The sequence below is a fragment of the Chenopodium quinoa genome, unplaced genomic scaffold (genome assembly GCF_001683475.1).
Source record: "Chenopodium quinoa cultivar QQ74 unplaced genomic scaffold, ASM168347v1, whole genome shotgun sequence".
Taxonomy (NCBI): domain Eukaryota; kingdom Viridiplantae; phylum Streptophyta; class Magnoliopsida; order Caryophyllales; family Amaranthaceae; genus Chenopodium; species Chenopodium quinoa.
In genome coordinates this window covers 1,691,708-1,761,265 of record NW_018742329.1, presented here as the reverse complement: position 1 = coordinate 1,761,265, position 69,558 = coordinate 1,691,708, and the positions used below count along the sequence as shown (strand labels likewise).

General features: G+C 38.6%; 1 long non-coding RNA gene across 5 annotated transcripts; it reads left to right on the top strand.

Moving 5' to 3' along the window:
- The first annotated feature begins 8,886 nt into the window (after positions 1-8,886).
- Positions 8,887-30,157, top strand: LOC110689923. 5 transcript variants are annotated; one of them, XR_002504971.1, is made up of 6 exons: positions 8,893-9,048; positions 9,328-9,341; positions 9,633-9,705; positions 11,716-11,736; positions 29,338-29,442; positions 29,812-30,157. It is a non-coding gene; the product is annotated as an uncharacterized LOC110689923 (long non-coding RNA). The 5 variants fall into 5 exon arrangements; XR_002504970.1 differs by having other exon boundaries at positions 8,887-9,048; positions 9,210-9,705; XR_002504968.1 differs by having other exon boundaries at positions 8,889-9,048; positions 9,328-9,705.
- The last annotated feature ends 39,401 nt before the right edge of the window (positions 30,158-69,558 follow it).

Genomic DNA, 69,558 nt, shown 5'->3' with positions numbered 1-69,558 from the left:
TCATAAATATTAGGAAGAGAATAAAAGACATCATACTTTTAATCATACTTGATATTAAAGTTACCCTAGACATGATACTTGGAATCAAAATAACAATCTAAGCATGATTTCTATATCATAATATCAATTAAACCATTAAAGTACTTACTTGGATGCCTCGTACCTCTTTCTAATAACAAAATACACACATTAGTAACTTCAAGGAAAACAATAAACAAACAATTAAATTAAATAATTGAAATAGAGATTTGGGACCAAACCCTCAGAAATTAAAACCTTTCACGTTTAGGGCGAAGGCAACTTCGAATATGGCTAGGTATATCAAGATCTTGTGAATGCGGAATTTTGTATGAAAAAGTAAAGTATTAAAAAAGAATGCTAAAGAATTAATGTTATTGAAAATTGATGAATGAATGATGAAGATGAATGAAGAGAGTTAATGAAAACTTAAGAATAAAGAGAACTGGTGAATCATAAAGTGATTGTTGATGAATGTTGATTGTAGATGATGAATGAAAACGGAGTTTTTGATACGATATTTATAGAGAAAAACATCCAAAAAAGATAATTTATCAAAACAGAGTCTGAAGATCGAAAAACTAACTTGGCGCCACCCCAGGCTCATTGGCGCCAGGACCAGTGGCTAGCGCCAGGCGCCAATGGCTGGCGTCTGGCGCCAATCCTGATTCCAGACGCCAAGGCCTGGGGTTGGACGCCAAACCGGATTTTAACGCGTTTTCAAAAATCTGATAATTTTACTGTACTGGAAGATAAAATAATATAATTTCAGTCGAAAATGCTATTTGATCTAATTAAAACTCTGAAGAGTCCTAATTGAATTAAGAATGATAAGACCTTCTAGAATGTTCTAGAAGACCAAAACCATTCCTAATTACATTAGAAATGATAAATCATATTAGGCCCTCCCCTAGATCATTGGGCCGTACTTAAAACTCAAACCGGGCCCAGTTTAGTAAATTGGCCATAAATTCCTCAACATTCATCAGAATTGGGCTTATAATATATCTTTGGAAAGGTCTTTGCAAGCCCCATCCAACTACACCACTATTGGACCCATATCATGGACCAACCAAACTGGATTGACTGTTTTCTTAAAATAAAGTTTTCAAAAACAGAGAGAAGAGAAAAGAAAAGAAAATAAAACTTTCCGCAACACTAGACCTTTCCACACTTTCGTTTCATTCGATTATGATTCGACGTGAAAGGCACTCATCACTGAGTTTGGTTTTGGGGAGACACAAATGGGTGTCTACAGGTGCATACACGACTTTATTCATCAAGATCTCTTCTTTGTATTAAATTATATTTTCTTTGTATTAAAAAAATATAATGGATGGGTTGGATACTTGGTTTGAATGGTTTGGCTGGTGTAATTACTTCAACGAGAGTTACGAGAATGTAATTTCAATGTTATATGAAATTTGATGTTTATAAATATTATTGATCATAATAAAATATTTTTGCATACCCAATTTTTAAAAAAATTTATATATATAGTATATGTGAATTAGGGCCCCGATTTATGTTTTTGCCCCAGGCCACCGAAATCTCAGAAACGGGCCTGATGAAGTGTATAAGAAATTCTGTGATAGTGATTTATTAGGCGTGAATCAGGCCAGGCCTTCTTTGTAATGGTCCAGCGCAGCATAAATAATAAGGCCTTGGACTTACTCTAGCGGTCCAGTGTTTGTGGCTCTCAAATGATTATATGGATTTTATAATCGTTGTGGACTTGTGGTTGTGTAAGGCAATACTACATTTGCTTATAATAGGACAGCTAACGCGCGCGATGCCTGCGCCATATCTAGCCATATTCGAAAGTTCTTTTGGTTTGACCTTAAATTATGAATTTAGTTGTTGATATGTAACAACTATATTTAGGGGTTTAATTGTCAAAGACAACTTTATTTTTTTAAAAAACACCATGGTTACTAACATTTATGATAGAAAATAAGTAAATAAATATTTTTAAGGATATAATTGTCCAAATACTTTTCATTAATAGAAACTTGTACATATTAATAAGGGTACATATGTAAATACACTTTTTAAGGGATAAATTTGGCATCACACTATTCATAAGAGTAGTTTTATACTTTTTATAAGGTAGGGATTTATAAGGTAGGGATAAGATAGGGAAATACCTTTTACAAAGTTTATATGTAACTAACCACAATGTTTGGTCGGAGATTACTTAAAATTAGGGGTTTATCGATCAAGAGTTATTTGGTCAAAGGTTACTTAATCGATTAGGGGTTATTTGGTCAATCAGGACTTACTCAGATAGGGATTACTCATTCAGGATTACCTGGTCAGTGTTATGGTGTGGGCTTGCCGGCCACATGGTGTGTTTATTATGTTATATTTCTCTAGAAATTTCAATATTTCAATTATCAACAATTAAAAAACCGAGCATGGCTTAGGAATTGACTAGTGATTAACATTTGGCTTTTCGTTCTTTTTTTTTTTTTTTTTTTTTTTACTATTATTATTATTATTATTATTATTATTATTATTATTATATCTCAAAACCATACAAAGTTATACAACCTATAGAAAATTAGTGGGAAGCCAAGATACAATCTGGTCCCCCACTCCTCTAGCTATAGAAAAGCAACCCAAGAATTTGGTTGATACTCCCTATTTTGTTACCCGAGTCATGATTATTTTCATGTGGTATATGTAATGTGGGGATTTCCAATAATGAAGAATTGACTTTTACATATGTTTTGTAATACCCCATATTTTTAAGCCTATTTAATTAATTTTAATCATATTTATTAGATTTAAATATGTTTTAATTTGGGTTTAATTAATTTCCCTTATAGAAAAGTTATTTTCTTACAAGATTTTTACCTTTATTTATTCAAATTATATTATACACTTTATTTTAAGGTGTGTTCCCTAAGATATTTTGAGTTATTTATTTATAAATAGTTTCTAAACTTTTGTGATTTCAAAGTGATTTATTAAGAAAATTATAATTTGCTAAACTTTATTAATAAAGTTATTATTTTAAGACTTTAAAGTGATAAAAATTTCTATGAGTCTAAACCCTTTTCTGAACCATGACCATAGTTATTGGGCCATTGACTTACTATCACTTTTCTCTAGCCCATAAGAATACTTTGAAGTCCATTTTACACATAACCTAAATCAGATTTTTGTAGCCACAAAATTAAAGGAAAAAGAAAATAGAAACCCACCCCATCTTCCCCAATCAACAACATCAACGTATGATGTTCATACACCATAACTATGGAAGATTCTTTCAATTTACCTCTCCAAATGTTACCTCCCCTAGTCTATTAATCTAATGGTAAAAATATTTTCTTACACTTGGAGTTCATCCTCTCCATCACCATTATCAAGTTCTTCTCAACCATTAGAAGCACCACCCAAATCAACCAATCAACATTGAAGCTTAATTTGATTTCTTCACCATTTTCACCTATAAATAAAGCAAGAAACCAATCAAATTTTATCTCAATTTTAATTGTAAGAATATCCACAAAATTTCAGCAATTAAACCCAATTATGAATCCCAAAAGTTTCCCCTTTCTCTCTCCTCCGCATCTCCTTGGCCGCACACCACCACCAACAAGCCCATGACAGGCTAAAGTCGTATCACCTAATAAAAAATTATTCCTAAACCTACTAACTAATAATAGATAGGGAAGTAGGGTCGAATCCACAGGGAAACGATTCTTTCTATTCCTAATTAATCTAAGCAATCTAAATTATTAACAAATAAAATTATGGTAAAAAGAATCTAAACTACGGAGAGTAAAAGTAGGGAAGAATAAGAATAGAGAAAATCAATAAATAAAAGACCTAGGGCATAGGTTCACCAATAAACAATATTCCAGGGTAAAACATAACAATCAATCATCAATGCATCAATCATAAAGGGCTTTCGCTGCGTATTACAATCACAGAATTAATCTACCGGTATTAAATCTCATCTGTCGAATCTCGACTTAACCATTTATAAATTAACCTGCCTATTGAAACTAAGCCAAAACATCAATTCTCATCTCTCAAATCAATATTGCTAAACTCATACATAAAAGATCTGCTCAAATCTAGTTGCATAGCATTAAATCAATCAATAGGAAATTAATCAAGCACTGACAATCAACAATTAATTACCCCTTCATATTATTTATGGATCCCATAAACCCTAAAAAGAAAACTAATCACACATCATAAAACTAAACTAATCAAAGTAATTAAAGAAAGCATGATAAAGAGCAAGAATTAAGAGAAAGAGAATAATAGTATTAAAGTAATAAGAAAACAAAATAATAAATCTTGATGTGAAAAATAGAGAAGAAAAGAAAACTAAACTAAAAGAAACTAAAAAACTAAAACTAAGCTAATAACTACCTAATGCTCCTACCTACTACTACCTCCCTTATATAAGGAAAGTAAGTTTAATCCCACCAAGACTCAAACTAAATAAAAATAAAATTGTGAAATAAAATCCTAACAAAAGTAACTAAGCATAAAACAAATCCTAAGATTCCTACCAAAAGTCTGACAAGTGACAACTACCTCCTAGAACTAAATCTACTACTCCTTTTATATCTAATGGAGTAATAGGAAAGTGAGTTTGATAGAAAGTCAAACTACTACTCCTAAACCCACTAAAACTAGCTCCTAAACCGACACAATCATCAGCAAACGAAACCAAGTGACCCGGCCCAAAATTGCATAAACCCAAGAAGTAAGATAGCCGAACTGTTGTAGCAGCCTAACGTGATGCTGGACACATTAGCCCGATCGAGGGCAAATTATAAGATGCACCATGGTGCATATAGACATATAGTTCTATGTGAACCACCAATTAAAATATACACTCTCTTCTCTTTTCTCTTCTACTTTCCTAATTTTCGATTTTTCTCTCTTTTATTTTCTGTTTCCTCTATTTTCTCTCACCTCTATTTTTCTCTCTATTTTATTTTTCTTTCTCTTGAATCCGTTCCTCATCATTTTAATTGAATTCCTTCATATTTTTTTTTATCATCATAGAGTGAATTCCTTCATTACAATAGATTAAATTCAAATTTTGTTTTCTTCAACTTTCAATTTGAAGCTTTGTTATTAGAGTTTTTACAATGAAATAGTGAAGCTAAAAATGCCGTCGTCGTCAATAGCAGGTGGTTAAGACAATGGTGTGATTATTTTCCGATGAGATTTCATTATCTAAATCACCATGGCTAGGTTTGAGTTTCGAGATATGTAGCTTTCATATTCTTTTGATTTTTTAGTGATAATTGTGTATTTTTGTTATGAACAGTTTTGTATTTGATTATATTTTGGCATTGTAAACATTTTAAGTTAAAAATATAAACGTATGATACATTTTCTATAAATACATAACATGTATTTTTGAAATTACGAACATCTTTATTATAATTTTGAACATGTGATACATTACTTATAAACTTATTTTTAATTTAGATTATGTATTTTTAATTTTATTAAAAAATTTGGAATTCTCTACTTTATAATTTATAAATCTGAACATTTGGAATTCTGAGCAGTGTCTTCAAGTGTAGAAGTTTTTGAAGAGTGTTCAGTGGTTTCTGGTTGGGTTCAAAAGTTTTTGTAGGGGGTTCAGAGGTTATTCTAGGGTGTTTAGTGGTTTGTGGTTGGTGTTTAGAAGTTTTTGTAGGGGGTTTAGAGGTTATTCTAGGGTGTTTAGTGGTTTGTGGTTGGGGTTCAGAGGTTTTTGTAGGGAGTTTACAGGTTTTTGCAGGGTGTTTAGTGCTTTTTGGTTGGGGTTCAGAAGTTTTTGTAAGGGTTCAGAAGTTTTTGAAGTGTGTTCAGTGGTTTGTAGTTGGGGTTCAAAAGTTTTGTAGGGTATTCAGAGGTTTTTGTAGGGTGTTCAGTGGTTTATGGTTGGGGTTCAGAAGTTTTTTTTTTTTTTTTTTTTTGGGGGGGGGGGGGTTTAGAGGCTTTTGAAGGATGTTTAGTGGTTTGTGGTTGGGGTTCAGTGTTTTTCGTAGGGGGTTCAAAGGTTTTTGAAGGATGTTCACACTAGTGGAAAAAACGCTATTAGCAACTGGCGAAAAGTGGCTTTTAGCAACAGGCACGTGGGGCTGCTATTGCGGGGGCTACTAATGAGAATATTATTTGCAACTGGCGCATGTTCATTGCTAATAGCGATTATTCGCAACTGGCCAATAACTAGGTCCGTTGCTAATAGTACATATTTGCAGCTGGCATATAGTTCGGCCAGCTACCTATTTGCAGCTGACATAGTTCAGGCAGGTGCTAATAGTATCTATTTGCAGCTGGCATATAATTTGGCCAGCTGCTAATAGTCATTTTTAAAAATTAAAAATAAAATAAAATAAAATAAAAAACAATTTTTTATCCGAATTTGTGCAGGAACTGCTATGTATATCATATACTTATAAAAGTTACTATTGTAACGAAATTGTGTTAATTATACTATATACATTATACACAAATTTATAAAAATTCAAGGCTGCAATCTACCCCCAGAAAAAAAAAAAAGAGCAGGGACATCTTCCTGGAGTGACAACATTAATGAGAAGCAACGACTCAAATCAACTACATTAGCCATAAGTTTTCTTGCTAAACATAAAAGTACAATAAAGAACAATTGATTAGAAATTCTTCTAAACATAAGTAAAATTGAACAAAAAAGCACCAAAATATGACAAGAATGAACTTGAGTGCTCGAGGTTCAAGTTTCTATGAGAGAAATACACGCACTGAATTTTACAACAGCACAACAGCAATAAATACACCCACAACATAGTATTGATGTATTGTCAAGAAGCATCCAAATATTATAATCCACTTCTATTTACTAGATTGATCAAAGTATACCAATTAGTTGTTCAAATTCAAAGAGTTTTTTACCACTGCGAGTCCAATTATGTTGGTATTTTGGTGGACACACTAACTTAAATAGAGGTATTGATAACTCATTCAAATATCTAAGAGCTATTCTAGTTATTTTTTAATGGCATTGTCAGTCATGCATGATTCCAATACTAAGAAGTCAAAACATATTTACTCCGGAAAATTGACTATGCCAAAATAATAAACAATTTGTATCATCATGCTAAGATTGCCAATTCTAATAAAAATACCTTCCAAGAAGAAATCATGTTATTTCTGCCCACTTGCATCTCTGGTGATAGCAAGTAAGAAGTGATTCTTCCTCCTCTGTCAATGCATCTTTCTTTATCACAGGGTCAAGATGGTTGTGCCACCTACATGAGAACAAAAGATGAGAGGCCGAGAGGGAAATAAAGAAAAACCAAAATTAAACAAAACTTTTGCCACCGATGTAGGCATTGCACATCCATCTTTCCTGACTCAGCTGGAGGATATTCAAAGATAAAGTTATTAAACAAATTATAAACAACTACAAGAACTTTACTAGATACAATTACAGTATATATATATTCACCATGTAAAAGATTCACCTCACAAACTTTCCTTGATCAAGCATATAATCTTTTTATTATGAACTAAATTCAAACTGATTGTAATGCCATCAAGGCCTATCATATTTTAGCAAAGCAAAATGGTAAATTCAATAAATAGACCAAGTTTCTTACAATAGTCAAGGTTAAATCTTTAAACAATACTGAGTACTTAAAGAACAAATGAAACTACTATGTATAAAGGTTTTCACTCAGCTATTGTTTACCCAATTCTTCGCATTGTATTTCTTTACAACAGCAACGAGAAGATTGTCCTGTTTTCAAGATCAGCAAAACATTATAAAAGTAAAAACATTGGTTTTAATCTAGTCATCATACACTACACCAATAAACCAATACACATATACATCTGATGAAACACTAAACTAGTGTTAAGTTAAGGCATGATTTCAAAATATAGAGGATCTAAAGAGCTACCACTCACCTCTTTCTCTGTCCACCCTTCCTTCGATGAGTGTCTTGTCGGACCACTTTTCCTAATAAACATAAACAACATCAATGGATCAGTCTCTAATCATAATTTGAATATATATTTTCAATACTAAAGAACAAAAACAACCCCTCAAACAGACAAAGTATAAACATTGATAAATGCTAATGTATATACCCAAGTTACACCAAAACTCAACCCACACCCTACCCATAGACACATAGCGCCATGAACATAGTTACTCTAAAACGACATATATGGAATACAATAAATGGTTAGGTGAGTAAATCATCTAGAATATGAAACTTTAATTTCGAAATTAAGGAATGTGACATAACTACTTAAGATATGTCATATACTCATATATATACCATATTATATAAACACACTACAAATTAACTCCCCATCTTAAATACTCCTTTAACCTATTAGAGATCAGCTAGTGTAGGTTCTGGTTAGCCTGAAGCGAATCATGGAAATACTCTTCCCAAAAAAAATCAAGCATTTGAGCATCTTTAAAGTACTGAATGTAAGATCATTATCAGTCAAAGTTAAAAATACTCAACAATAAACGTCTAAATCATAAATTGAGCCTAAAATTACATAATAAAATAAACTTCAATAGATCTAGCAACTCAATTCACAATCTATATACACTAGTAGAAAAATTGTTATTTGTAACCCCTCATTTGTAACTGGCGTAATTTACGTCAGTTATAATAAGAGTATTAATAACTGACATATATAGTGCTGGTTACAATTAAAATAGTTTTAGTAACTGACATAACAAAGGTCAGTTACAAGTAGTAGGTTAATGATAGGCTGACCAACTATTAGTAATGAAAATAAAGAAGGTCAGTTACAATTAATAAGTCAAACATTATTGACCATATTAGTTGTAATGGACTTTATTTAGGTCGGTTACTAATTTCATTCATTTATTTATTTATATTTTCTTTGGAAATTAGTACAATAGTAGTATGCGCTTCCTCTTACCTTCACCCTTATTCCTTTTACGCATTTTTTCACATAAACTCGCAATCAACTTCTCACTTTCCTCTGAAACTGCTCTAAAACTCGCTAATTCATCAAGAATATCGTAAGGTATGCTCTAGATCTCTTCCTGATTTATGAATTTTTGATTAATTATACGCGATTATTTGATAAAATAAAAGAACTAAAAAGATTTCTAGGGTTAGTTCTTTTGTTTGTTGATGAATTTAATTGAAGTTTTATTACTAAAAAGTTGCAAACTCGGGTTTCAGAGTAATCTGGAATCAAAGAATATCCCCTTTTGAGGATCTGGGTGGCGATAGTTTCAAAAGCAAGAGAGAAATTGATTTTTGTAATTTCTAAATCGATGTCATGTTGTATAATTTGCAGGGCTGGAAGATTCGGTATGGCTTTTTTAGTTCTGGGAAAAATCTTTGATTGTGATATATTGAGTGGTTGAATTAATTTTTATACTTTCTGTGAGAAATTTGACAATTAAGGAAAAAAAAAATGACGAACATAAACAAGCTTCTGATTTTAGTAATCTCGGGCTTAATAAAATGCTATAGTTATTTACAATGCAAGTTACTAGCATAGTAGCATGTATACATTGGAAAATGCTCATGTTTTGTTAATATTTTGAGATAATTATGAACTTAAGCTAGACTAATAATCATGTTCCTATTCCTGTTTAGAGATGAAACATCGATGACTGCTTTTGGAAAGGTCACCTTTTTTACACTGCAACATGATTCTGGAACTATCCAGGTCTTATACGTACTCTCCATTATTTTACTCACTATTTCTGTAACAGCAAACAATTGCATACTCAATTTTTTCTTCAATTCATTCAGCTTTATTGTGAAAAGGATATGCTTTATCAACTTCAATTTGATCATTTAAAACCACTTGTTGATATTTGTTAACTCTTATGATGAGTATTCATTATCCAGTAGTAATATTGAAGTGGATTTTGATATGTTTGAGTTTTATATTTGAATTTCCTTTTTATGTTTAAAATTTAATGGAAAATTGATTTCCTATTAGTTCTTGTGACTTCTAGTTGTAATTTTCATATATGATTTAGTGCATGTGACTGAAAATGTGAAGAATTTTAAGCCAAAATGATATTTTTCATAGGTGGGCCATTTGGTCATGGAATCAATAAAGCTATCGTCATTGGTGTTGAATTATTAGATTGCATTAGTTGTGCTAATGGAGTAATAATACAGGTTAATATATAGCCATTTTGTTAACTTACGCTTGCTAGTTATGATTATTGTAAACATCTGACTTGATGCGTCTCCAATCTGTAGACACTAGCAAACTTGCACATTTCTGTGAGCAAGCTCTTCTTCCTTCTTTGTCTTTGCTTTACATCATTATCTATTAGTATAAAAGTCACAATCTCTTAAATTATTATCTAAATTGGATACTAGTATTATGAGAAACTAATGTATAATGAATTGGATGTTCTGTTTCTACACTATGTAAGATTAAAAATGGTGAGTGCCTCACTGCCTCATACATGTAAAATTCTCATTAGCTATAGTATCTATTTGCTCTCTGTATGCTACTGATATATAAGGGGTTAAGTTTTAACTATATGCCTTCATATGTATGCTCTTAATATAATATGTGTTAATTTATCACTATTTGATCACTATACAGAATACTTTTTTCTACCAAATAAGCATTAGTTTGTTTCGTTAAAGTGCATACTTGAACTCCTACACCTGCTCATTTGCAGAGGCAAAGAAATTGTGTTGTCAAGTGTAGAGATTAGTTCAAGCTTGTAGACACCTAAAAATGTCTCCCCAAAACCAAACCCGATGATGAACAACCTTTCACTGCCACTATTGGTCGGGTTCAGTATTTAATCCCGAGAGTGCTTAAAAAATCGTATTTGATTAAATTCATATTTTTGAACAGTCCATGGATTAGTCTTGATGTTTGGTAAAAGCATAGTTTTAATTTCAGCCCAAACCTTTTTTATTTTATTGTTTTATTATTTATTTTTGGCCCAAACTTTTTATTTATTTTATTTAATTATTTTCTTATTTTAGCCCAAATAATAATAAGTCAGAAAAGGCTCGAAATTATCAATCGGCACTTAAAATGCCGAATGAAATTAGGGTTAAAAATGTATTTAGATGGAAAAGTGGGCTTGGAATTCCCGCGCCACGGCAGGTACCCACCGTGTAATGGGAATCAGTCCCTTCTGACGGTGGGATTTCCCGTGACACGGGAAACTTGCCGTGACACAGGAAATTTCGTGTCTTTTCCGCGTAAACCCTTAACGCGTTTTCTTCCCCGTTTTCTGAAAATTTTCCGCTTCACACCAAAAATGCACCGTGTCACGGGAATGTTTCCCGTCTGACGGTGGAACTTCCCGTGTCACGGTACAGTTTGCCGTGTCGCGAGATACTTTTTTAGGGTTTTTATCATTTTAGGGTTCCGTGTGCTCCCTCAGCACATTTTCCCTATAAATACTCCCTCATTTCTGATGTACGGGGCATCAATTAACTCTCTAGTTTATTTTTCTCTCTTCTATGCTCTAGCCTAAACACTAGCCTACCCTTCTCATTTCAAAAAAATTCTTCTTCACGTGCTCAAATGAGTCCATACTTTACTCGTGGTTCTGTCCTTAAGCCAAGGCGTGAAAGGTAGAACTGTTTGAGGGTTTGGCCCCAAATCAACTCTACTTTATTTAATTTAATTTAATTGTTGTTTTATTATTATTTCCTTGAAGTTACTAACTCGTTTATTATTTTGTAGTTGCAAACAAACAGAATCAAAGTAAGAATTATGTTCCTTTTTTTCTATTATTTTTCTAACGAATTTATATTGTTGGAATTATGGTTAAATTGCTTCCAATATTAATGTTTGTTCTATTATATTTATTGATCACCATATTTCATGTTTAAAGGGAATATGTAATTGAAAATCACGCCTAATAAGATAATTTGGACAACCGGTTTAGGTTCCTTTTTAATCTTGTTGTTAATTTAAGTTATCACGATATTTTAGAATTATGTGTTGCATTAATATTCAACCAATTTAGCTTAATAATAGTTTGGAGCGAATTGAATCTTTGTTTGCATGCCTTTGAGATCGCAGGAATTACTTTTTACTATAAGAATCGAGTAGAGGCAAATACGGGCGAATGTGACTCCATGACTCACTTCGTACCATCATCCCCGATCCTCCTTTCGTGGTTCCGAACCATATGGAGTTAGTAATCTCATGGATTATGAATGAGTTGTAACCTTCACGGGTCAATCATTGTTGCCTTCATTGTCCCTTATTCGTGGTTGTCTTTTATGATCCGTGAACGGTTTACAAGTTCCTTAAAAGCCCTATAGACGGAACTCTTTTTTAGGAACTTGTTGGCGGCTCCCTACTTTCCTCGTCCCTAATCGTATGTCAATTCCCACTTCCTATGAGTGCCAAACATATTTACACATGCTTTTAACGTAGGCGTACTTCAAACGACGCCTATAATTTGGCGACTCCACTGGGGAGGATTCTTGATTATTTATCGATTTGAGTGATCGATATTTAATTAAGATGAGTGGATGAGACTTGAAAGATTCTTGAAAAAATATTACTGTGATTAATTTGGCATTTTTGCATCTGCATAGACGATTTAACGTCGCGTTCAGGTCTGTCCCGTAGGAAAAATTGAATAACTTGGTTGCGCACGAAGGAAAACAGGGCACAAGTTAGATCTTCTGACAGCCGTGCCACGGCAAAATTTGCCATGTCACGGTACAGTGCACCGTCTAACGGTGCACAGTACCGTGGCATGGGAATTTTTGCCGTGTCACGACAGTCCTAAAATCAGTCCGGTGGCTTATTTCCTCTTCTCACAGTCAATTTCCTTCGATTTTTCTGAAAAAACGTATATGTTCTACATGCGTCTTAACCCCGGGGGATTTAAGCTCTATCAACCCGAAAACGCTCATGGCTCATCCGAGTTATTAAATTCACCCAAACCATGGAGTCGAGTTCGATTTCATCACGAACTCGCGGAGCCGTCCGTTGGCATACACCCTCAAGGGAGGCTGCCTTGCTAACGCGTCCAAACTCTTAACCATGGTACTTTTTTGACACCCAAAGCTTGACCAATAGTTGAACATAGATCTTGACTCTAGGTTGCGAACTTTTTTTACATCATCGTGCCTAAATGCTACGTGATTGTTTGGTGCTAACCTTCATGTGTTTACCCTTTTGTTTAACCCATGACCGAGGGTTTTTATTCTCACATAGTAATTAGTACGGACCTAAAATCGATTTAAATCTGGAAAAATCACAAAATTGACCTGGAACTGCGCACCGTGTCACGGCATGTTCTGCCGTGCCACGGTGAACAGTGCCGTGACACTGGCCTTTCTACCGTCTGACGGTAGATTGCACCGTGTCACGACAGTCAGCACCGTGACACGGTGCCCAGGAAAAGTGTCTTGTCAGTCTTTTTTCGGTTTTTGTGCGTACGTATGTGGATGCTGTGTCTAGTTTAGTGTCATGTCTAGCTGTACGGTCAAAACACGCGTCCATAACCTCACCTAATCACTCACATATCGTGTTCACACACTTTTTTCATGCACTACTTTTTAACCGTATTTTAGGATAGTCTTGTTTTTGTGTCGTTTCTTTTTTCGTAGTAAGTCGGATGATATCCTCCCATATTTTTTTTAAAAATAATAAAAAAATAAACAAGTAGAATTACAAAATTATAGATTTTTTTTAAAGATAAAAAAAAAAATTCTTTTTCCTAAGGTTAAGTTTGGTCATTAAAGGTGTGTTTGTTTCGGTGTCACAGCACTTGGTCAAGAAGCAGGGGTAGATTGTTACGGTTCGAGTCAATACCTCAACAACCTCTTATACACCAAAGAGGCGTACAAGGAAACCACCTCAATCATCTCCACAAGATCCATTTCCAGTCTACTTTCAACCAATGGCTACTAAGGAAGACATCGAGAACCTGAACAAGACAATTGAAAAGTTGTCTAACATGATGCAGACACTCACCACTAGAGTCATCACGGTAGAACAAGATAGTCAAAACAATGTCACTACCGCTGCAATGGACAAGATTAAGGAACAGATGAGCAAGATTTCTGAAGAATTCACTTACGTGGAACAACCTGTCACCTCTTCGTCCATAAGGGACAAGCTTCCTGAGAAGTTTTCCAATGCTGACATTCCCAAATTCAAGCCTACTGATAATCCGCTTTTCCATTTGAAGGCTTTTTATGCAACTATGGCTCATAAGGGAGTAGATGTGACACTCTTCCCTACGGTGTTCCCTCTTTCCTTGGAGCATGCCTGTCAACAGTGGTTCTATTCTTTGGAATCCAAACATGTTGTGACCTGGGAGGATGTTGCTGAAAGTTTTATGAATCGTTACAAGTGTAACATTCAGGCCAAGACTTCTGAACGTGAACTCTCCATTCTAAACAGAAAGAGAATGAAGGCTTCACCACTTACTTAAGCACGTGGAGGGAAACAACTGCTCTCTTGGTGGATCCCCCCCAAGGAAAAGGAGATGGTTCGCTTGTTCATCGCCAATCTGACTCATAAGTACAAGCAACACTTGAAGTTTCTGCCTCTGAGTACCTTTGAAGCTGTATACGATATTGGAATCAATATCGAGGACGAACTAATGAAGACTGCTGGTAGCAACAATAATAACAACACTTGGAAAAACAAGAAGAACGACACTTCTTCTTCTTCGTCTTCTAAGCCCAATAATGCTACCAACAATATCAATATCAAGATTCCAAAGGCAAAGGAGGGTTTACACACCTTTGAGAATGACTTATGACGCTGCTTATGAGTTTGCATGGTCTAGGACTGATTATGCCAATTGGACCATTTCCAGAACCTCGACTAGAGAATAGGACCGCTAGCTATGACCCCAATGCTTATTGCAAGTTTCATCAAGGCAAGGGTCATAATACTGAGAAGTTTTGGAGGTTGAAGGATGCAATCCAAGATCTAATTGATGCTAATCAACTTCTTGTCCTTCCAGGGGGCAAGAAGCCTAACATTCAAACAAGTCCTCTTTTTAATGCTTTGGCTATTATGGGAGATGAAGTCTTCTTTGATCCATCAATACTCATTCAACCTGTGAATGAACCTCTGCCGGAAGTTATGTTTGTCTCGAGTTCTGAAAAAGTGAATGGAATTTGGGATAGTAACGATGAAGACGTCTATCTCAAGGATATAGCCTGTTCATCTCTTGGCACGAGTGAAGATATTTAGGGGGACTTTGAGTTTAAGGTTCTCACCAGAAGTGGACAGTTGCAACAACCTAATCCACCTCCACCTCCACCACAATCACATCTAATAGTTGATCCCATCGACCCTGTGAACAGCGATGTGGTCAAACAATTGCAAAAAGACCAAGGTGAAGATGAATGTATGGAAGCTCTTGGCCACCTCCCACGAGCATCGAAAGGCTGTGATGAATGCTTTGGTGAAAATAGGAGTTGATGATGACATGACTCCTCTGGTTAACTTTCTCACTACCGAATTGCCAAGTACTAGCAATCGGATTTCGTTTTCTGACAAGGATCTGCCCTCGGAAGGGGACCAACATGATAAGGCCTTACACCTCACTGTGGTGTGTAGGCAGATGAATGTTCCTATGAGCCTGGTTGATAATGGCTCTACAATCAATGTGTGCCCACTCCGTACTGCAAAAAAGTTGGGCATAAAGAATGAAGAACTGACTCCCTCCACTCAAGGGATTCGCGTTTATGATAATACTCGCCGTCAAGCCGTGGGTACTATCATACTGAACATAGCTATTGGGGCCATTGAACGTCGCACCAAATTTCAGGTGGTGGACATTAAGGCCTATTTCAATCTGTTGTTAGGACGCCCTTGGCTTCATGAGCTAAAGGCGATTCCATCGTCGCTGCACCAAAAAGTGAAAGCCATAGTTGGAGGGGTTCCAATTACCATTGATGCCTCTCCTATGCGCATTCAAGTTATCGACACTCCTATCGTCCATGTCGAGCACGACGAAGAAGACGAAGATCTTTGGGGTTTTTCACATGACGATGTTATCGTGATTGAAGAAGAGGAAAAGTGTCATCTCGACTTCGATCCCTATTTAAACACCAATATCAATGCCATTCTGAAGAAGTAAGGTCATTTCCCTGGAATGACCCTTGGACTAAAAGAGAAAATGGTTGAATCTTGGAGCCATCTTGGTGCACTCAAGAAGGATACTTTTGGCTTGGGATTCAAGCCAACAAAAGAAGATGTGAAACAAGCTCTATTGAAGATGAAGGCTCGCAATAATGCTCGAATCACGAAGACGAAAATGGCAATGGATCCATATCCGTTCACCCTCAATGGCCAGTACATCAAAGAAGGGGAAGACTTCCCATGCTATGAATTCCCTGAGCCATTCGTCTACGATGGGAAGCGTGAACCAGGATTCGAGATATTCCTCGATTGTGACTTTGTTGATGAAGACGAAGAGCTCTTCACAACCGATAAGCCAGCTAGCCCGAGTCCTGATGATCTAGGCATCAACCTGCTTTTTGGAATGGAAAAGAATGAGTCTAAGCCCGTCTGTAGTGATAACTCCGAGGTCGTTCAAGCTGTCATAGCAAACAAGGATTTGACCCCTCCGAGTTAATCGACTAAGCTGACAATATTTCAAGGGGATGGCGCAAGACATTGGGGATCACTACGCCAAGTGGAGAGAAGTTGGAAATAACCGCTGGCGAAGGTCCTATGTTTGATGAGTCTGAGTCGTCTGCGTTCGAGTCCGAGTCTGAGTCTAAGTCTGTAGGCGAGTCCTTAGAGTCTAAGGCCGAACCTCTTTCTGCTATAGAGTTCAATCCTGAGTCTCTTGTTGAGTCCTCTCTTTCTAGTCCAAATAATTCCGGTGAGGTCGCAGCCACCTTGCCCCTCTTGATGTATTAGCCAATGAATTCAATAAAATGAGTACCTTTGCTTACGACGCGTGTCATTCCCCTAGCCCTGATCAATATTGCTTTGCTAATGATAAAAATGACAAAGAAATAATAAAAGCAATGGAAGAACACGAAAATAAAACAACAGTTATTGAAGATACAGAAACAGTTAACATTTCCAATGATTCGACTGTTAAAGAAGTAAAAATTGGACTAACACTAAGTCAAGATGAACGCAAAAAGCTAATTAACTTGCTTAGTGAATTTGTTGATGTATTTGCTTGGTCATACCAAGATATGCCAGGAATTGACAGGGATATAGCTCAGCATACAATACCACTCATTCCAGGCATGAAGCCTGTCAAACAAAAGCTGCGCCGTATAAAACCGGATGTGGCTCTCAAAATCAAAGAAGAAATCCGAAAGCAGTTGGCTGCAGGTTTCATCAAAGTATCCAAGTATCCAGAATGGATAGCAAATGTGGTTCCGGTTCCAAAGAAGGATGGAAGGGTTAGAATGTGTGTTGATTACAGGGACCTCAATAAAGCAAGCCCGAAAGATGGGATCCCTCTACCTCACATTGACATTCTGGTCGATTACACAACAAACCATGCACTCCTATCATTCATGGACGGTTACGCCGAATATAATCAAGTATTGTTGGTCGAAGAAGATATGGAGAAAACCACATTCATCACGCTATACGGTAATGACATTCGGGTTGAAAAACGCGGGTGCCACCTACCAAAGAGCAGCTACAACATTGTTACATGACATGATGCACAAAGAGGTGGAGGTCTATGTCGATGATATGATCGTTAAGTCTAAAGATCGCCCAGGACATATTATTGCACTTCGCAAGTTCTTTGAGAGACTCCGCAAGTACAACATGAGATTAAATCCAGCAAAATGTGCATTCGGAGTCACGTCAGGCAAATTACTTGGATACGTGATCAGTTTTCGAGGGATTGAAATAGATCCCACAAAAGTAAAGGCGATTATGGCCATGCCACCGCCCAAGAATGAGAAGGAGATTCGAGGTTTCATTGGAAGGTTGCAATATATAAGTAGGTTCATATCAAAGCTCACAGCGATATGTGAACCTATATTCAAGAAGCTTGAGAAAAATGTCCCAATCACATGGGATGACGATTGCCAAAAAGCTTTCGACTCTACCTTACGGTCACAAGAGAAACGATGGGGGCAATGCTAGCACAAGAAATCGAAAGTAAGGAGAATGCAATCTACTACTTGAGTAAGAAGCTTCAAGGATGTGAGACACAATACATACCACTTGAAAAGTTGTGTCTTGCACTTGTATGGGTCGCACAGAATCTAAGACATTACATGCTCACTCATACAGTGCATGTCGTGTCCAAGATGGATCCTCTCAAATTAGTGTTCGAAAAAGCAACACTCAATAGCAGATTATCAAGGTGGATAGTCAATCTTGCTCAGTTTGACTTGAAATTTGTACCACAAAAAGCCATCAAAGGTTCTGCGGTTTCTGACTTCTTCGCAGACTTTCCGCTAGAAGAAGTTGAGAAAGAAGAAAATGAGTACGATTTCCCTGACGAAGTTTTACTCATGACCGAAGATGATAGCTGGACGCTCTATTTCGATGGAGCTTCAAACCAAAAAGGATGTGGTGTAGGAGTCTTGCTTGTATCACCCAATGAAGAGCACATCCCAATTTCCATGAAGCTCGACTTTGATGTCACCAACAATGCCGCAGAATATGAAGCATGTATTTTGGGATTAGAAACAGCTGTCGCCTTGGGAATTAAGAAACTCAGAATCTACGGTGATTCTTCACTAATCATTAACCAAATCTCCAAGAGATGGAAAGTGAGAAGTGAAAGTCTCGCTACGTATCAAGCTCATTTAGAAACTCTCACGGAGAAACTAGATGAAGTGGAATATACGTATTTGCCGAGAGAAGAAAACCAATTCGCCGACGCACTAGCTAAATTAGCATCAATGGTGCGAATTCCAACGGATACAATCAGAATGTCGTTGACCATAGAAAGAAGATATGAGCCGGCTTATGTTCATGCACTCGACAATGAACAAGATCCACAAGAAGAAGATGAAGAGCCATGGTATACAGATATCCTTAACTATGTGACAAGAAGAGAATACCCTCCCAATACTGATAAAAGGGCATGCCGTGCTTTGAGGATCCTAGCCTCACAGTATGTGCTCATCAGGGGAGAACTCCATAAGAGAACTGCAATGGGGAGAAATCTCTTATGCATAGCCAAGAAAGAAGCACATAAAACCATGGAAAACTTTTATGCCGGTATATGTGGAACGCACATGAATGCAAAGATGTTAGTCCAAAAGATTCAACGACAAGGTTACTATTGGACTACTATGGAGAGAGATTACGTCAAGAAATGTATGAAGTGTCAAGTCTACGCAAATTTAAAGCATGTTCCACCTTCGCTTCTCTACACATATACTTCTCCATGGCCTTTCTCCACTTGGGGTATCGACATCATTGGAAAAATAACACCACCAGGACAAGGGGGGCACGAATTCATCCTCGTAGCGATCGACTATTTCACCAAATGGGTTGAAGGTGCCTCATATGCTAAGCTGACAGCGAAACACATAGCTCAATTCATTGAGAAAAATATCATATGCCGCTATGGGGTACCACATGAGATGATCAGTGATAATGGAACACATTTCCAAGCCGAATGCGCGGAATTATTACAGAAATATCATATCAAGCATCACAGATCATCACCTTACAGACCACAAACAAATGGTGCGGTTGAATCGGCCAACAAAAATGTGAAAACTATCATCGAAAAGATGACAGAAAATTACAAGGACTGCCAAGTAAGCTACATTTCGCCCTTTGGGGATATCGAACCTCTGTTCGTACATCAACGGCGGCAACCCCTTTCTCTTTGGTTTATGGAGTTGAAGCTGTATAACCAATTGAACTTAAAATCCCTTCTCTTCGAATCGCATTGGAAAGCCAACTAGATGAAGTCGACTGGATTAGAGCAAGATATGATGAACTGGTCTTACTTGATGAAAAACGCTTGGCAGCTTTGCATCGTGTTCAAACCTACCAACGGCGTATGGCGCGACATTTTCATAAAAAAGTTAAGACTAGGAACATTTAAGAGGGTGACCTGGTGCTTAAGGCACTTCGTAAAAATGTGTTAGATCCAAGAGGAAAATTCAGACCAAATTGGTCAGGCCCGTACATTGTTAAAGCCATCTTGTCTGGCGGAGCGGCGCAATTGGTAGACATGGATGGTAACGGTTTCCACAATTTAACCAACTTGGATCAACTCAAGAAAGTCTATGCCTAGCCGTATGGGTTCATGACCTAATAGAGCTACGTTTGGCCTGATTCCTTTTTAGGATACGTAGGCAACCCCTCAAGGGGGCCCGACCACTTTCAGAAATATAAATCCTCCCTCCGTCGATCAAGTATACGCGTCAGTTTAGCATTGCGTCACGACAACCAAAAAAAAAAAAAAGGATTTTTGCCGCGACACGGGACATTCCACCGTGTCACGGTACAGTCCACCGTGGCGCGGTGGACCTGAGCGCGAAAAAAAACAAGGAATTGCCGTGACGCGGGAATTTGTAACGTGTCACGGGATTTTTCGCCGTGACACGGTGGAATTTCAGGTTTTCCGACTTTTTTTTAGTGACGCATTCGTTGCGAATTCATTGTTTGTTCGAGGTTTTTATTTTCGTTCTTCCGTTGTGTCCGACTCCTTGACTCGGATAAATAAATAAATAAAAGTCATTGTACTTTTTATTTAAGGCTGAAATAAATATGCTATTATTGAAATAAATGTGACTACAATTATTGGCATCATACACCTTATTTTAAATAAAAAATTATAAATCATAAAAGCAAAGCAATATTAATCTAATCCCTCTTCACTTTAGGAACCTTCTTCTCTTTTTCAATTAGGTCGGCCTTCACCATTAAAGTGTCTTTTGTAGCCCGAACCGTCACACCCCTAGTCGAACTTTCACCCCTTTCACCTTTCTTAAAATTTTTCGGTTGTTCTCTCTATAGACCATCTTCTCTTTACCCTTCCCTTTTCACATAACTCTTCCTTTTCGGCATTATAGGAGTCTTAAACTCAATCCCTTGTGTTCTTGGACCTAGACGATCTTTAGGAGGTGCTTTCTTTTTTCCAAGACGACTCTTCACATCAGACTTGCGTGATCCGAATCGTTCCCTCCTAATTCTAGGGTTCAACCATGCCTTGTATGCACTAGATAATGGAGGAGCAGCTTGGTCACTTGCAGAAACGGTCCACAAAGGTCTTCCGATCCAGTAAGTCTCGTACTTGTGAACGTTACTTTCATGCAACGATACTTCACGAGAACTATCATTATAGCGTGGAACTACTTGTTCAAGTCCATACTGCCGCATCAGTCGAGAAGGACAATAAAAAGTCAGTTTTGAGATACTAGGAACACGACAATATGGAATATCATTCGTGTCAACCATCCTAGTAAGCCTCCACCAAGGCACCACACAACGAATGGAAAATTCCCTCTTTGCAAAGAAATTTTTCCAGTCTTCATACGACATGTTCATAGAGTAATTCTTTTTCCTGCGAACTAGGTCGTTAGGGCCATATTTTTCAACATCGTCGGGGGCTTCAAATAATTCCAAACGCTCCATCAACCAAATCTGCGCCAAAAAAAAAGTGCAGATTCCCGTGACAAGGCAGACTACACCGTGTCACCGCAAACACCCACCGTGACACGGTGCCTGTTTTGTGTCACGGGAGCTACTCGGAGCGTATTTTTACCTGAAGCAGTACCAGAGAGCCCTTCCTGATGGATTTCCGGTCCGCTTTTGCTTCGTCAAGGCCACAAAATGTTTCTCCAAGGCACGTAGGCATAGGAGATCTCCCAGATTCGACATGTTCAAGCACAGACGCTAGACAAGCATGTCCTACCCTACCGTTTGCAAATAAAAGCTTGCTAAATATGCAAAAAATATATGCCCTTCTACGATATACATGATAAGACTCAGAGATAGGGCGATTAAAATATAAATTTGCAAGTTTTTCTAAGTCTACCTCATTACCACATACAATTCTATTTAAATCTGGATCTATTAGATTCAAACGACGTTCAAAATCTTGGTAATAATATTCACGCAGGGTAGGCATGGCAATAAGATTTCTAGCAGGAAATCCTAAGATTGCACCGAATTCCTCCGGTAGGGGACAGATTTCATAGTAATCAAATTTAAAACAATGTGTTTCTGGACTCCAATAATCTAATGCTGCCCTAAGAAAATCATGTTCAATAGCTACATGTCGTAGGGCTAGTAAACCCCTGACATGAAATAATTCTAACTCTATTTTGTCAGCATTGGTCAAAGAATAAGACAAGTCGCGCAATGTATTATCAAAATTCTGAGACATTATTATTGAAATATGAAATTCTAATTATTTTGTGTTTCGTAATTATGCATCTCATGAATATACTGGTCCCATTTTATAGCAAAAGCGCTCGGAACTATTCAGAAATTATCTTTTCATACGCGTAAACCACACCGCTGACGAATACGCGTACCGTAACACGGAAAATCCCACCGTGTCACAGGAACCTTTGCCGCGACATGGCAGTTTTTGCTGTGACACGGTGTACAGTGCCGTATCACGGCACCCCACGCGTTTTTTTTTTCATCTTTTCCCGTATCTATCCGGATTTTTTTTAGTATGTTAACTTCACCGTTTATTTTTCAGTTTTCTTTTTATTTCTTTTTCTTTTGGGGAAGGTCGGTACCCTCCACTTACTCCACTTACGTTTTTTTGTCGCGTCATTAATAAATACACGATCACACACAATGAGTATCAAGCACACACTAACACACACTAATAAATACATAAACTGTGAATAATGTACAAAATGAGTCATAATAAATAAACATCGTCAAGCGTCATCATAGTATGTACACATAAAAACCCTCGGTTAAAAGTCTCTAGAACCAGAATCAGTATCATCTCCACCCTGTGAATATGGGAACGGTGAGCCAAAGAGTCCCGCCATCATTCGAGTACGGGGAGTAGTGTCCCTACTAGTCCCTATGAATCCAGCAGTAGTCAAACTCAAGGCAGGACCCGTCCAACCGGCAAACGGTGTAGACTGACTTAAAGACACGGGAATCGTCGGTGAAGGCATCGTCCCATACATCGGAACTGAGAACAAGCCTGACACCGGTGGAGGAATCCTAGACAATGGAGCTGAAAATAAACCAGGATCCACGGGAGTCAAAACAGGCCCAAGCTTAGGCTGTGAAGGCTGTGAAAACGACTGTCGCTGCCCTTGACTCCGACCCGGAAAGCGCTGGGAAGACTGAGGCTGCTGCCACTAAGCCTCTTAAAACGACTGAGTAATCTGAGGCTCTCGCTGAGACTGAGAATGCCGATGAATCCCAGGAGATTGTCTACCACGACCAAGCTCCTCCTCGTCCGAGCCTCTATGCCTCAAGCGCGAGCGGGACCTCCATTGCTCCTGAAAGATACAAAATTAAAAGGCGTCAACAAATGCAAAATAAAAACAAATGGTAGAAGTGAAAAAAAATGAGGCTACCTCAAGAACATCGCTAGAACTGCTCCGACAACTCGCACCACGTCGAAGCTTGATGATGCAGTATTTCGGGGCGTCAACCAGCTTCATGAATCCATCATCTCCGGGCAATTAGGCTGAGGATAAAACAAAGAAAAAATCAGTAACAAGCGGTGATAAAAGGATGAATAATGCATCAAAAAAACTTACCGGCTCAAAGACCTCGGGCAGAGACTCCTGCGCCTGTCTGTAACCCTCTGGCGCGTCAGCAATATGGTCCTCGGTAATACCAATCGGCCCCGGGTAGCGGACAGACTGAGGCGGAATCTCGATCCTCCCCACAGGGCGAACAGTCGTCTGAAAATGTGATCGAATAATCAAGTTATTCGACTATTTAAACAGAGACTAGTAACAAAGATACTCAAAAGAAACCATACCTCAGGAAGACGGGGTGGAGGAGCCAGAGAGGGAAGCAAGTCCTGCACATAATCACCCTCCATGCGCACAAGCTCATGCCAAGGAAAAGTGTAGCGCTCTCCCCTGTTTATCAACTCCCTAATCAAGCGCGAGTCCAGCATCGACTCTTGTGGAGATGAGGGCACCACAAAGCGATCGCCGCTATGCTGACGAACGACACACTCCCCCAAATACCAGACAAAACTTCCGGTACTAACCAAAATGGTGTGATGCGCTGAAAGACGCAAGGCCTCAGGAAGATCAGTCATTCCGGCCCAAGGACGATACTGGACATCAATGGCAACCTGAAAACCATAAAAAGTTGGCGTGAAACACTGGAAATAACGTCATAGAGAAAATAACAATCAACAAAACTAATTCTTACGCCAACAGAAGAGGTGCCTCGGCGTAGCAGTCCACGCAGCGCAGGGACAGACTCCACCCGTGACTCTCCTCGATCACGCCAACTGGCCCCGACAGGGAAATCATGAACCGCTCCACGATGTCGTCGAGGAGCCAAGCCTGGGAAGTACTCGTAGAACCATAGCTGCAATGAAAAGTAATCCTTGAGCACATGAGTCGAACAAATTAAAATAAAACAAGAAGAGGAAAGGATCATCACCTCTACGACTCTCCACAGACCGTAGACAGTGATGGGAGACTCGTCGTTCAGCTGCCGACAACCATGACGTACCGACAAAAGAAGGTCGGCGTATCCGAGGCTGGCCCAGCCATAGGATCCTATCTCACTGATCCTGACTAAAGAAGGGAGGTAGAAAAGGAGTGCACGTGAACTCCTATCAGGAGAAAGAGTCATGGAGATCAGAATCAGAATGAAGATCCGCACTCGCTGCTCAGCCGATGTCTCCTCCATGTCGAAGCCACGAGCTAGAACTGAAGCCAGCTCCAATCGCCCGCTCCTAGGACCACCTCGAGACACTAGCCGGGTCCTGATATGCTGAACGATCGGATCTAACAAATCGGCTGCCTCAGCCGCTCCCCAAGACAGATCAGACATCTAAGCTACGGCCCGGTCGGTGAAGTGCAGCCCGCTAATCATACTGAAGTCTAGAGGGATCACTGTCATCTCCCCCCAAGAAAAATGAATAGTGTTGGTAGTATCCCAAAAATACTCCAACAATGCGCGAACGGCTGTTGCACCGCAACCCCGGGGGCTGCGAAACCCTACGACCGCCGTATAGAAATCTACTAAACCAGCCGATTCCCATAAGGCGTTCGTAGCAGGATCCCTCGTAATGATCTGGTGAAGTCGAGGAATCAAATCTCCGGGTCCAGAACCGTGGTGGCAAAGTGTACCGTCGACTATGCCGGAGAGAGGGCGATGAGAAACGTGGTTTTCACGGCAGAAAACCAACTGGTCTGGAGTCCACAGAGGTGGAACCCACCTACCTCTACTCGTAGAAGCCCGAGGCTCGGACTCTAAGACATCGTCGTCCATACCCTCGGGAATAGTGGGAGTGTCCTCCCGAAAAGCCTGACGTCGGCCGTGGGTGGAAAGATCGCGATCCCGTCGCCTTGACATGCGATTGTAATAATAAAAATCTAAATGCTTAGCATCATTTCCTAAGACATTTAATTCGAGTTGCATTTTAATAAATAAAGATCTAAATGCTTAGCATCACTTCCTAAGTTATTTAGTTGTTTATCGCATTATACGCTAAATTTTTACCTCAAGGCTAAAAATTGGCAAAATTATGGAAGTATTTATAGTATTTAGTTTCTCCATGACAAACTATTACTACAGTTCTCCTAGCCGCATGATACTATGTTCTCCATGACAATATAGTACATACACGAAATATGTTTCGAAATTGCACAAAAATGATGAATCAACACATCATGACATATTTTACAAAGATCTACCACCAATATTCCACCATTTCAAGTGCAAAGAAGTAACATGAACAACCAAAACATCATTTCACAAAAAGTAGTACCCAAAAATGGTGATTTGCTCAATTCTCCATCAAATCATGCAATTTTTGTCTCAAATTTCTCACAAACTCACATACATACATATACAAATAAATTCATGGCAAGAATTTCAACATAAAACCTCAAAATCAAAAATCCCCAAGTTGATTTTTTCAAGGTTTTTACATGAAATTATTCATTTGAAGAAAATTCGAGACAAAAATCAAAGGAAACTTACATGGATCCTTGTAGAGAATCGAAAATGAGGAAAGTAGCAAGAAATTAGAGCACAATTGGTGAAGATTTGAGCTCCAAAAGCTCGAAAAACCTCGAAGATCAATGCAACCGCCGTGACACGGTCGAGCTACGCCGCGGCTCGGTGGAGGAGTAACGTGTCACGGGGATTAAGTCCCGTGTCACGGTAATTACAAAGGTTGCCAGAGCTCCGATGTGCAGCAACAGCAGTACGGCGGTAAGCAGCAACGAGCAACAACAAGTTTCAGCGAAAACAAATATTAAAAAAAAATAAAAAAGAAGAGAGATTTTCGCCGTGACACGGGAGGAAATCACCGTCCGACGGGAAGCAGGTCCGAGCGACGGTGAAGCTTTGCCATGGCTCGGTGGTTCGAGCTGAAGGAAGAAGAAAAATGGAGAAAGGGGAGTGCGGAAATGGCGAAAATGGCAGAAGAAGCTTTAATTTAAAGCAAGAAAAAGCATCCCGTTTCCCGTGCAATGGTTTCCGTTACCATGTAACGGTAACATTTTGAGTGGTGCACGTGGTCTGACTTGCCAGTTGACTGATTTTCAGCTAACTAATTTTACCCCTAGAAAGCATCAAAGTCTATTTTTTCGACATTTTAAACACCTAATATGGTCGGATAATCGACTTGAAGGTGTGAATCATCTGCGGCCCACGTTCGGGGATAATCGAACCATCATACACTTGCAAATTTCAGTGATACAGTAGTCGTCGGCTTTCCTCAAGCATGGAAAGCGTTATCGGTGGATTTTTCTTCAAGTAAAGAAAACCGCCAAGTCGGATTTCCTCAAGGATGGAAAGCGTTATCGCTGGATTTTTTCTTCAAGTATGGAAAACCGCCAAGTCGGCTTTCCTCAAGCTTGGAAAGCGTTATCGGTTGATTTTTCTTCAAGTATAGAAAACCGCCAAGTCGGCTTTCCTCAAGCATGGAAAGAGTTTTCAATGGATTTTTCTTCAAGTATAGAAAACCGCCAAATTTCTTTGTCGGCTTTCCTCAAGCATGGAAGGCATTATCGGTGGACTTCTTCAAGCATAGAATGACACCAAATTCATTCGCCGACTTTCCTCAGGCATGGAAAGTATTATCCGGAGGTTTCTTCAGGCTTAGAAAGCTACCAAACTCATTTGTCGGCTTTCCTCGGGCATGGAAAGCGTTTCAACAAACGTCATCCGGTGGAAGCTACCAAGCTCTTTGCCACTGATACACTAGTGTGTTAGATAAGCATTCTATCCCTTTACTCTTTTATCTGTAGAACTAACATTTTTCTGCAGGTATCGGCGTATACAGAGTGATTTAGGATCGCAGAACGTCTTAAATCATTCTCCGTCCCTATCGACTACTTTGACTATCGTTTTCGAAACTGACGTTTCTAAAACTCAGTCAAAGTGGGGGCTTCTGTAGACACATAAAAATGTCTCCCCAAACCAAACCAGATGATGAACAACCTTTCACTGCCACTATTTGTTGTGTTCAGTATTTAATCCCGAGAGTGCTTAAAAAATCGTATTTGATTAAATTCATATTTTTGAACAGTCCATGGATTAGTCTTGATGTTTGGTAAAAGCATAGTTTTAATTTCAGCCCAAACCTTTTTTATTATATTGTTTTATTATTTATATTTGGTCCAAACCTTTTATTTATTTTATTTTCTTATTTTAGCCCAAATAATAATAAGTCAGAAAAGGCCCGAAATTATTAATCGGCACTTAAAATGCCGAATGAAATTAGGGTTAAAAATGTATTTAGACGGAAAAGTGGGCTGGGAATTCCCGCGCCACGGCAGGTACCCACCGTGTCACGGGAATCAGTCCCGTCTGACGGTGGGATTTCCCGTGACACGGGAAATTCTGTGTCTTTTCCGCGTAAACCCTTCACGCGCTTTCTTCCCCGTTTTCTGAAAATTTCCCACGTCACACCAAAAATGCACCGTGTCACGGGAATGTTTCATGTATGACGGTGGGACTTCCCATGTCACGGTACAGTTTGCCGTGTCGCGGGATACTTTTTTAGGGTTTTTATCATTTTAGGGTTCCGTGTGCTCCCTCAGCACATTTTCCCTGTAAATACCCCCTCATTTCTGATGTACGGGGCATCAATTAACTCTCTAGTTTATTTTCTCTCTTCTATGCTCTAGCCTAACCACTAGCCTACCCTTCTCATTTCAAAATTCCTTCTTCTAGTGCTCAAAGGAGTCCATACTTTACTCGTGGTTCTGTCCTTAAGCCTAGGCATGAAAGGTAGAACTGTTTGAGGGTTTGGCCCCAAATCAACTCTACTTTGTTTAATTTAATTTAATTGTTGTTTTATTATTATTTCCTTGAAGTTACTAACTCGTTTATTATTTTGTAGTTGCAAACAAACAGAATCAAAGTAAGAATTATGTTCCTTTTATTTCTATTATTTTTCTAACGAATTTATATTGTTGGAATTATGGTTAAATTGCTTCCAATATTAATATTTGTTCTATTATATTTATTGATCACCATATTGCATGTTTAAAGGGAATATGTAATTGAAAATCACGCCTAATAAGATAATTTGGACAACCGGTTTAGGTTCCTTTTTAATCTTGTTGTTAATTTAAGTGGTCACGATATTTTAGAATTATGTGTTGCATTAATATTCAACCAATTTAGCTTAATAATAGTTTGGAGCGAATTGAATCTTTGTTTGCATGCCTTTGAGATCGCAGGAATTACTTTTTACTATAAGAATCGAGTAGAGGCCAATACGGGCGAATGTGACTCCATGACTCACTTCGTACCATCATCCCCGATCCTCCTTTCGTGGTTCCGAACCATATGGAGTTAGTAATCTCATGGATTATGAATGGGGTGTAACTTTCACGGGTCAATCGTTGTTGCCTTCGTTGTCCCTTATTCGTGGTTGCCTTTTATGATCCGTGAACGGTTTACAAGTTTCTTAAAAACTTGTTGGCGGCTCCCTACTTTCCTCGTCCCTAATCGTATGTCAATTCCCACTTCCTATGAGTGCCAAATATATTTACACATGCTTTTAACGTAGGCGTACTTCAAACGACGCCTACAAAGCTACAGACAAGTTGAACGTACTTAAGTTTTCAGATTGGTGTGGTGATTGCATTGCACAAATTTCTTTTTCCTTATTGTCGCAGAAATAACAATTTAGATTTCTATTTACTAACAGACATAGAGATTATGAGTATGTACATTAAATTCTTAATATTGTATTGTTTTTTCTCTGTTCTACAGGTATTTCTTATAAAAGAATTTGGTATCTATTTTCCCTCTGAAGTTAATAGTAAGTGACATGATGGTTTCCTAAGATATTTGTGCTCTATATCTTGAGATATTAAGGTTAGTCCCATCATTCTTCTTTTTCTTTTTTTTTTTCTCTCCCTTTTTTTGTTTTTGATGGATAGATCCTATCATTTGGAGCATATACGTTATACTTGGTATAGTTTTATGTTGCATCTTTCTTTTTTCAATAATTCTCTATACTCTTGGGGTTAGGCTCTCAAATTCCTTATCATTATAGCTCTTGGTAGAACTTATTATGTGTTGTCTTTATTGGATGCATCTGTGGAGTTCCCTCCCTCCCATACAACTTGATTAATTTCATTTTATAGTTCCTTGCATTGGCAAGTAATGTTCTGAATATTCAAAAAGTTGAGAAATGAATTTGTTTTTATTGTTAGAACTTAGCAAGATTTCACCATTTGGCAGGTAGTGGATTTTTGATACGGGAGTCAATAATAGTTCAAGCTTATTCTATAAGCACCTTCAAAAGGGTGAACGAGCTTACGAGAGGATAATTTCTACAAGACATTCTATATATTTTGTATAGTTTATTGTACATTTCTTATCAATCTATTCTTTTAGGATGACATCTCCTTTGTAGTTGAAAATAATTTGAAGCAAACATTGATAAAATCGTCAAAATTTGAAGGTTGACCATCGTATCATTTAACTAACTAGCTTTTTTTAGTCATATAGTATTATTTATTGTGAATTTGTGAGAGACAAGTTTGTAATTTTCAAGTACATCAATTCAGTATTATTTTAGAGTTGATGTATGTATGTCATTTAAATTTGGCCTTATAATTGTTAGTTTGATAATTATTGTATTTTATAAAAATTTACTAATAATTTATGGTCTTCACATTGAAATAAATGTAGTGTACGGGTGGTGGCAGTACAGGAATTTGCTACTGCTTCCATTTTATTTTTATTTTTTTTAAAAAGAACACTATTCGTAACTAGCATTAAGCTATATCAGTTACAAATAATACCCTAATTGTAACCTGCGTAACTTAACCAAGTTACAAATAATATGCTTTCTAACTTGGAAAATAGACTATTTGTAACTGGCGTTAGGTTAAGCCAGTTACGAATAGTAAATTATTTGTAACTATCATTAGCTGGTTACGAATAATTTTCACTATTTGTAACGGCGGCATTCACAACCAACAATGCCAGTTACAAAAAGCCAATTTCGCCAGTTACAAATAGCACTTTTTCTACTAGTATATAAAAGTCAACTTAACCAAATATTGCATATCCAAAACTAATTTATCACCAACACTAAATAAAGGAGAATACCATCAAATCAACTTCAACTATCAACAAATTTGAAGTACAAAACCATATCTGAACAATGAATTAAAAAAATTGAATTTAGGAAAGGAAAAAAAAAGTCTTAAATTGTCAAATTGAAGGAAAACCAAACAACCAAATTCCAGAAAAAAAAACCCTTAATTGTCAAATTGAGTCTGTCGAATTGAAGGTTCAATCTGACAACTTGGCTGACGCGCTTACCACCACCATCTATGAGCTCAAAAGTCGCTTCAATGGAGAATTCAGATACGGCTGGGTTGAGTGAAGTTCAGCGAGCATCAAGGCGAGGGTTGAGTGAATTCAGCGAGATCTTTGATTTTTAACATGAGAGTGGAAGGTTTTGATGAGAGAGAAGGCAGTTTTTATGAGAGAGAATGAGGGTTTTGATGAGAAAGAAGGAGGGTCAAGGTCAGTTACAAATGATTTGTTCAAATTTTGGCCTAGTATTTGTAGCGGACATCAAAAGGCCAGTTGCGTGTAAATAATTTATTTTTAAAGTAATTTTTTATTAGCAGATGACATTATTACGCCAGTTGCAAATGATAAAGTAATTGCAACTGGCATTAATAGGCTAGTTGCTACTATAAATTTTTGCTTTTATACTCTAAGTATTAGCAGCACTCATTATTAAGCTAGTTGCTAATGACATAGTATTTGTAGTTGACATTATTTTAGCTAGTTACAATAAGTGTTTTAGTAACTAACATATATAACGTCAGTTGCTAATAGGGTGCTGCTAATATCAATTTTTCGACTAGTGTCAGTAGTTTGTGGTTGGGGTTTAGAAGTTTTTTGTATGGGGTTCAGAGGTTTTTGAAGGGTGTTCAGTGGTTTGTGGTTGAGGTTCAGAAGTTTTTGTAGGGGGTTCAAAGGTTTTTTTAGGGTGTTCAGTGGTTTGTGGTTGTGGTTCAGAATTTTTTGTAGGGAGTTTAGAGGTTTTTGTAAGGTGTTTAGTAGTTTATAGTTGGGGTTCAGAAGTTTTTATAGGGGGTTAAGAGGTTTTTGAAGGTGTTCGCTGGTTTGTGGTTTGGGTTCAAAAGTTTTGGTAGGGTGTTTAAAGAGTTTTCAAAGGTGTTCAATATTTTATGGTTGGGGTTCAGAGGTTTTTGTAGGTGTTCAGATGTTTTTGAAGGATGTTCAGTGGTTTGTGGTTGGGGTTCAAAAGTTTTGTACGGGGTTTAGAGGTTTTTGTAGGTTGTTCAGTGGTTTGTAATTGGGGTTCAGAAGTTTTTAACAATTGGTTTTTTCTTAGATACATCATCTAATTTCTTCTTTTTTGGTGTTCTGACATTGAACATTTGACTAATTGTACTGTTAAAAAATTTTAGGGTTCAAGTTAGTATTTAATTCTAAAAATTAACAATTTAAAATCAAATTTCAAATTTAAACAATAAATTACTTACACATGTTCATCCTCTTCAATAGAAGCAGATAATTTTGATTTTCTACCAAAAACAATAAATTTTAAAAAGTCAAAAAGACAATTATATAGTAGAATCACTAGTAGAAAAATACAAAAAGGCAACCCCCAAATGACATCGGTTCAGGCCAAACCGGTGCCAAAAATAGGCTAAAAAAAGCGCGAGTTAATGAACCAAGACATAAGGCACCGGTTCACTTCAAACCGGTGCCAAATACATAAAGGCCACCGGTTTGAACCGGTGCCTTTTTGAACCGGAGCCATAAAAAAAAAAATTGATCCCACTCTTTAAATCCCCCCCAACCCTAATACTCTTCTCCTCTCATCAGTACCTTTCTCTCTCCTCTCTTCCTCTTTCTCTCTCCTCTCCTCCTCTTTCTCCCTTCTCGATCTCCTTCTCCTCCTTATCTTTCTATTTATCTTTCTCGATCTCCTTCTTCTCCTTCTAATTCTCTGTAAATTTTCGATCTCCTTCTCCCTCACAACCACGAAGACCACATGAAACACCACTCCTCTCGATTTTCTAGGTATTTGAAGCCACATGCAACACCGATTTCAATTGAATTTATGGGTTTTGTTTTAATTTTCTGGGTTTTTGTTTTAATTGATTTTTTAATCGATTTTTTTAAAATTGTAATCGGTTTAAATTCTTTTTTTTTTCTAGGTTATTGTTTTGATCGATTTCAATCGAATTTCTGGGTTATTGTTTTGATTTCAATCGAATTTTTGGGTTTTTTTTTTAAATTTTAATCGATTTTAATTAGAATCAAATTTTTAATCTATTTTTTTTATTTTAATCAAAATTTTAATCAATTTCGAATGTATTTTTTTTTTCAGATTTTAATCGAATTTTTTTTCGATTCATTTTTTTTTGTTTTCTGGGTTTTTTCGATTTTAATTTTTTTTCGATTTCTAATTTTTTTTTCTGGGTTTTTTTCGATTTAAATTTTTTTCAATTTCTGGGTTTATTCGAATGCTGGATTTAAATGGATTTCAAGTTTTTTTTCGTTTTCTGGGTTTAATTTTTTTTTCCTTGGGTTTTTTTCGAGTTCAAGTTTTTTTTTTTTTTATTTCAAGTTTTTTTTTTCTGGGTTTTTTTTTCGATTTTAAGTTTTTTTTTTCTGGGATTTTCGATTTCAATTTTTTCTGGGTTTGAATTTTTTTTCAATATTTGGGATTAAATTTCTGGGCTTTTTTTCGAATTTTAATTATATTAGTCAATTTTTTTTTGTTTTAATTGGTGCAGGTATGAATTCTAGATCTGAAATCGAAAAAACAAGATACAAGAATGAATGGTTTTTTATTTATTTATTTATATTGTAATTTTTGTAAAAAATTTATATTGTAATTTTTTATTTATTTATATGCTGTAATCGAAGTTTTATATGTTGTAATATTTTTTTGATCATATATTGCAAATTTTCGATGATGATTGATATTGGCTTTATGTTTTGATGTTGTTATTTATTTTAGGCTATTTAATTTTTAGATGGAAAAAACAAAAAATATATATATATTTTTGGGCATTTTTGGCACCGGTTAACCGGTAACAAAAACAACAAAAAAAATTTTGTTGGCCATTTTTGGCACCGGTGCCTTATTAAACCACTTTTGGTACCCCTCACATTGACACCGGTTCAAACCGCTGCCTTAGACCGGGTTTGAACCGGTGCCAATTTTAATTTTTCACGTAGTGAATATAGTTTTAGTTTTACAATTTGTTGAATTATATTAGCAAATTTAACATAAATATAGGGAAATCAAAAAAGTTTAAGTGACGTTTACCTTTTTATAGGTGTTTTTGTGTGTTTTTTTGTCTTCTCTTATGATAGATTGTAGTTTTTAGAGAAAGAAAAACAGTGAGAGGAGAGAGAAAATACAAAAGAATTAATAGAGAAAGGTTTTTAATTTATGAGAGAAGAGAGAAAATTTTTAATATGAAATAAAAATAGATATGACAATTTTTTTTTTGAACTTAAATTGATATGACAGTTAGAGAGAGGAAGAACTAATATTCTTAAAAAAAATAAAATTCATGGGCTTCTTTTGTCTGGGCTTCCCTGTTGAGCACAGATTGGGCCAGGTGCAACATTGTGCACATAATACTAATTGCCGATTGGCCTCGTCTGTCTGGCAGCGAGATGGGCTTCTTCACTCGCAGGTTCGAGTGTTCTCCTTGGTATTGGATCCTCAAGCTTTGAGCCCAATCTCCTCTTTTTAACTAAACTTGATCATGATATTAATTTGGGACCTCTTCACTTAATCGAGCCCTTAATCACAAATTAAATTCCTCTAACTCGGTCTTGGGCTTAAAATATATAGTCATAAAATACGTTTCGACTCTAATATCTTCATAGTGGCTCAATAAGCTCAGGAATTATTATAAATCTGCAAATTCCTATAAAATAATACCAACTCTACAAAATACTAGAAAACGTATATTAGTAATGAAAATAGCTCCGCAGAGCTCAAATAAGTACAAATATTACCATGGGACACAGAATAAAATATATATAAAATAGACTCATCAGCCCCGCACCCCAGTCGCCGCCGCCCCTGGCCTACGCCGGGTGCCCAGCCACCGTCGAACCACCTTCTTGCACCCACCTCTTTCCTCCTTTGTTCTTTCGTCCCCCTCCAAATCAAGACCAATGTTTGGTCTTTGGTGTTTTGTAAAAAGCAAAACTAAAATCCTTTAAATCTCGCCAATATAAATAAATTCTAATGACATGTTGACCCTTTAAGAGTAGGTGAGCTCAATCCTCATGCTTATATTATTTCTATTGGTTTAATCTATGTACTTTCACATTTATAATAAGTTATTATTATTATTATTATTATTATCTAACAATGATAAATTTTAAAGATTAGTTTACAAAAACAAGTATTAATTTTATAAAAGGGTTGAAGCACTTTTTCATGCACAATTGGTTTGAGTCAATATTTTATATCTTTTGTTCAAAGAGTATTGATTAGGATTATTGTTTTCTTGAAGGGAAGTGTCAATGTTGTTGTTAAAGGTTTCATATGATTTTATGAAAGATTAAGGTACGTATTCGTGGTTAGATCCTTAACTATGTGATTTTATATGCAAATGTGTTTTATGTTCTAAATGATGAAGTATGTTTGAATAATGATTTATAAATGTTTATAATCTAAATTCTATAAGCATGTTTCAATAAAAACTATTGTTCGATCTTAAATATTTAAATGCTTTATGAGCTTGTTTGTTAACTTACTTTGTCTACCAAATTGTTTAAAAGGAAAAATATTATCATTTTAATCATCCCGTACATGGGAATTGGAAGATTGATTATCAAAAATGTTTATTGGATTCTTCTTGACTCCCACTATGCGGAGATAAATGATAAAACTATGAGCTTTGTATGATCTATTCTTTTCTTGAGTATAGACTATGTAAATGAGTTACTAACTTGTAGGGATGGCAATTTAATCCGAGTTCGATTTGAATTCAATCCGATTCGAATCCGTTTAAAATTAGTCCGAATCCGAATCAGATAAAATAGATCCGAATCCGAATAGGAGGTGGATCGGACTTGGACCCTACGCAAAGTCCGACGGAGTCCGATCCGAGTCCGAATCCGAGAGTATAAGCATATGCTCTATAACTTGGGACAATTATTTGCTTGTTTTGTAGCAAAATTTTGTTATGTAAATTAGTTTATAATTTTAATATGTTATGTTTATACTTTAATGGGTATGACAATACAAGCAATTTTAGGTATATGACATTACAAAAAATAAAAATTTAAAAAAATATTGGGACAATTATAGACATATGCTCATTTCGGAGGCCCGTATAAACGGACCGGATTCGGATCCGAAAATTACGAGTCGGATCGGATTCGGACTCGGATTCGGATATGAGTCCAGGGTTCGTTTACTAAACGGATCGGATTCAGATTTAGCCACATCCGACCTGAATTCGATCCATTGCCATTCCTACTAACTTGAGGGGTGTGCACACGTAGGTTGGGAAAATGGTTTACGAAAAGGTTAATCTTCCGTTTCTATTGGATCTACTTTTGGAAAGTTGTTGATTTTGGAATGTTTCTAAATATGGAATTTCTATTTATGAAATATTTGAATACTGATGATTATTTACAAATGCAAAATCTTACGAAAGCGTGTTTAATTAAATAAATTGATGATTTATGTATCTAGCATTGTTATGTACTTACCATTTTTGCTAACGTGTATTTCTCTTTTGTTTTTGGCTTGGCCCTACTTATCACTTATGATAAGTAGATAGGTGACGATGATGAGTCGACGTGATCTAAATGTTGCATTGGGAACAAAATGCAATAATCACTTCACCTAGATTTATTGTTAACGATTTGTATGAAGAGTTCTAGTGTGATTCAGTTTTGAAAACTATTATTATTTAATAAAAGTTAAGTATGTATTTGTATTATTATTTAATAAAAGTTAAGTTTTGAAAACTATTATTATTTAACGCGTATTCCGCTGCAAGTATTTGTATTTTGAAAAGTCTTATGTAATCACTTGGTGGTAATGCTCCTAAGCTACTCTCTTAATCAGGTTTTGTATCATTATTATTAGAGAGTAATTTGGGGGTGTTACATTATTATTATTATTATTATTATTATTATTTTATTTTATTTTATTTTATTTATTATTTATTATCATTATTATTATTATTATTATTATTATTAGTATTATTATTACTATTATTATTATTATTATTAAACTTTTCTTTTCTTTTTTTGACATGGGATCACTACCATTCTATTGTTTCGTTCCCCCCTTTCATTTTGAACATTATTATATACTTCTTCTTTTCTTTTTTACTTGATCTTTTTTTACACACTTGCCAATGTAAAAGTTTAGCGATTAATTACTGTAATTCTTCATAAGTAAAAATTATAAAAGTTATATAGTATGGTATTACTTATTGAGGCGAATTAAAAAAGATACTACATGCATATATTTTACTTACATATCATTTAAAAAATACGGTCAAATAAGAGGGGGTGAATAATGTAAAAGTTAAAGTGGGTCGAATAAAAAAGCATGTAATTACCACTAAAGTAAACAGAGACTACCTATGGGTGCAAGGGTTGTATATTTGAGTTTGTTTTCTAAATCCACCTACACAACTAATTACCGTTTTATTGTTGCTCTCATTTACAAACTACCAAAAGTACAACATTAACCCCACTTGCACATTAAATACAACACTATTTAGTCTATAAAAAGAATAATTGACAAAGTCAACTTTTGCACCAATGACAATATATTTGATTTATTATTAGACCGTCTTTTTGAGTGTTTAAAGACATCCACACATTTGGCAATCTTTAATGAATTAATTAAGGGATTATATTAATTAGGTCTATAAATTATATGGGAAAAGATGCCAAGGAAAATGTAGGATAAGAATATGAGAGATTTGATTATTTTTCTGATAGTTGTCGCGCACTTGATGTCAAAGATAAATTTTTAACAAAACCAACAAATAATGTAGTAGGGGTAAGTAGGGTTGAATCCTCATGGAGCTGGTATTCCATCTAACTTCTACGGATTTGGAGACACTAAACTATGTCACGAATTGAGATTGAAAGGTAAACTAAACTAAAATAAGAATACAATTACTAAAGAAGGCTCAGGGTTATGGTTCACCATGCATATAATTCTAAGTCTATAAAAATACAATTAATGATTCAATCAATCAAGTATCTAGCACAATTGCTAAGCCTATGATCAGACCTTAACACTCTTAATTCAACACACACAACTAAACATTAAGGTTTTTGTGACCGCCTCGAACGGTCATTAAAAACGCTCGCTGAAATATTTACGACTGTCGACGACCGTAACATGGCAGCCGTTGTTCACTTGAACACAAAAAGAAATTTTAACGACTCATTGACGGTTGTAGATTATTGCGGTTGTTATTTTTTTATTTTATTTTCAACAACCGTTTGTAAACCAGTCGCAAATTTTTACTAATTGGGACTAGTTTTATAGTGGTCGCAATTTTTCAGATTTGCGACCACTTGTGCCAACCGCTAAAATAAATAGCGACGACATTTGCGGTCGCTAAAAGTTAGCTTTTTGTTAAAAACTACCTATTAAATGTCATTTTTTGTGAATAACTACCTAATAAAAATGTTGTAAGAAACCATCTATTAAAACGAAAATGTTGTAAAAGATTACCCTTCACCGGATTTTCACCATTGACTAAATACATTTTTCCTACATTGACCACCAACGTGCCTATCATGTGAATTTTTTAAACCATTTTCTTTCATGCCCCAATAGCAGTGCCACATTCTTCACCACTGCCCCACCACCGTGTCATATTGACCCACCGCCACAAGACCCCAAACCGCCACAAAACATCCGAAAACCACCCTCACACATCCCCAAAACCAGGCTGTAATACCTCGTATTTTCATACGTATTTTCTAATTAATTAATTAAGAATTATTTTATAAAAAGGGTATTTTAGAAAATTTATTATTTGGAGCAAAAATAATATTTAAATTTTGGTGACAATTGATTAGGGGATTTTGCTCCCACCAATCGGAATGCGCCACGTGGGCCAATCAGGTCCTGCCAAGTGTTCCCCAGTTGGACCTCTCAGGGCTTGCCACGTGGCACACGCTTATTCGTCCGCCTTGGACCTATTATGTCATGACACGTGGCATACTCCATGCCTAATGGAGAATTCGGCCACCCAGACCCAACTTCCGAGGGAAGCCCAATCAGCCCAAGGTTAACCTAAACCTAGATTGGCACGTTTCCCGAGGTTATAAATACCTCCCTTAATCCTCATTAAGGAAGATTACGCAGATTACACACATTAAACTCTCTCACCTAGAGAGACCCAATCACTTTAATTTCCGCATTAATTACTCCTTAATCAAGTACTAACTTGACCGTCGGAGGCGGATCTCCAATCATCCGGAGCATCCGTTTGTTTTGCAGGTACAGGCGTCCGGTTCCAGTCTCGGAATTGTAACTCTCCCGCAGGACATCAGAAAACCCCGAAACATTTTGGCGCCGATTGTGGGGAGAGTACTTCTGAGATGGAATCCACGTTTGTACCGGCTCCTGAAGAGAGACGTCCCCTGGACGACCCTCTAGTTCAGTCGGACCACGATACTGAGAGTGAATTTGAAGTTGAAGCTCACACAGCTTCAGACGGGACCCTAAGGGCCCGACGTACCCGTCATACCGAAAGGAGGGAACGGGAACATCTTCAAACTGGAAGTGAGCCAGCAGGCGCACCGCCTGTTCGGCAGCAGCCGACTGATGGGTCTTCTCCCATCACAAGGAACGAACTCATGACCTTCATGAGGGACTTCAAGGGAGAAATTCAAGAGTTGATCAACAAGAAGCCGCCTGCTCTGGACAAGGAGCAGTCGGCTAAGAAACCCTCCACTTCACGGAAGAGGAAGCCAGTTCAAGGGCGAGAGGCGACCCCTCATCCTAAATCTAGGAAGTGGGAGCCACCTGCCCTTAATTTCACAAAATACCGTTTTCCTACTCCAGGAAATAGGAAACCTGTTCGTCATATTCAGGCGGACGGGTCGAGGAAAACATACACAGACGCTCGGCTACTGCTAGAACAGAAGAAGAGTGACCGATTGTCAGAGTCGGCCTCTACTTCAAACTTTCAAGACAGTCTGCGAAATACCTCGATGAGGCATACTCAGTCGTATCATGAGAGTCAGTCAGGCGGCACCTCCCGTCAGTCCGGCTTTCATAGCGACCAGGCGGTACCAAACTTACCGTTTGTACTGCAACAACAGTATTTTTTACAGCCACCTCCGTTTGGTGGACATGCAGCAAAAAATGTCCAACCTATGGACTGGCAGCTACGGTTGCTTAGACTTGGTGAACAGCCGTCGGCCTTCTCCAAGGAAATTACTGAAGCCGCTCAGCTGGCCAAAGTGAAAAATGTATTAGTAGGCGCCTATGACGGCACTACTAACCCAGAAGACCATCTGATGGCATTCACCAACCTGATGTACCTTCAAGGGTTGGATGATCCCACTTGGTGCAAGTGTTTCCCAGCGACTCTCAAAGGAATCGCACAACAATGGTTCCGCAACCTGCCGACTGGTTGTGTAAATAACTTCAAGACGCTTGCTTACTTATTCACCTCCAACTTCGCCATGAACATCCCTGCGAAGAAGACGACCCTTGATTTAGGAACAATTCAGCAGGGCGAGAAGGAGGGGCTTCGTTCTTACATCAGGCGGTTTAACCTGATGAGAATACAGATTCAAGGGTTACCGGATGAAGTAGCCTATACTGACTTTTTCAGAGGTCTCAAAGACGGGTCGACCTTCAAATTTGATTTGGTCCGAAAGAGGGTGGCGACTCTTCAAGAGGCCTTGATTGAAGCGGAAGCCTATATACAGGCGACTGATCTTTGTAGTACGGTAAAACAGTCAGACGGGAAAAGGTCCGACAAAAGAGAAGGACGACAGAAGCAGTCGTAAAACAAAGACGAGAAGAGAAAAGAGGTCTGGGCAACTGATTCCTCTAAACAGCCGTCCCAGAAGAAGAAAAAAGAATTCAAACCATACTCCCCAAAGTATATGTTTAACAAGGATAGCCAATTTATCCTAAAGGAAATCAAGGGACGGATCTCAATTGAGAAGCCGGTCCCCATGAAGGGTTCTGCAAACAATCGGAACCAAGAAAAATTATGTGATTATCATGAAGATGTTGGTCATCACACCAATGAATGCATCAGTCTCATGCGGTATCTGGACCGCCTGGCTGAGCAAGGTGATCTTGACACTTATGTCAAGAAATCTACGGGGAACACTTCCTCGAAAAAGCAGTCGACCAAAAAGAATCAACAGGTCGACAACTCCGATACAGATGATGCAGTCGTCTACACCATTGCAGGCGGCTTCTCAGGAGGCGGCCCCACTATTAGGGGCAACAAAGACAATATCAGACGGTTAGATGTAAATTCCGTTCACCAAGAACGACCCTCCAAATATTCATTTCCTGAGATTGTCATCACTGAAGAAGATCTAGAAGGGGTAAGAGGGCCGCATGACGACCCTATCGTTATTGAATGTAAAGTGGCCAAACAGAGAGTTGGCCGAATCCTCATAGATACCGGAAGCTCCTCAGATCTCATCAGTAGCAAATGTCTGTCGAAACTAAAATATCAGACTGATTGCATACATCCGGCATCCCACCCTTTAGTAGGGTTTGGAGGAGGAGTCGTCCATCCAGTGGGACGAGTGGATTTACCCATCCGCCTGGGCGAAAAAGGGGAAGGACGACACATGGTAGTCCGGTTCCTGGTAGTAGAAGAACTCTCGGCCTACAACATGATTCTGGGACGACCAACCCTGAATAATTCCAAGGCTGTTATAATCCCATCTCTTATGTTGCTCAAGTTTGAGAGGGATAATGGAACAGTAGGGTCCCTAAGGGGAGATCAGAGGATGGCCCGAGAGTGCTATCTCTAGGATGTCAAGCCCACTGTTATGGCCACTATGTCGAGCGGTGGAAAAATAGACCTTGACAATGTCAAGGAGAGTGCGCCTGTTCAAGAAGCAGGCGGCAAGAAGAGAAAGGCATCCCAGACAGGGGCCGCAAGAAAAGACAGAAAATAGCAATCATTGGCAGAGGAGCGGTCGGATGAATTCCGCCCTCAGCCAGCTGGTGAGCATACGGACCTGATGTTAGATGACTCGCGTCCTGACAGAACAATCAAGGTTGGGACGACTGCTCTAAGGGACCTGGGTGACGACTTTCACAAACTATTGAAAGAATACAAGGACATCTTTGCATTCGAAGTCCATGAAATGCCAGGCATTAGTCCTGATCTGGCGGTACATAAACTGGCCGTGGATCCGAAAAAGAAGCCGGTACGGCAGAAGAAGCGGAACCATAGCGAAGATAGAAGTCAGGCGGCAGCCGTCGAAGTTAAAAAATTACTTGATGCAGGGTTCATTCGACAATGTTACTTCCCAGACTGGGTTGCAAATGTGGTGCTTGTTAAAAAGCCGAATGGCACCTGGCAAATGTGTGTAGACTACACAGACTTAAACAAGGCGTGCCCCAAAGACAGTTACCCTCTGCCTAAAATTGATAACCTGGTTGACTCAACAGCCGGCCATGCTTTGATGAGCTTTATGGACGCCTACTCTGGTTTCCATCAAATTCCTTTTTGGGAGAAAGATCAGGAGAAGACGACCTTCGTCACTGATCATGGGTTATACTGTTACACGGTCATGTCGTTTGATCTTAAGAATGCCCCGACCACTTTCCAGCGAATGATAAACACTGTGTTCTTTGATCAGATTGGGAGAAATGTCGAGGCATATATTGATGATATGATTGTCAAGTCTAAACTTCAGAAAGATCATCTGTCGGACCTCCGAGAAACTTTCGCCACACTCAGGCGGCACCATGTCATGCTCAATCCCAAGAAATGTGTCTTTGGAGTTGAGTCTGGGAAATTTCAGAAAGGTCAAGTCTAAACTTCAGAAAGGTCATCAGAGAGGAATAGAGGCGAACCCCTGAGAAGGTGCAGGCGGTCATCGACATGCAGTCGCCTCGTACCATCCGAGAGGTTCAGAAGTTAACAGGTTGTATGGCGGCCTTGGGAAGATTTCTAAGCCGATCAGGCGACAAATGCCTATACTTTTTCAAGGCAATTAAGAAAAAGGAAAGGTTTGAATGGGGGCCGGATGCTGAGGCGGCCTTCCAGAAATTGAAAGTTCACTTGCATTCCTTGCCGAGGCTGGTCAGCCCTTTGCCCAAAGAAGTACTCTACATGTACCTGGCCGTCTCTGATCATGCGTTAAGCGCTGTTCTCCTTGCTGAAAGAAACGGCTGTCAACTCCCGGTCTACTTTGTCAGTCATGTACTGAAAAATGCCGAGTTGAGGTATCCCTTAGTGGAGAAATTTGGTCTTGCACTCTTCATGGCTGTTAAAAAATTGAAGCCCTACTTTTTGGCACATGCAGTCGTCGTGTATACAGACCAACCTATCAAGCGGCCACTGACCATCATGGAGTCGTCAGGCCGAATGATCAAATGGGCCATAGAAATACAGAGCCTCGAAGTTACTTTCGAGCCTAGAAAAGCTGTGAAGTGGCAAGCCTTTGCTGACTTTATTGTTGAGATGACTCGTTCTCCTGACTCTCAAGTTACAGACCAAGTCTGGAAGGTATATGTGGATGGAAGCTCTACTTCAAATGGTTGTGGAGCAGGAGTCATATGTCAGTCGCCAGAGGGCGACAGGTACGAGTATGCTTTACGCTTCAGTTTTCAGGCCTCAAACAATGAGGCAGAATATGAAGCTTTACTAGCCGGAATCTGCATGTGCAAGGCGGCAGGAGCAAGAAAAATAGACGCCTGTTCCGATTCACAATTGATAGTGAGTCAGTACAATGGCGAATACGAAGCAACCCATCCGGCCATGATCAAGTATTTACAGGCGGTCCGACAAGCAGTCGGCTCCCTTGAGGATTTCCATCTGACCCAAGTGCCGAGATCAGAAAACAACCAGGCGGATGCACTTTCAAAATTAGCATCATCCGCCTCCTGTGATACTCCTCGAACTGTTTTTTGGGAAGTAATGGAGAGGAGAAGCATTGAGGAAGAACCTATTGGAATCTTAGACAGAAGCTCAACCTGGATGGATCCAATCAGGGCATATCTGACAAATGGTACCCTGCCGGATGATCATCAACAGGCGGCAACACTGAAAAAACGAGCAACCAGTTTTGAAATAATAAAGGGTGAACTTCACAAAAGGGGGTACCTTCAACCCTTCTTAAAGTGTGTTACTCCAGAAAAGGGGCGAGAGATACTGGACGATCTTCACTCTGGTTACTGTGCTTCCCATATAGGCGGTAGGACGCTTGCTCAACGGGCAAGGCGGCAGGGCTACTTTTGGCCTACTTTAGAAGCAGATGCGATGGAGATGGTGAAAAAATGTGACAAGTGCCAAAGGTTTGGCAAACTAATTCACCGTCCGAAAAACTGACCTCACTACCATTCATAGGCCACTACCGTTTTCTAAGTGGAGCATGGATATTCTGGGTCCATATACGCCTGCTACAGGCGGAAGGAGGTACATACTTGTTGCCGTCGACTACTTCACTAAATGGGTAGAGGCGGAGGCTGTAAAGGGAATCAAGACGAAGGATGTAATTTCATTCATTTGGAAAAATGTCATCACTCGGTTCGGGGTTCCCATGTCTATGGTTTTTGATAATGGTCCCCAATTTGAGACGCCTGTTCTCAAAAGCTGGTTGGGTGACCAAGGAATTGCACACTACTTTGCATCTGTCGGCCGTCCACAAGAAAACGGCCAGGTAGAAGCCTTTAATAAAATCATCTCAGACGGTCTCAAGAAAAAGATTGAACGAGCAGGCGGCCTATGGGCGGATGAATTACCACATGTTCTCTGGGCCATTAGGACGACTGAAAAAGGGGCGACTGGAGAAACTCCATTCTTCCTAATTTATGGTGCAAAAGCTGTTCTTCCAATAGAACACTACGAGCCGACTCTTCGAGTAATGCTATATGACGAAGAGGCAAACTGGGAAGCCATGCGCCTGGCATTAGACTCACTTCCTGAAAGGAGGGCAATGCTGTCTTGCGCCATGAAATTTACTGCCTGAGAATGACTAGATCATACAACAAAAAAGTACACAGGCGTCCACTCAAAGTGGGGGACTTTGTACTTAGAAAAATGGAAGCAGTTGGAAGGGCTAATGAGTCTGGCAAACTAACTCCCAACTGGGAAGGACCCTACCGAATCTGTGAAGAGGTTAGGGACGGTACCTACCGTCTGGAAACACCAGACGGCCAACCGTTGCCTCGAACTTGGAATGAAGATAATCTTAAGAAATATTTCTTTTGAATGGTATAAATAGTCAAGGGCTACTTAATAAAAGTTTGCATACTTAATATTCAATTTTGTACTAAGAGGGGCACGCCTACTAACAAACAGTCGGCTACTCTCCATACTCAGTTTTCATTTTTACTTAAGAGGGGCATGCCTACTGACAAACAGTCGGCTACTCTCCATGTTTAATTTTTATTCTTACTTAAGAGGGGCAGGCCACCTATACATTTACAGTCGGCTACTCTCCATTGAGTATTTTACTCTATCTTCAGAGGGGCATGCCGTCTGTACCTTTACAGTCGGCTACTCTCCATTGAGTATTTTACTCTATCTTCAGAGGGGCATGCCGCCTGTACCTTTACAGTCGGCTACTCTCCATTGAATATTTTACTCTATCATCATGGGGGCATGCCGTCTGGATATATAGTCGGCTACTCTCCATAGAAGAGGGCCGACTGGTTCCAAAGCACACAGCCACCCCCCTTATACTTAGCTAAAAATGATCAATGCCTAGCTGACCCTGTGCCTAAACAGGCGGCTACCCTCCTCTTACTTAGCACCTACGTTCACCAAGAACTAACCAATTCCACAAGCCGAATGATCAGTCCAGGCGCCAAGCCAATTGATCCAATCTTTAAACTAATTCGACCTGTCCCAACATCATAGCAGGCGTCCGGCGGCATCCCTCCGGATGAAATTCGTCGCAGAGAGTAGCTCCCTTTTGGGTGGAACATTGCTCTAAACTAATTACACGGCACCTATACGACTGTCCCCAAGGGCAACCACGTAGCCGTTTTTGAGACAAGGATAACTCTATCACTAACCAAACCAGTGGTAGCAGTTGGCATTTGAGTCAGATGACCTCCTGTATTACTTGGGATAAATGCAGGGGGTACCTCTTGAGTTAATAGCCAACAAAAATTGGCGAATCATAAGGTTCAGCCGGCCTCCGCCGCCTGGTACCTTTACTACTCAAGCAGGAGTGACGGCGACTGAGTAACACCAAAGTTAACTCATAGTCACTCTCTCAAACTTAGTATGGAGCCTAAAAGGTATGAGTCGTCCGCCTGTTTTTAGCAAACAAGGGCTCTCAACCACTACTCCTGCTAGGTTAACAACCTATGAGTTAAAAGCCAACAAACATTGGCGAATAAAGGGGAACAACCGGTACCCACCGCTTGATACCTCTACTACTCAGTTACTTGGCAACTAGGTAACAATCATGTTTACTTGGTCACTCCTTAAAAATTTAGTATGAAACTAAAAAGGTGTTCATACAGCACCTGTTCACACTAGATTAAATATGGCGGGAAACAGTCGGCCTAGACGGCCTAAAGTCTCTAGCCTAAAAGCATGACAAGTAGGAAACAACTTTCCTACTTAGTTAATTTTACAAATGACAAGACCGCCTGCCTAAAGGGGATCCAGTCTTAAAAATGGTTCGAATACCGATTGGATAAATGGCCGACTGATCGTCTAGCCTGGAAACAGACAACCAGTCGTCCAGGGGCATAGGCGGCGTGACTAACTATCCGTACCTGTCTGCAACTATCGGCCATGTAAAACAGTCGGTATAGTGTACAATTGGATATCAGAATATTCAATACTTAAACAAATTTGAAGCAAAACAAAAATATTCATTAAAAAGAAGCCGGTCATTAAAGACCGGCAAATATTCAGAGCCCCGGCCCCCTGGCCGGGTAAATACAAACAAACGGCACGCAGGCCGGGGAAAGAAGACATAAAGCTTAAGAATGGGGCAGATCTTCAATATTAGCAGCTGCCGCCTGGTCAGCACTCTTCTTGCTGGACTCGGCTTCAGCTGCATCCTTCTTTGATGCATTACCCCCAAGCGGCACAAGCGCCACTACCGGCTGCTCCTCCTCCTCCTCCAACGCCTCTTCCTCAGCAGCCGCCAAGATCTCTTGATTATATCTATCAGAACACTGGCGGTACGTTTTTTCCCATGAGGCAAAGTTGGCATTGGGGAAGAGGCGGCCCCAAGTCATGCGCTGGATTTGAGCAGAGTCTTCCATCATCTCCCGGACCAGCTCTTTCTTTTATTGCTCGGCCTTTTCCGAGAGCTCCTGAGTAAGACTCTTCTCCTAGGTCACCAGGCGTTCCTTTACGCTCGCCAAGGATTTCTCCAAGGTTTCGTATGAGGACATCTTTTGGCGAAGAGGTCTCAGCTCGGCCTTGAGGTTGTTGATGGTCGCCTCCAGCTCGCTATTCCTCTTCTAGGCCGCCTCTAACTGAGCCCGGATAGCGGCGGTAGCCTGCGCCTGATAATAAAGAATATCAATTGTCAGAACTTCATTTTGGGCAATTTGAAACATTGCCTTATCACAATTAGAGGCGGCCATAACTTTTGCAGCCTTTACCTCTTTGTTCTTCCGGTCAAGCGGCTTGCGAAGGCCGTTCACTCGGAGCAGGGCCTAAGTAAAAAGGGGAACAAGCGTCAGTTTCCAAACAAAAAATAAAACAGGCGTCCTGGAATTCAAATACTCAAAAATATGCTAAGTATACCTCAGCAAGGTCCCCTGCAATCCCGTCTAGGTCAAGGGTGCCGACACCCCTGACCGCCTCCCTTTCAGCTGGAGGAACGACCTTGATCATAGACTTGGCCACCTCGACCAAGTCAGGCTCCTGAGGGCCGGCTGCATCAAGCATTAACAAACGGATTAGACCTAGTAAAGAAGGGAGCAAGTCTAAAATTTACAAGGATAATTTCATACTTCTAGGTGGCCCAGCTGGAGTTTTAGAAGAAGTGGCCGGCTGTTTCTCAGCCGCCGCATGTTTCCTGGCAGAACTAGGAGAGCTCGCAACAGTCGTCCTCCGGGCCTTGGGTTCCGGCTGTTGGGAAGAAGAAGCTCTTGGAGCGCCCGTCTAAAAAAGAAGAAAAGAGTCAGTATATGCATAAACACAACTCCAAAAAGAGGGTGAAAGGTTCGAAGCCCACCAAGGGTGCCCCCTTGTTGGGGGAGTCGGTTGAAGACTGTTGCATGATGGAGGCCCACAACATGGCCGCCGCAGTCTTGGAGGCGGTAATTTTGCTCATGGCGTCCGCTGCAAAAACAAATAGCAAAGTTGATAAAAGTCATAACAAGAAATGCATGGAACAACAGAGTATTCGACAGGCTGGCTACCTCTTGAGCATCGACTGCTGAGGCCACAGGCGGCCAAAAAGTACTCGTCGTAGAGCCATTTGAAGCTCGGGACGCAGTGCAGGGGTACTTGCTCTCGTACCCCTGAAGTAGAGTTCACCTTCGACTCTACTTTGAAGAGTCCTTTATCTAGGATCTCTTTCTTAGCCTTGGGAGGAACAGGCGGCATGCTGCGGCCGCCTGCAAGAAGGGGCGGATTCCTGTTCCACCTGTTGAAGCGCTTGTTCAGCTCTGTGTCTGAACTCTCAATGATAAGGAAGGTGCTCCGCCAGTCCTTCCATTTGTTTGCTTTACCTCTCGTCATGAGGTAGCCCCTGTGGCTCGTCAATTGATACCAGCCGGTACCGCCTGCCATAGGGGTCCGGCTGAGGTAGTTCATGTGGGCGATAGCCTCGAAGTTCGGCTCCACCCCGTGCAGTTCGCACCCGGCCACATAGCCGAGTACGTTGACCTAGGAGTTCGGGGCTAACTGCCATAACCCCAACTCATACCCATCCAAGATCCGCTGAACAGCCGGATGTAGTGGGAAGCGCAGCCCAGCCTTGATGGCCGCCTCGTAGCAGCCAAAGCAAGCGCCATCATAACTGGTACCAGCCGGCCAGACGACTGTGTCTTTTGGATCCGGCACGAACACTAAAAAGCTGGGGCCCATTGTGTGGTTTGCGATAAAGCTCTCCACTTTCTCTTGCATGGCTGTGATCCGGCCCCGAGGTACCGTGCAGTAGTAGGGGGTATTTTGCTCTCGGTGAGAGGCGGATGGCTCCGCCTAATCGTCCCCCTTTTCAACTGCGTGAGAAAGCCTCGCCTCTTGTAGGCGACTGTTTTTCTCTTCTGTGTCCAGAGAAGCATGGCCAGAAGAGCTAGACTCGGAATCGTCCTCTGACGAGTCCGAAGAGGACGACTCCTCCCCTCTCCCGGAGGGGCCCGCCTCCTCTCCTTTAAAAGGAGCAGGAGAGAATGTAGAATTGTCAACTGTAAAATGGGAAGGGGTCACTTTGACTCCTCCCTCAGAACTGCCGGCTTTCAAGCCGCTTTGTTTCACTTCCACATCTGGCGCCTGGTCAGATGTTTCACTAATCGGCACCCTGTGGGAGGAGCCGTCTGAGTTTGAGATCCTGGCAGTCTTTTTTGTTCTGGCCATCATGCTCTGCATAGACACAGATACAATCGGACTTTGTATAAAGGGCAAAGATGGGTCCAGAAAAGGGCAGGCGGCACTCCTAGTCCTAGATTCAGCCGTCCCCGGTGACCGGCTGATCACTAACCTAGGTCGTGTCGTGTGCTTCCGTGGTGCCATTTCAAAAAAGAATAAAGTAAAGAGAAAATTAAGAGTAAGAGAACCGACGGTTACCTGAACGAGTGACGATTGATGAAGTTCTGAAAATCCTTTGCAGTCGGCTTGTCAGAGCAGGCGGTAGGCAGAAAGGGTCCAAAATGTCAGAGCAAGGTCAGGGGTCCGAATGTTCTCTCACAAAGTTTTCAAGTGTGAAAATGGCCGAAGTCAACACTCCTTTATATAGGCGAAGTGAGAAGGCGAAGGGTCACTTCCAGAAATCAAAATTTTGGCGGGAGAATCTCTCGGCCTCTCGCCGAGTGACACCTGTAGCAGGCCGTCGCCTGTTACAGGGCGATACCTGTCACAGGTAACACGTGACCAGTCACGTGCCACCTGTGAGGGGCAAATGATTAGGGGATTTTGCTCCCACCAATCGGAATGCGCCACGTGGGCCAATCAGGTCCTGCCAAGTGTTCCCTAGTTGGACCTCTCAAGGCTTGCCACGTGGCACACGCTTATTCGTCCGCCTTGGACCTATTATGTCATGACACGTGGCATACTCCATGCCTAATGGAGAAGTCGGCCACCCAGGCCCAACTTTCGAGGGAAGCCCAATCAGCCCAAGGTTAACCTAAACCTAGATTGGCACGTTTCCCGAGGTGATAAATACCTCCCTTAATCCTCATTAAGGGAGATTACGCAGATTACACACATTAAACTCTCTCACCTAGAGAGACCCAATCACTTTAATTTCCGCATTAATTACTCCTAAATCAAGTACTAACTTGACCGTCGGAGGCGGATCTCCAATCATCCGGAGCATCCGTTTGTTTTGCAGGTACAGGCGTCCGGTTCCAGTCTCGGAATTGTAACTCTCCCGCAGGACATCAGAAAACCCCGAAACACCAATAATATTTTGAAACTAATCATTATTTTGGATAAGATTTATTATCCATTTATCCTATTTTAAAAACCGCATTATTTACATATTTCGAACATTTTAATTAAAGAAAAATAATATTTTATTAATTATTTTACTATGGCCGAAATTTTCCAATAATTAGCTAGGATTTTCGAATTTCCATGAATGGAAAATTTGAATTTTTTTGATTTTTTATTGGTAAATAATTAGTATTTAATTAATTAATTATTTATTTTATATTATTTATACAATAATTTTATTCTTTAAAACCCGAGCAAAATCTTCCAAAATATATTTATAGGAGTTAAAAAATTTGTGCTATGGTAAACAAAATATTTTCGGCCCTATTGAATTACTTTTGGAGAATTTAATTGGTAAAATTATATTTTTGATTATCTCCCAAAATCTATTATTTTTCTTATTTAATTCTATTTCTCCATATTTTTAATATCTAATCATCATATTTTCTTACCATTCATTCTTCTTAATTATTCTTCAAGTAATTCTAATTTCCTTATTATTTTTCATGACATACATTCCTTCCATATTCAAGTATACACAATCACCTTAATATCCAAACTTTACTTAATTCTTTTCCTTACTTCTCCAAGTAATCCCTTAAACCCTACTTACCATAAATCTTCCTACATTTCCTTACCATAAATCATGCTTACACTAGCCTATAAATACCCCTTCAATTCATGATCAAACCTCACACAAATTCTCATAATTCTCTAATTAATTTCTTTCTTTTTTTTTTTCTCCTTGCGCACCACCACCTCCACCGAGCACCACCACCTTTTGGCCGCCCACCTGCCTCCGCTGCCCTCCACCTCCGGCACCACCTGCTACCGCCAGCAGCCCCCCTTGCCGCCACCTTCTCTTTCTCTTCTTCTTGGTTTCTTATCTTTTCTTCTTTTTTTCTCTTATTTAATTAATTATAATTATTATGGGAAAATTTATAAAAAAAATTATTATGACATGTTTTAATTATATAAAATCAGATTTTTAAGAATGTTTATGATAAATTAATTTAAGAGGTTCATGTACATATAGTTGGGAGGTTTTTAGTTTATTATTTGTGAGTATTTGTTAACCTTATATTAATTAAGGTTAGTTATACTTATTTGTAGGGTGTGTTCGGGCAGGAATCTTGAGGTTCCGTTTGTGTCTTTTAATAAGCAAGGATCAAGGTACGTTAGGTGGTTAGATATCTAGAAAAAGATTGATTTGAATGAGCATGTTTGAATGATCTCTTGTGATGATTGAATTAAATTGAATTGAATTATGGTTTATGAAATAAAAGTATGTTTAAATAAATTAGTTAAAATAAATAAATTGGAGTATTGATGTTATATCATGTTTTAAATGAATTAATTATCATTCATGTTTAAAAGGGTTTTATTTTGAAAGCATGTTGAATTTAATAAAGAGGAGTTTTAGAATTATTATTAAAAGTTGGAAGTATTGGATTTAAAGAGGATTTATTTAATTATTGTTATTAAAGATTTATAACAATGTTAGTAATCCCACTATGCGGATATAGTTTATTTGATTAGACTTTGACTTTGTATGACCGAGTCTTTCCTCAAGAATAGCCTTGTAAAATAAGGAGACTAGCTTGGGGGTGTGCATACTTCGGACACTAGTGGAAATTAAAATATGTTATTGGTAATGTGTTATTCGTAACGGGCAAAGTTAAGCCCATTACATTAAATACATTTCTAACGGACAAGATATTGCCTGATACAAATACTTATTTATTTGTAATGGTCACCATGTGTCCGTTACAAATACTATATTATTTGTAACGGGCAAAAAAATTGCCCGTTAAGAATACTATATTAGTTGTAACAACCACCATGTGCCCGTTACGAATACGTGGCCCAGATGATGAGAGCCAAAGAGGAGCCCATTAATTTTTACTCTGTATTAGGGTTTCACACTTTACTGTCCTTAGTCGTCAAACCTCCCATTTTTTCTCTCTCCTCCTCTGTCCTCTCCCCTCTTAATTTCCTCACTTAATCTTGTTCTCTTCTCCTGATTCACCTCAATCCATTCACTCAATCTCCTCCATTTCACCACCCAAATTCCCCAAGTTCCCCTCTTTCTCTCTCCACTAAATTGCATCAATGGCGGAGGACCCAATTTAGAATGTCTTTTGAACGAATCTCGTTACCCAGAAGTGTATATGGGGGTGATGATTCAGGGTCAAGAACATCGCAATGGGTGTTTATATCTCTTCAATTTTTTCAAGCAAATTAGAATAGCCTTGTAACATAAGGAGACTAGCTTTGGGGGTGTGCACACTTGGGAGAGGAATTGGAATTGATTTTTGAATAATTAGAATTGGTTTTAAAGTAATTAGAATTGTTTTTATTGGATATTGAAATTGGTTTTGGAATCTTGAGTTGGAATGATTGATTAAATTATTGGATGGAATTGATTTAAAAAGCATGTTTATGAATAAATTGCGTTTAATTATCTCACACTTATTGTACTTAGCATATTTTGCTAATCTATATTTCTTATTTTGTTTTGGTTTGCCCTGTTTACCTTAATGGTAAGCAGTATTGACTAATTTCAAGTGAAGTCATAAATGAGCATTTGAAGTCCCGGGAATGGTTCACCTAGATTATGATGTGTTGGCTCTTGTATTTTATTTCTGAGTACTCCTAACATTGGTTACTATTTTTAGTCTACTATTAAATAAAAAGAGTCTTGAAGTTTCCGCTGCAAAGTATTGGTTTATTTGGTAAGTATGAGTAGCCTTACATTATCACGCGGCGGTAATACACCTAAAGTCTATCTCTACGGTATAATTATACATATTATACTGGTATTTCCGTAGAGGGTGATTTGGGGGTGTTATAAAGTGGTATTAGTTTTCAAAGGTCCTAAATGGATTAAAATTGGAATAGAAAAAAAATGTTGGGTAGACTTAAGAAGGGCATATAGGATAGATAGAGTTTTGCATTTGTGTGAGAGTCAAAAGATTTATTTTTATATAAAATTATTTTCCTATTTTTGGAAAGATGAATGAGAAAAGTATGCCCGAGCTCTCTATGGAGGCCTATAATGGGTATGACTCTCTGTCTAGGAAAGACTCACCTCAACATGATAGGTAACTTTCCTGGGAGATGCGGGCTCGACCGTCCTATAATCATGATTCAAGTACATATTTATTATTTTCGAAAATAAAAAGAATTGAAATTATTTGAAACTTGAGTATTCGATTATGTGTGCATTAAAGTTGGTGTTAAAACACCTTTAAGTGTGTATAGGGGGTCCGAAATTTTGGAGTATTACCCGTGGTTGGGTGATTTTGAGTTATACTTGGTTTATTGAGTTATGAATTGCTTATTGCAAATGTATTTCGAATTGAATTGTTTGTGTGATTTGAAATTTAATTAATTGTTTTGCATGTGTGTGTGAAATAGATGGAATAGATTGATGAAATGAGACACCATTATTTTGACATTCATTACTTGAAAGATAATGGAGTCACAGCTAGTGATTTCAAGACTGGAATTTGTACTTTGGCCTTAACCCTTTATTAGAAGTTTGGTGAGGAAGTATTGACCTAACAACCTTGGATTGTTCTTTTGGCCTTGACCTATTTGCCTAGAATTGAGAGATATCAACCTCTTTTTGATAAATATGGGGATGTGATCAAGGAAGACGAGATGTGGAGTGAAAAGCATCATCATGAAGGGAAATGGTTAGCAAGCATGTCTAGCCTTAAGAGGGACTTGCACTATGTGGAGCGCAAGTATGAACCTAGGAGAAATCTGTGAAAATTCCCAAGCCTCCAAAAGATTGCACCTATGGAGAAAATGACCAAATGTACACCTAAATGTCTAAATACCATTCTCTTACCCAAGGAAGAGTTATGAATGTATGGAATCTAGTGTTTAGTCCATACCACCTCTTAGTATGGGAAAGCATTACCGTTCTCCTACCCAAACTCGAACCTATGAATCTTCTAAACGACCTAGCCTAAAAGTCCATTTCTATGTTGCAAAAAGGCCTAGGAGTCGTTCTCAAACTGCAAAGAAAGAGCCCAAAACCCCAAAGCTTCTTCAAGCTAACCTCGTGGTGATGTAAGCCCAACAAAAAGCCCAAGTTACACTCTTGGCCCGGTTCGAAATATAAGTAAATCTGGGCCAAGCTCATCAGGCCTTATTCTAAGCTATATTGGTTACAACCCAACTCTCATGGATAAACCAAGTAATAGAAGTGATGATCCAAATTATGATCCTATTGAAGATTGTTATGCTCATAGTGTTGTTTGATTGAATGATTTTTGAATTATGGTTTTGTTTAATGTTTCAATAATTGTAATGACAAGGTTGTATTTTCATTAATTATTAAAGAAATAAAATGAATTATTTGAAATTTATCTATGTTATCAAGTGAATTAAATGCTTGTATGATAGAACTTTTATTAATTTTCACAGTATGATAATTAAACCAAGGAAGTATGTCTGCAAGAATGAGAGATCAAGTGAGAAGTAAGCGCACTGGTTCCAAGGTTGGGAAGGTCCTTAGAAAGCTAACCCATAATACTGAGAACATCACAAAAGTGGTGAACAAAGGAAACCAAAGCTTTGACCTTGACTCTTATAGTGAGGTTTTCAAGAGAGTTATTGTAGCCAAACCAACTTTTTTTTTTGGGAAAGGAGGACCCTGCCTGTAGGGAATAATTTCAAGCCTTTAAAATCCCACTAGCTTGAACCCCACTGTGATCATACACTAAAGTACGGTGGCGTCCAAAAGGGAAGAAGATAGAGCAAAAGAGTCCCCAACAAGTTTTTTTAGGAACTTGTAAACCGTTCACGAGGTGAAGGTTACACCCCTTAACGATCCAAGAGATCGTTAAGTCCATAAAGTCATGAACCAAATAAGGGTTCGGGGATGATGGTACAAATCCAACCTAAAAGAGATTGAACCTGCCCTAATAATAGGCCTCTACTTTATTCTGCTTGTATTCATGTGCGCTTTCTGACTAACATGCAATCAACAGGATTAACCCTAAACCTGTTTAATCTATGTTGGTTGAATATTAATGCACAAATAAACTATTATTGGCGATCACTTGAATTATAATAACAATTAACCTAACAAGATTATTAATTATCTTATTAAGCGTGTTTGCAAATACCAATTCCCTTTAAACATGCAATAAAAGGTGATGATCAAGCAATAACAATAATAAATATCAAGCAACATAATAAATAATAATAATCAATCATAATCATAATCATAATAATCATAAATATTAGGGAGAATATAGGAAGCATCATACTTTTAATCATACTTAATATTAAAGATACCCTAGACATGATACTAGGAATAAAAATAACAATCTAAACATGATTTCTACATCATAAAATCAATTAATCAATTAAAGTACTTACTTGGATGCCTCGTACCTCTTTCTAATAACAAAATACACACGTTAGTAACTTCAAGGAAAATAATTATCAAAACAATTAAATTAAATAATTGAAAGAGAGATTTGGGACCAAACCCTCAGAAATTAAAACCTTTCAGGTCTAGGGCAATGGCAAATTCGAATATGGCTAGGTGTTTCTAGATCTTGTGAATGCGGAATTTTGTATTAAAAAGAAAAGTAAGAAAAGAATGAATGAATTAATGTTATTGAAAATTGATGAATGAATGATGTAGATGATGAATGAAGAGAATTAATGAATGGTAATTGATGAATAATTTTGTGAATGAAGAGAGTTGATTATTGGTAATTGATGATGAAAACGGAGTTTTTGATACAATGTTTATAGAGAAAATCATCCAAAAAAGATAATTTATCAAAACAGAGTCTGAAGACCACAAAAACACATTGGCGCCAGCCTTGGCTCATTGGCGCCAAGACCAGTGGCTAGCGCCAGGCGCCAATGGCTGGCGTCTCGCGCCAATCCTGATTCCAGGCGCCAAGGCCTGGGGTTGAACGCCAAATCGGCTTTTAACGCGTTTTCGAAATCTAATAAATTTCCCGTACTGGAAGATAAAATAATATAATTTCAGTTGAAAATGCTATTTGATTTTAATTAAAACTCTGAAAAATCCTAATTGAATTAAGAATGATAAGACCTTCTATAATGTTCTAGAAGACTAAAACCATTCCTAATTACATTAGGAATGATAAATTACATTAGGCCCTCCCCTAGATCATAGGGCCGTAATTAAAACTCAAACCGGGCCAAGTTTAGTAAATTGGTCATAAATTCTTCAATATTCATCGGAATTTGGCTTATAATATATCGTTAGAAAGGTCTTTGCAAGCCCCATCTAACTACACCATTATTGGACCCATATCATGGACCAACCAAACTGGATTGGCTGTTTTCTTAAAAATAAAGTTTTCAAAAACAGAGAGAAGAGAAAAGAAATAAAACTTTCCGCAACACTAGACCTTTCCACACTTTTGTTTCATTCGATTATGATTCGATGCAAAAGGTACTCATCACCTGATTTGGTTTTGGGGAGACACAAATGGGTGTCTATAGAAGCCCCCACTTTGACTGAGTTTGGAGAAACGCCAGTTTCGAAAACAAAAGTCAAAGTAGCGATAGAGACGGAGAATGATTCAGAACGTTCTGCGATCCTAAATCAATCTTGTAACGCCGATACCTGCAAAACTAGCATTAGTTAAAACAGATAAAAGAGTTAAGAAACGCGTATCTTGCACCGTCGAGCACACGTCTCTGAAAGTAACCGATTGTTGATGTTGCTGTTGTTTTGACGACCTCCTGCAAGCTAGAGAATGCCATCCCGCTTGAAAACCGCTACGCCTTGTAACTGCTTCCAAATTAGAAGATTGCTTCGCCTGAAACGATCCTCCTCCGCAATGATAATATTCCACATCCTAGGGAACATCATCGAAGATTATTTTTCTTGAAACAATCCTCATCCGCATTGATAATATTCCATGTCCAAGGGAATACTATCGAAGATTTCTTCTCTTGAAACAATCCTCAGTTGTTTGTGACAACTCTCCACAATCTAGGGAACGCGACCTTGCAGTTTCGATGTTCACTCGTCTCTGAATAAAGAGCTTCTTTTTGATATGATCTTCTGAAATGAGGTGTCCACGCGTCTCTGAACTAAGAGCTTGATAATAGAATGTCCACGCGTCTCCGAACAAAAGAGCTTGAATGAAATGTCCACGCGTCTCTGAACAAAAGAGCTTTGATGATATGCCCACGCGTCTCTGGAGCAAAAGAGCTTTTGAATGAAATGTCCACGCGTCTCTGAAAAAAAGAGCTTGAATGAAATGTTCACGCGTCTCTGAACAATAGAGCTTTTGATTGAAATGTTCACGCGTCTCTGAACAATAGAGCTTCGTTGCTTGAATGTTTGTTGCGATAATGTTCTGAAGAAAAATTTCCGAAGACCAACGTTTGTCAGTCTCTAAAGCTCGCCTGAACTTTGCTTTCGCTAAAACCTGTATGTTGGTGTCTCCGTGATTAGGCGCTTTAACCTAAGTGAGACGATCTTTCATCAGGTCGATCACTTATTGCAATTGTAATCAAACTGACTACTTAATCATGTCAAATTGCTTATAGGGGCTAACTGGCGTACCAAGGAACCCAAAATTGTTGTATGAAGTCGAAATCACCTTTTTGAGAGGCTTTGAGCTCTGTTGTTGTTGAGATATTTCTGGCGCCAAGAATTGATTCTGTCGCCGAACGCTGTGATAGGGTCTTCCCTGTTCTCCTACACCTGTATTTATTTTTTACTATAGAACTTTGGAAATTTCTTTAATTATCTTAGGGTTGACCTAAGGCTTAATGTTGCTTGACTCATCGGCTTGACACGACTCAAGGTATAAACTTGACTCGATATGTTTCACTGACTCGAGGTTGACTCGACTCAAAGTGAAATGACACATGTGTTAGACTCATGACCCGTGTGTGCATAGTGTTGATTATGCGACTCGAAAAATGCAAAAATTTTCCGTCATTTTTGTGGAGTGTACCGACTTTCTCCCGAAAAAGAAAGACGTGAAAAAGAAGAAGCGAAGTTTTGAAGATGCATGTTGAATGAGGAGCTTAGTCAAATGTTGTTTGATACTATCTCTCAAGGTGCAAGGATTAATCCATCCTAGGCTATCTCAATGGTTGACTCAATGATGAAAGTATTTCGGTAACTTAGGCACGGAGGCTAAGTAATTCATACTTCTATGTAATGACAATTATGATTGAGGAGTGATGTGACAAGGCATGCTTCATCGTTATGTTAAGATTTCATGACAAAGGGATCCTAAGGGAAGTATATTTGGTCATGTATCTGTGCAGTGTGTGATAGTGACACTAAAGCTAGGCCACAAGAGCTAAGTGTGTGGAAAAACATATTGTTAGAAGAGCCAAATAATGGTGACTCTTAGGCTAGGTAAGCTAATGATGTAAGGACCAAGCCCCCAAGTCTAGCTCTAAGTGAAAAGGGATGAGCATTGGAGATTCCTTGATATGATCATGGTGCAAGTGTGTGAATGTGAATATGAATGCATGTTTATTACGGCCGCACCTCGATGTGAAGTTGCCTACGTATCCGTTAGGAATCAGGCCGAACGTAGCTCTAGCCGAACCTCGCACAAGTGTGTACACCTCAAAAAAGGTCTTTTTAAGGGTTATAGCGTGGTTAGGCTAAAGGTTTGAAGAATAAGGGGATAAAGGCTCAAGACCCTAGATAAGCCCCCAAGGTGTGCAACCTTGCTTTCGAATCTTTATATTTTTATGCTTGAGTTTCTACTCTTTTTTAGCTCTCTTTTGTTTTAGCATTTATTTTATTTTTATAAGTGCGGACAATCTCGATCATGCGGTCTATCACTCACTTGGCATTCATGTTTCTCAGGCACGGTACCGATCACTCGATAAGAGACGCAATATGAGACATGTTCATATCGAAGATACTTTCATATCAAAGACATTGGAACACTTACCCTTTTGTACACTTGTTTTCGTTTTTTATTATTGCTTATTTTTTGTTATTGCTTTCTTTTGAATTTGCTCAAGCTTTCTTTAGAATTGCATAAGTTGCACGCCATCCCATCCCAAGGTTAGATAGATGTAGGTTGAAAAAAAAGAAAGGTCTATCGTTAGACGAGGCTCAAAGTGGTTTATGAAGAAATGATTGTATATTTGAAAGGTGAAAAGAGATATGATATGGCTACAAGGGGTGCCTCAAATCATTGGTATACCTTGTGCTTAATTTGACATGGATTTTTTTTAATGCAGTGTAAGGAAATGATCATATGCAAGGAAATAGATGCTCATTTTATTAGAAGAAAATAAAGAATCTACAAAGTTAATCTAAGGATAGGAAAAAGGTGCCTATGCTAGACTTATTGGGGAAAGAAAAGATGAAAAAGAAATAGAAAAAAAAGAGGCCATGAAATCTTGTCGTTGCAGCTCGCCTCTTGTCTTGTGTCATTCGCTTCATCATCGCCCAGTCTTCTCGCTATTTAGAGGCAATGGGACCTTGTTTGCTTCTATGAGGTCTTGAATGAGATTTTGAAACCTGTAGCATTCATCAGTGGTATGACCGTTTCCTCGATGGTACTTGCAATAGGAATTTGGATTCCATCTCGAAGATCGATTTTCTAGTGTTGGATCCTTAGTAGGGCCAATAGGTTTGATTAATCCTCGATCATAGAGACGATCGAAAGCAACATCATAGGTCATTCCAATGGGCGTGAACTCTCGCCTGGGTTTCCTTTTAGATCCTTGATTGTGGAGACAATCGAAAGCTTCATTGCAAGTCATTCTTATTGGTGTGTATTCTTCAATGGTCCGTTTTGCTTGTGGTTTAGGAGCATTAAGTCCTTCATTAAAACCTTGGCGAGAATTTTGTTCGATGGCCATCACCCGATTTGCTAATCCTTCTACCACATTCAAGACCATGGCAATGACATCTTGCAGTTTTCGAATTTCCTCTTTTAGGCTTGACGAGTCTTTCTTGGTATTATGTAAGAAAAGACTTTCATCCTCCTCGATTATGGCCACTTCATCGAGAGAGTTCATATAAGCCGTCTCGATCATAGGCTCTCCTACAGGTGTGATAAGAAGTGATGGATCAAAGGACGCTTGGTCATCTTCGATGGCTAGAATCTCGGAAGTTTCATTGTCATCGATCAGATCTTGAATAGCTTCTTTGAGTTTCCAACACTCTTCAGTGTCGTGACCCTTTCCTTGATGATATTTACAGTGCTTATTAGGGTACCACTTAGGTGGCCTAGCTTCTGGAACCGGATCTTTGATGGTCCCTATGGGCATGACTAGTCCTTTGTGATGTAGCTTCTCGAAAGCCGTTTCATAAATTATACCAAGTGGAGTGAACACCCTTTTTGATCTTTGGATTCGTGGTTTAGAGATGTTTGTAGCATGTACCTCATTAGAGGAAGAAGAAGGATGGTCGCTCTTCTTTCCTCTCGCACTATTATCTTTCAGAAGGTCATCTTCAATGTCAATGCCTATATTATAAACAGCTTTGAAAGTATTCAAGTTGTGTTGGTACTTTAAGTGCTTTGAATACTTCCCTTGGATATTCTTGATAAACATCCTCACAAATTCTTTTTCGGTAGGAGCCTTGACCATATTAGCAGAAGCTTCCCTCCATTTACTGAAGAAGGAAGTGAACCCTTCGTTTTCCTTTTGTTTTAACATCTCAAGTTGTCTGTGGTTTTTTCATCTTGGATGTTGCACTTATATCTATCTATGAAAGCGTTTTTTATCGACTCCCAAGAAGAGGTTTTTTCTTTGTCGAGAGAAAAGAACCATTGTTAACAAACGGTCTCGAGAGATAGTGGGAACAGAGGGAAAAACCTTCTTATCGATACCCTTAATATTCATTAATGTTTCAAAAGCTCTTAGATGGAAGTAAGGGTTATATGTTGCCTTGAATTTAGGGATGTTAGTGGCGTTGAACTTATGCGGAAGAAGTTCTTTATCCAGCGAGACCCCTTGCGAGCTCATGCCCTGAAATTTATAGTCACTAGATAACTTGCTCAGACTCTCTTGCATGAGGTCCATCTGTTGTTGCTTCACGGGATCATCAACCTTAAGTGTGAGGAGCTTCAGTGTTTCAGTTATGGTAACCAATTGGTTCCTAAGCTCATTGACTTCTTCTTGAGTTGCCATTATCTTTTTAGCCTTCCTCTTTTGACGAATCGGTTTATCAAAAAGCGAGACTTGAATAAAGCGGTTGTCCTTGATTAATCGCCCTTCTCTCCTCGACCAAGTACTGTGGAAAAGGAATTTGGGGATACTTATTGTTAATTATTTGACTCAAACTTTATTCAACATGCAATGGATGGAGGAAGTGAAGAAGGATGGAAGAATGTGAAGAAAGATTTAGATGGAGGGATATGAGGAATTAGGGATAGAATGTACCCCCCAACTCCAATGACGGAAAAGACCGACTTGTGCACGAACCTAAGACATGGTTATGGTGATGCATACTCGAAGTGTGTGCTAAGACTAGTGAGTGTAGGTGACATGTTGAGACTTTTGTCATGACCATGTGGCTAGACTATGTGACCAAGACTCGATTAATGACTTGACAAGGTGTTATTAACAGCGAAAATTAACCGAATTAATTAGCAAACTGGTTAATTAGACCCTAGGTGATGACTCGACAAATAATCCGAACTGTCCGCCAAGCGATAGGACTGGCGTCACAAAATGGTGATTGGCGCCAGACCTTTTAGTAAATGTCTGGAGCTACACACCATACAGTGGCGCTACAGCTCAGACTTTGGCGCCAATACTGGAGCCTTGGTCTGGGACTGTTTTCGGTATTATTAGTCAACTGGGGTATGCCCAAAGTCGTACTAGATCAATTCCGATTAAAAAAAAAACTTTGTTGACTCAAATTAATTAACTAATTAATTAGGAAAAGTTCTTTAAGTCATTAATTTTAATCTCAACACAAATCAACAAACGGTTAAGAGGAACATAGAATATATATGCACAACAAATAATGCACAATTATTCAAGTAGGCACAACATGATGCAATGAGTTCGCAACCTAACCATGGCTCTAGTTCTCTAAAGTTCGGGATATGGTTTAGTCAAATAGGGTCCATGATTAATTGTCCAGATGCACCGCGTTGAAGCCTAACCGTGAAGGGTTAACGCGTGTGGATAGAACACCGCGAGTTTTTAGAAGAAACTCACTTCCATGGTTTGGTGAATTCAACCTCTCAGATGTACCCTTTGTTGCCAGGAGCGTTCAATCGGGTAGATAGAGCATGAATTACCAGAGGGTTATGTCCATATGTAGAACACATATGGGTTTCAGAAAAGTGAGAAAAAATTCAATCAGGAAGCAGGATCGTGCAAACAATACGAAAAACCGGTCGAAGATAGAACGCATATTTCTGGCTCGGTATTGGGGGAAATTGGTGCCAGCAAACAGAGACTGGCGCCAACTTTTAACTGTAGCGCCTGGTGCCAATACTGGCGTTTGGCGCTACGGAAAAAAGTGTGGCGCCAAGCTCTGGCCCCTGACGCTACTTCCCACATGCCTCAGCAGCTTTCTGTGCTCAATAAAATCATCCAGTTTCGCGCAGTGTTATTTCAGTCCTAGTTGTGAAATACATTTCTCAAATTTCCTACGTATAAAATCCTATGTTTTTGACTCATTACGGATGGTCTTTCCAATGAGAACCTTTTTATGCATTTGAAAATAATGTTAATCAAAATTACGCATGTGAAATACTTAGAACTTTTCGAGTCTCATCCACTCATTCTAAATTATTGCCGAAACAAATTCAGGAATTAAAATAGAAATCCTCCCTAGTGGAGTCTCCAAAAACTGTAGGGAATAATTTCAAGCCTTTAAAATCCCACTAGCTTGAACCCCACTGTGATCATACACTAAAGTACGGTGGCGTCCAAAAGGGAAGAAGATAGAGCAAAAGAGTCCCCAACAAGTTTTTTTAGGAACTTGTAAACCGTTCACGAGGTGAAGGTTACACCCCTTAACGATCCAAGAGATCGTTAAGTCCATAAGGTCATGAACCAAATAAGGGTTCGGGGATGATGGTACAAATCCAACCTAAAAGAGATTGAACCTGCCCTAATAATAGGCCTCTACTTTATTCTGCTCGTATTCATGTGCGCTTTCTGACTAACATGCAATCAACAGGATTAACCCTAAACATGTTTAATCTATGTTGGTTGAATATTAATGCACAAATAAACTATTATTGGCGATCACTTGAATTATAATCACAATTAACCTAACAAGATTATTAATTATCTTATTAAGCGTGTTTGCAAATACCAATTCCCTTTAAACATGCAACAAAAGGTGATCAAGCAATAACAATAATAAATATCAAGCAACATAATAAATAATAATAATCAATCATAATCATAATAATCATAAATATTAGGGAGAATATAGGAAGCATCATACTTTTAATCATACTTAATATTAAAGATACCCTAGACATGATACTAGGAATCAAAATAACAATCTAAACATGATTTCTAAATCATAAAATCAATTAATCAATTAAAGTACTTACTTGGATGCCTCGTACTTCTTTCTAATAACAAAATACACACGTTAGTAACTTCAAGGAATATAATAATCAAAACAATTAAATTAAATAATTGAACGAGAGATTTGGGACCAAACCCTCAAAAATTAAAACCTTTCACGTCTAGGGCGAATGCAACTTCGAATATGGCTAGGTGTTTCTAGATCTTGTGAATGCGGAATTTTGTATTAAAAAGCAAAGTAAGAAAAGAATGAATGAATTAATGTTATTGAAAATTGATGAATGAATGATGTAGATGATGAATGAAGAGAATTAATGAATGGTAATTGATGAATAATTTTGTGAATGAAGAGAGTTGATTATTGGTAATTGATGATGAAAACGGAGTTTTTGATAAGATATTTATAGAGAAAATCATCCAAAAAGATAATTTATCAAAACAGAGTCTGAAGACCACAAAAATACATTGGCGCCAGCCTTGGCTCATTGGCGCCAGGACCAGTGGCTAGCGCCAGGCACCAATGGCTGGCGTCTGGCGCCAATCCTGATTCCAGGCGCCAAGGCCTGGGATTGGACGCCAAACCGGCTTTTAACGCGTTTTCGAAAATCTAATAAATTTCCCGTACTGGAAGATAAAATAATATAATTTCAGTCGAAAATGCTATTTGATTTTAATTAAAACTCTTAAAAATCCTAATTGAATTAAGAATGATAAGACCTTCTAGAATGTTCTAGAAGACTAAAACCATTCCTAATTACATTAGGAATGATAAATTATATTAGGCCCTCCCCTAGATCATAGGGCCGTACTTAAAACTCAAACCGGGCCTAGTTTAGTAAATTGGCCATAAATTCCTCAATATTCATCGGAATTGGGCTTATAATATATCGTTGGAAAGGTCTTTGAAAGCCCCATCCAACTACACCATTATTGTACCCATATCATGGACCAACCAAACTGGATTGGCTGTTTTCTTAAAAATAAAGTTTTCAAAAACAGAGAGAAGAGAAAAGAAATAAAACTTTCCGCAACACTAGACCTTTCCACACTTTCGTTTCATTCGATTATGATTCGACGCAAAAGGTACTCATCACTGGATTTGGTTTTGGGGAGACACAAATGGGTGTCTACACTGCCAATCTTGAAAACTGGATTAGGGAGTTTTATAAGTTGTTTAATGCTATCAATTGGCCAAGTTAGTTGAGGTTGAATAATGGTGTTTACTACTTAAGGGAGGAAGCTGATTTATGGTGGGTGCAAAGAATATATGAGCTATTGAAAAAGCCAAACTTTGGGTAGGATGAGTTTAAGGAAGCCTTGAGAGAATAGTTTTACCTTCCTACTTGAGAAAGAAAATGTGCATGGAGTTTACCAACCTAAGAATGGGGAACATGTCAATTAGTGAATACTACAACAAGTTCATTGTTGATGAGGTCTGCCTCGAAAGTAGTCCCTACTGAAACCATCAAAGCTCAGACATTTGAGCAAGGCCTAACCTTGACCCTCCAAGGGAAGCTAGGGGAAGTGACCTTTGAGACCCTGAATGAAGTGTATGGCCGTGCAGCCCACCTGTACGGAATCAAGGGAAGGGAAATGGAGCATGCTGGAGAGAAAAGGAAGAACCTATACTCTTCTCACTGCATGGGAGAAAAAAGCGGTATAAGCCAAATGGGAGCGACCAAGGGAATTCTAGAGATAGGAGGGACAACAAGGGGAACTTTGGGAAAGCGAATGGAGGCCAGTCGTCCAAACCTAAAGGGAATAGGAACCAAAGGGGTGAGAGAACTAAGAGGAAGTATTTCTACAAGAGGTGTGAGAAAGACCACCTAGGGAAGGACTGTGAAGGGAACCCGGTAACTTGTCGTTACTGTTAGAAGTTGGGACACCGTGAGTACGAGTGTTTCAAGAAGGAAGCTGATGTTAAGTCTGGGAAAGTGAAAGACTCTAGTGCACCTAGTAAACAACCTCAGTCTAGTGGACCTTCACCCAAAGCTGGAACCAGTAACGGTGCGAAAGGTGCCCCAAAGGGTCGTGTGTTTGTGATGAATAGCCGTCAGGATGAATTTTCTAATGATGTGGTAGTTGGTGTTTTCTTTATAAGTTCTTCTTCTGTGAGAGTCTTGTTTGATTCAGGGGCGTCACATTCTTTTGTTTCTAAGAAATTAGCTGGAATCTCGGGTTAGAAAGTCCCGAGTCAGTCTCTCTAGATATGTCTATTCCATCTAAGGAAGTGAGGAGTTGTTCAAAATTGTTTTTGAGTGTGCCTATTTCCATCTATGGGGTAGAATTGCTGGCAATTTTTGATCAAGTTCGTTTTGAATGACTTCGATGTTATTCTGGGTATGGATTGGTTGGCAAAGTATGAGGCAAAGATTGATTGTGGGGCTGAAAAGGTCACTTTGAATAGCCCAAGTAAGACCAAAGTGGTATATAAAAAGGAAGGAAAAAGCTCAGGGTTGAGAATTGTGTCCGCAATGCAACTATAGAAGCTGGTTAAGAAGGGTTGTCCTTTATTTTTGTATAGTGTTCAAAAGATTGAAAGTGAGGAAAAGAAAGATGAGGAGAGTATTCATGTGGTAGAAGAATTTCCAAATGAGATTCCGGGTATGCCAACACTAAGGGATGTTGAGTTCACTATCGAACTAGTGCCTGAAACTGGACCTATTTCTAAGGCTCCATATAGGATGGCTCCAGCCGAGTTGAGAGAGTTGAAGACTCAGTTGGATGATTTATTGAAGAAAGGTTACATTAGACCTAGTTCATCACCATGGGGAACCCCAATATTGTTTGTGAAAAAGAAGGATGGAAGTATGAGGTTGTGTATTGATTATCAAGAGTTGAACAAGGTAACAGTGAACAATAAGTATCCATTACCAAAGATCAATGATATTTTTGATCAGTTGAAAGGAGCAGGGGTATTCTCAAATATAGATTTGAGATCGGGTTAACACCAATTTAGAATGGCGGAGCAAGATATTGGTAAGAGTGCTTTCAGGACCCGTTATGGTCACTATGAGTTCATAGTTATGCTATTTGGTTTGACCAATGCACCTGCAGTGTTCATGGATTTGATGCATAGGATTTTCAGGCCATACTTAGACATGTTTGTAGTAGTGTTTATTGATGATATTTTGATTTAGTCAAAGGATGAAGAACATAAGGAGCATGTGAGACAAGTGCTATCATGTTTAAGGGAACACCTGTTGTATGCTAAGTTGTCTAAGTGTGAATTTTGGTTGGAGAAAGTAGCATTTTGGGCCATTTGATTTCCAAGGACGGAGTTACAATGGACCCAAGCAAGATTAGAGCTATGAGTGATTGTCCAACCCCAAAGAGTGTGTCGGATGTAAGGAATTTCTAGGTTTGGCAAGCTATTATAGAAGGTTTGTGAAAGATTTTTCAAGGATTTCAAAGCCCATGACAAGTTTGATGAAAAAGGAGCATAAGTTATGGATTCCAGGGTGTGAGGAGGCATTTCAGATCTTGAAAGAAAGGTTAACCACATTACCTGTGCTGGCTTTTCCGGATGGAAGTGATCTATATGACGTGTATAGTGATGCGTCGAAGTTTGGATTAGGATGTGTGTTGATGCAAAATTGCAGAGTGATTGCGTATGCCTCAAGACAGTTGAAGGTTCACAAAGGGAATTATCCAGCCCATGATTTGGAGTTAGCTGCAATAGTGTTTAATTTGCTTTGAAGATTTGGAGACATTACTTGTATGGGGTGACTTGTAGGATTTTCACGGATCATAAGAGTTTGAAGTACCTTTTCACTCAGACACATTTGAATAGGAGGCTCTGCGGAATATTTCAAGCATTACCCCAAACTGGAACCCCACTGTGATCATACACTTAAGCATGGTGGCGTCCAAAGGGAAGGAAGCTAGAGCAAAAGATTCGCTAACAAGTTTTAGGAACTTGTAAATCGTTCACAGGGTGAAGGTTATACCCCTTAACAATCCAGGAGATCGTTAACTCCAATAGGTCAGGAACCATGACTGGTGTTCGGGGATGAGGGTGCGAATCTAATCTAAAAGAGAAAGAACTTGCCCTAATAATAGGCCTCTACTTTATTCTTCTAGTATTCATGTACGCTTTATGACTAACATGCAATCATTAGGTTTACCCTAAACCTGTTTATCTATGTTGGTTGAACATTAATACACAAATAAATCTATTATTGGCGATCACTTGAATTAAAATCATATTAACCTAAAACAAGATTATTAATTATCTTATTAAGCGTGACTACAAGTACCAATTCCCTTTAAACATGCATAAAAGGCGTGATCAAGAAATAACAATAAATAATATATCAAACAACATAATAATAAGCATCATAATAATAAAAAATAATAATGTTAAAAATAAAGCATAACATTAATAGCAAGATCCTAGGCATGATACTAACAAGATTAATAACAAATCCTAGCATGTCACTAAACAATAAGAATCAAAGTTTTAACCCTAACATGATACTAACATGATATTAGGAAAGAAGATAGGAAGCATCATAGAAAACATACATGATATTAGAAATTTATTCATTACCCTAAACATGATACTAGAAAAAGCATTCTAACATGATACTAGGAATAATAATCTAAACATAATTTCTATATCAAAAGATCAATAAAACAATTAAATTACTTACTTTGATACCTCGTATCTCTTTCTAATAACAAAATAACACGTTAGTAACTTCAAGGAAAATAATCAAACAACTAAATTAAATAATTGAAATAGAGATTTGGGACCAAACCCTCAGAAATATCAAACCTTTCACGTCTAGGGCGAAGGCAAGTTCAAACTTGGCTAGGTGTGTCTAGTGCTAATGTATGAGGAATTGTGTTTGTAAAAGGCTAGGCTAGAAAGAGGGAGACAGAGAATAAGCTTTATTTTAAAGAGAGAGAAGCATTAGAGAATTCTGGTTATTGAAAAATGGAGGTCCAAGGACCCTATTTATAAGAAAATAGTCTAGAATCGATAGAAACGAATCAGATAGAGTTCGAAAAGGAAAAAAACACGCTTCTGTCGCCTGGCGATGCAGAAGGTTTTCCACACGTTTTCAACGCAGAATCTACTTTTTGATAAAATCAAGTCGTAAAGTCCGTACAAAGGGTAAAATTTTAATTTCATTTAAAACACTTCTTTTATTCCAAATAAAACTCGTAAAACATAATTATCAATCCTAATCCCATTAGGATTTACAAGAACCTTCTAGAAGGTTCTAGAAGACTATAATCAATCCTAATTGCATTAGGAATGATAATTCATAATAGGCTCTTCTCTAGATCATTGAGCTGCAATAAAAACCAAACCGGGCCCAGTTTAGTACTTTGGCCATAACTTCCTCATTATTCATCGGAATTTGGCTTATAACACGTTGGAAACTCTTTTCGAGCCCCATCCAACTACACCATTATTGGACCCTTGACATGGACCAAACTAAACTGGATTGTCGATTTTCATAAAATAAAGTAGGTTTTTGAAAACAGAAAGAATGATTTTTAATTAATAGTAACCACAACATTAGACTTTCCACACTTTCACTTCATTCGATTATGATTCGACACGAAAGGTATTCATCACTGGGTTTGGTTTTGGGGAGACACAAATGGGTGTCTACAGAAGCCCCCACTTTGACTG